Below are 56933 nucleotides of genomic sequence, written 5' to 3'. Positions count from 1 at the left end.
CTCCCTTCATTGCTAATAAATAACTCCCCATGGTCTTGCATTTATAGGGATGAAGAAGGGAAGGGGAGGAAGCATAGCACAAGTTGTTGGCTCCTTTGCTTGCTTGGTGCGTGGTTCCCAGAGCACGCATGCCTTGGAAACCACTTGCACATGCTAAATCTTGCAAAGGTTCAAAGAGCTGATTTTAGTCCTGCTGAGTTCCAGGCAGCCACGTTCAAAGGGGTCTTTCCCCAAAAGATGAAGTGGTCTCACCCGAATCACCCTGCGCTCGGAGCATCTGCAAGAAAGAACGGGCTGGGAAAAGGGATTGCTATTCACAGCCGGCGCAGCCCCTGCCAGATCAATCAGATGCTGCTGGGATGGGTTGTTTTGGCGCGCCGGGGCTTATTGTTCGAGCGCCAACAACTAAACATGCACGCGCATGTGATATTTTTAACTTGCAGTTTAATTGCGAGGGGTTTCTCCGTAGTTTAAATGGAAATTGCTGTGCTTGATTAGCAAAATATACGTTGAGGTCATTCTCGCCCCGTCAGCTGTTTCCCCTGCGCAAACAAGCTCCGGTGGATGCGAACTCCCATTCTCCCCACTAGTGAGCAGTGGGAAAGTCGCTCCGATTATTTAATAGTTATTTTCCTCGAGCCCTACACGCAGCAGACATTAATCCAGCCCGTAAGGTACTCCTCTTCATTATAGCATTGGGAAAGATGCCATTATATGGCATATAAGCCAATTTTTATATTCTTCTAAACTTGGGAAAAGAGCGTAGGACTTAGCAGGTTTCACTCCCCAGTCCATGTGGGCTTTTATCAGCCTTTCTGAAGTATCAGCATTGAGTTTTGGGAGGAGGGGAAGCCAAGGGAAGAGCCCCGGCATGGCTGAGAGCTGAAATAAAATGGGATGTGACCGCCGAGGTCTCGGCTTGCGCCTCGGCCCTGGAGATGGGTACGTGCAACGTGAGTTTGGATCCAGCGCGACAAAGCCGTGACCCAACTGGCAGCGACTCTTGGTGCTTTTGGCTGGAGCCTTTGCCCGATGCCCACTCACGCAGCCCCCTGAGGAGAGGGCTGTTGGGGAGGGAAGCGCCATTTCAGCCAGCTGCTCAGGACAGTTGTTTTTGGCAATAAAGATGCAAAACAGGACCTGGCTTAGTGCACAACCTAAGACCTGGGTCCAGCCAGAACTTCCCATCTCCATCTTACGCTTCGGAAACCACTTGCTGTTTGCTGACAGACCCTCCCTGTCGGTGGCTTTTGGGTGTCCTCATGGGCGACAGGTTCTGAAGAAGTTCATGACACAAAGCATTACTTAATCTCTTCATCCCTCCCTCCCTCCCGTGTCCCAGCAATCCAGAGCAGGTTACCAAACACTGACTCCCCCGCTGCCTCACCGATGGTTTTTGCATCGAAACCTTTGGGGCAAAGCTTATAGGAAGAGGTGCAGGTCCAGGGTAAGGCCAAAACTTCTCATTTCTTCCAGTCTCCAGACCACAGAACACTGCTGTCATCCAACCAATGCAGTTTTACTCTAACAAGCATACGAAGCCCTGAAGTCTTGACTAAGAGGTTTGAGTATTCCAGATTTTAATTTAAGCTTCTTCAATGCGAACAGACCCAACCTTCACCAGCAACTACCAGAGGTGGGGGAGGCGGCTGCGCATTCCCTAACTCAGCCTTAAGCAAAATGATTAAAGCCAACAGTTTGTTGGATGGAACGTGTAATAATCTGAAAATTCTCCTTTTCACCTGCACAGAAGAGTTGCTCTTGTAGAGTAGGTTTTTCTATATATTGTTTCTGTATGTACTGTACAAGTAACTTATTCTTGAATAATGCAATTTTACCATAATATAAAAAAAATCTGCTCTTAATAAACTGTTTTTAGAACTTGTTTCTCACTTCTCGTCTTTAGCCTGATTCTCTCTAGGTGCCCGGATGCTATTTTAACAGATACTGAATTAATGGCTGCCAAAAGACAGAAACCCTCCCTTAGAAATGAAAAGCAAGCCGCCAGCCTATGGGACGAGCTGTTCCTTCGCAGAACTCATTCAAGGAGTCCTGCCCCAAGTCACCATCGCTGCGACGGTCTCATGCCCCCTGCTGCCCACCTGAACATGAATTCATTACATTTTACTGCACTGCTGACCTGGAAGGATTAAGACAGAAGCTGCGGCGGTATTTGTGTTCCCCCGTATGTTTTTCGCCAAGCCACAACGGGATGTAACTGCTGCCCGTGAAAGGTTGTACTTACAACAGCTTGTCCTGCCTCTGAAGGGCAACTGCAGCATAACCCAGTTTAACCGGCATCGCCGTTTGGTTAGGTGCTGGCGTTGTAGGATGCCTGCACCATACAGACCAGTTAGCACCCCAGCTCTGTGTGAGCAATGCCAACTAGTCTGCGCATTACCGAAGGAGGCGACAGTCAATTTTCCCAGTCTTTCTACCAGTCATTTTGCTACGGAATGCTTACCCCGATTTCTTCCTCTCCTTCTCCAGCAGCACCACGTCTTGTGTAGTTTTATCATCTTAAGCCTCAAGGCCCATTGTGCCACCAGCCCGAACGGCGTAAGGCTGAGGCATTAGGGAATACACCTGAACGCAAGAAATTGCTTAAAACCTGTACCGAACTTCTGATCTTGAAACCTTTGACTTGTTTTTGCAATGGCCCTGCAAGTCAAATACGACTGATTCGGTTGCGGGGCGGGGGGAACCACGCGATAGGGCAGCAGCACGCAACAGAAACACATGGCAAAGCTTACCTGATGCTAAATAAAACATTGACGCCAACTTGGATCGAAAGCTGGAGAACACGTTAAGGAAAGATACTGGTAAAACAAGACACAAACACTAAGTAGGTCAGTTTTTAAAACTTTTTTTATTTTTTAATTTTTTTTTTAAGTTTTTATTTTATATTATCTACAAAGTAAAAGTTTTCTTAACTTAAAAGTTACATCACTGTCTCACGATAGTGATTATCTCATCAAACGTGATTTATAAATAATAATTCATCAGTTTGACGATTAGAATTTTTTTTTTTACTGAACCTGTTTCAAGTTTAGTTAGAAGTAAAAGGGATCTCCAAGTCTTGATTTTTAGTGATAATAGCAGCAAGAATCACTCTTGTTACTTCTTTTGCTAGCTGATGAGTTCATAACTTTGAAGGGTCATTAAAAAATAAATAACTTCCAGTTTTCAGCAAGCAGAGTTGGGGCACTTGCAGGACTCAGATACAGTGCATGGAATTATGGAATAGCCCACAAGTTCCTAAATGCCTCTACTCAGTCCGAATCTCTCCCACTGCAAGATGAACTGTTAGCATTCCTAGTGGATGTTACAAGAAATCAATTTTTTTTTTTTTAAACAAAATAAAATGAAATTCTAGTTTTCTGTGCTTCCAGTTGGCAGAAGCAGTAGAAGGAGGGTATTTGGCCTACAAAAGGTATCCAGCCTTTCAGTTATTCCAGATGAGCCTTACAACTGCTGTTGGTGGTGGGCTTGTACTGTAAAAAAAAAGTTCAAATGTAAATAATAAATTGGCAAGCCACACAACAGTTTGCTAGTAAAGTGGTCACAGGACAACTACTGAGCTGAACTTTTTCTTTTTTTTTTTTCTCTTTCTTTCCTTTTTTTTTTCTTTTTTTTTTTTTTTTTTTGTAAATGAACAAAACAAAACCCTGCATATCAAGATGTCCTTTGGATGTTTTTTTTCCCTACCTAAACCCTCAGAAAGCAGCCTTGTTCTGCTCACACATTCCCCAAGAAACAAAATCAGGTATCTACTTCACTACAAAAGTTTAGAGGCTGTTTGGAAATGAGTAACAATAAAGAAACCTAGGTAAGGTTAAATTTAAAGCAGAAAGAAGTCATACAGCACCTACTTTTGCCAAAAAGTAAAGCTGCAGAATGTTACTCTGAATTAAAGATTAGACTTCACTTGTCACTTTACTTCAGTCATTAGAAGTCTAACAGCCCTACCCCCAAGCAACATTTTCACTTCTATCCTCGAGACCGATCACTTTAAATTTAATAAAACCCCAGATCATTATAAACAGGCTACACAGACAGTCCATCCCCCACGGCAAAACCACAGCAAAACCTGGAAGAACACAGTCCCGCAGTGCCAGTGTCTGCGTAGTTATCCATTTCTCTGCTTCAGCTAGAGAGAAGCAAAGTCTTTGCTAAATTAGCTACATCTCGTACGCTTATCTAGGCTCGCATTTGGGCTGGCGAAGCATAAATGCGAAATGCAGAAACAGTCTGCCTTCAGCAGCCTGCCGCTCTACAAGGACATCTTAAGTTTTTTTTTTTTTGTTGTTGTTCTTTTCCCCAAATCTGGTTCATAACAGTTCTCACTACTACGACCTGGCTCAGTTAAGGTGCAGGTCTCCCCGGCACACACTCCTCACCTGAAGGGTGCGTCATATAGGGGAAATGTGTTGTTGTCGAGACTGGAATGGGCTGTAGTGCACTTTGAGCGATGGCGGCTTGGGGACCACCAGGTGGCTGTGTCGTCATTAGCATCATTGGAGCATGGGCAGTTGGGTGAGAAGGAACCATTCCTGACTGTACATGAGCCTGAAACAAAGAGCTCTTTAGTATAATGGTCACAAGGAGGCATCACTCCTGGCCACATGACTATCAAGTTTTCTCCAGCTGTACCAGTAAATCCAGAGATTTACTCCATTTTAACTAGATTAGCTATAGGGATTAAGTCAGAGATCTTAACACAAAAATAATAACTAAAAAAAAAAAAAAAAAAAAAAAAAAAAGGGGGCTCAAATCCTTACTGCTGGCTCTGAGTCACATTCTCAATTTTAGCCATTTGGACAGTGAGCGCTGGGAGAAACTGCCAGCATTAAACAATTTAAAAACAAAAACAAAACCAGAAACAAACGTCAGCAACAAATCTTCAAAACATTACTGTTAGTAATTTAGATCAAAGCACTTCCTATGCAGAGAATGCACCGGGTACAGATACGAACTTCACGCGCGCTGGGAGCCTGGCATCCCTTCCTCAGCTGCTCATTACACAACTCCACATTTTTTTGTGGCTCCCTGCCCTAGAAACCACTCTCTCCAGTGACCTGTGCCCACATTATCATTCATCTAAGCAGTCACCCTAAGATGAGTGATTTCATCCCTTTATACTGTTAGGTCAGCTTTGTTCTGTTTCCAGTTAAGCTCATCACGGTTAAGGTCCTTGTGTAATCTAAGCAATCATAGTGGAAAAAATCAGTGGAAAAAAGAGATTGAACTTTATGATGGCTGATCACCTTCTGGCAAACAAGTTCAGTAACTTGTCAGTTGGCTCCTTTAGCTCAGAGCAGTTAATGACTCTAGAGGTCATCAATTTTTTGGTTTAAAAAACTAGTAAACACTAGTTTCTTAAAAGCACAAAACAATAAGGAACTCTTAAGAGGTCTCAGTGGGTTTCTCTTGGGGGGGAGGGGGGGAAGCATTTGTATCTAAGGTTTGTTTTGTCCTACCATGTCCCATGAACAGAGCACTACAATGCAATAATTGCAGCCTCACAAGTTTCACATGCCAGTAAAGACAGATAGCAGGTAGTGGCTACAATTTTATTTCTTAAAGACAAAAGGGTTACTTGACTTGTCACAGACATTCTTCAAACTCGTTATCAGACTTGCACTGTATTAGTAGCACTCAAGAAGCCTTTAAAGGCAGGAACTGCAATTCAAATCTCACTCTTGCTCTAAAAAAGGCTTAGAAGATAAGGCTGTGAAACAGAAATACCTTTCAGGATCAGCACCATTTTTACTTTGACAAACATGCTATTATAGCAGCCATCATTATAAAGCAGCTATTCATATAGCAGCTGTATTCAATACACGCATTGGATAAAAATTTTCTGCTGGGGCTCAAACGCTTTGCAAATTGGCAGCCGACGGTACTCTGTAATGAATTTTAAAGTACTGTTTCTCAAGTGAGATATCTAACAGCTCAAGATTCATCTGACAACCTAAAGGGAAATTCAATTGATCCCCTGTGTTAGCCTGAAATTCCTACTACATGGTATTTCAGAATTGTGTTCAGAAGTTGGAAATGAGGCTGCTAAGAAACTATTAAATCCAGTGATTAGTTTCCCCACAATGGAAGAATTACACGCATTTAAAATTTCTTACAGAACTGTAGTTATTCCTTCATTAGAGATTTTTGAGGGAACTACTTCATTTTCAAAAGTCAGTTAGTTTGGTATAAATATCGTGGATTATAGATTGTAGTTTTCATCCAAAAAAAATTACAGCAGAAGAGACTGCGGAAGTCTAAAATCAAGGGTAAGGCAGGCTTTGCCTGTGATTGCTAAAACATCCTGACTGAGCAGTCAGTTCTGACTAAAAAGTTGCATCCGATTTGCTTTAGCAAGGTTTGCTTATTTAAGTGCTTGGCACACAGAAAGGAAGGCAATGGTTGCATCCTACAGCGCAGGCTTGGGCCTGGCCGTGATGTGTACACCACAATTCAGGTACAGTTTTACCTTTAAGCTGACCTTGAAACCAACACGTTTCATATTTCAAGGCACGGCACTGAACATGCCGCTAACCCAGGAGCTTGCGGCGAGACCCTTCTGAAGGCTTGCGTGCAAAGCACCTCGAGAAGCTCTACAACCTAGGCATTCACACCAGTGCTATCACACCAGAGCGGAGCAAGCATCTTGTTTCTGGCAGAAACCAGAGCCTGGGAGGACATGGCAAGATGCCACAGCAGTAGTCAAGTTTGGACATCCTCTCCTTATCCTCCCACAGTACAAAAGCAGAGAAATGAAATGCCTAACGGAATTAAAAAGCTAAAAACTCAACATCAGTAAAACAACTCCTAAATAACTATTAATTCATTGGCTTAACTGACTGTCCCAGGGACCAAAGCAAAGATTTTATCAGAATTCTGCAAGGGACTGGACACCTATTAGACTAACCTCCCTAATTACAGTTAGTCATGATGTCCCAAAACTACTGTTAACCTGTATGAGAAGACATAAGCCAGACACCAAGTACTTGGTCTGCAGAAGAAATTGTGCAGGCAAATTACTGATTAGTTGTCTGTTCCTTGACAAAGCACACTAAATCCATGAGATTTAGTAAACATCAGCAAATCTCGGCAATGCTGTCTTACGCAGAGTTCTTGATTAATCAACCATGTGCTTCCCTTCCCAAAATCCTTTTTTCAGTGAGTTGACCACAAGAGAGCAGTTAAGAGAAGTGGGTTTCTGATCATGAAGTTAGGACTGTTCTTAAATTGCCCAACAATCGTCGGGTATCTCCTGCATAAGCAGTTCATTTAGAACCACACACAGACGCATACACACACACACACACGCACACACGGTTTTTTCAGCAAGGATTGTCTTGCAGTCCATCTGAACTGAATCTCACCTATCTCCCATTGCAGTGCTTTGCTACTCCCTAGTAATCCTGTGTAATATCCTTTATTGGATGCACTTGTATAAACATGACTACAATGCAGAGCCTAAAACTGCCACCAAAAGCAGCAATTCAGCCTTCCTCGCTCAGCTCTCACCTCCAACCTTTCTGTATGCCAGCTCTTCCTGTGATCATGCAGTGAACCTGAGTAGTGAACTGATTTGACTGAGAAATAGCCTAAAACGGGGGTGAGGGGGCACACTTCAGTGGAATCATGTCCCCAGTCTGGTTTGCTGCATGGCCAAACAGTTCTGTGAGCAGAATGGTGGGGCAGGACAAGGATGGGAGCCGGGAACTGGGAAGAGAGCTCAATTTCTTTCAGTAGCAGTGCCACCTTAAGATGTCTTCATTAAACTACAGTTGTAGATGCACTGGGTGTTGGAAGCTGAGGTCCAAATATCTTGTAAAATTCTAAATAAAGGCAATGTACAGACAGAAACCTAAATAACACAACAGGTAGTCTGTGCTGAGAGGTGACAGAATGGAAATCACTTCAGCAGGCCCGACTGTCCTAACTTTGGGGCATTAAGACATTTAGTCTTGAAGGTTGTTAAACTGTGTTTACCTGGGGGACATGGGCCATGTGTGGCGGATTGGTATATGCAGGTTGAACATGGGAGGGATGAATGGTGAAGACTGTTTGTTGTGCTGTAGGAAAACTATTTTGTGGAGACTGCGTATTGGAGCCTGGCGTCATGGAAGGTGGGGTTGGAGCTAGACCTGCGTGGTAAATTGCCGACTGCTGTTGTGGGTTTGCCAGGTGGAGTGCCTGAGCAGCCTGGTGCTGATGATGCTGCAAAAAAAGACAGAAGATCATTTAGGTTATGGTCTAGAAGAGAGACATGTTATTCTGTAAACTAGCGTAAGAAAGGTTTGCAAAACTGCTCTCGATAGTGAATCTTTTAAGTGGCAAATCTAAGGACCACCACACCTATGGTCATGAGGAAACTCATTCCAATTCCACCAGGCTCATTTTCTCCTTGCACTAGAAGTCATGTGAGCAGGAGCCTGGAAAATGGAACCTAGACTGACAGGTAAAAACAAGGAGACCCTCCAATTGTGGGGCTGGATATACTTCACAGTTGCAATTAGCAGCCCAAAGTTATTACCAGTAGGTAACTAAGGCATGCAGCACTATCACGAGGCCTATTTTGGTTTCAGTTGCTTGTCTTTGACAAAATACAATGAAATGCTTCTCAGCATTTATTTGCTATTTCCAGTTTTAACTCCACTCATATTAAAGCTCTGACAAAATTACCATCCTTCCTTGATCGTAACGTGGAAACAAGCTATACCTCATCCCCTGTGAAGAGGGAGAAATGAATGGTTGGACTCTGGTATTGGTCCTTACTAAGGAAAAGGGACTGCCCCCAGTTTCCAGGCTAGCTTATCTAACAAACTATGTCATGAGCCTACCATCTTTGAGTCCTAGCCACTGCAAGCAGAGAAGAATTAAGTTATATAGCTCTACTTCCTTCCTTCCTTCCAGAAAACAGAGGGGAATCTAGACAGCTCCCGTACGAGATCTGCCACATGCGGTTCGTTTGGGCAACTGCTCCGTCTTACCATTTTTCCTCTCAAAGAAATTAATATATCGATGTCAAGCGTCGGACTGATGCAATACCTTCCAGTAGCACATGTTAAATACAACTTAAAGACATTCTCTCCCTTGAGTTCTGTTACCTGCACGGGGCTAGGAGCAGGGTGGCTTCCAGCATGTTGGTTTTGCTGCTGGCCAGTTGGTGTGGCAGAAGGCTGAGGATGCGGAGGATGCGGATGCAGGGTAGCATTAGGGTGGGCATACTGCTGAGCAAGTGAGCCAGTGGAAACTAGGATGAAAAAGAAGAATATTTAACAACAGATACATAACATGCATCTCATCAAGTCACCATCTGCACTTGAAGATTTCGCTATATCTCAAACATACTGTAAATATATTCCCTCCCCCTTCTAAAAAAAAATATTTATCTTGCAAATAGCTGAGTATCTTACCTTGCTTTTGTGTAGTTTGGTTTTGCAGGAAAGTCTATAAATAACCATAATTAGACAGTGCATCTTCCCTAGTTTGACAATGTAACAGATACTACATAGAAAAAAGCAGTATTTCATCTTTTGTTTTGTCAAACAGACCAGTTTAAAATATCAAATTTATCATTTTCATACAATTTAGTTTTTCCTGAAATATACTTTTCAAAGGTGTTACAAGCCATTTTTATTTCCACCATCCAAAAAATTCTTTGGCCTTATACCTGGCTAACCTCACCATGCTACTCTTCTGGAAATTGCTCACAGTACAGTCAGTGTAAAGTATATACACTGCATGTATGCTTAAGGGCTGTAGGGACACACAGGATATACATAACAGCTGAGAAAACTGAGGCTGCTTGAGCATCAAACTTTTGCTGAAGCCAGTATCTTGTACCAAAATAACTCATCTTTCCTCTCCCCTCAAGGCAGTCTCTTCTGGATCACCACCATTCTGTGAGCTTCTCAACATTGCCATGAAATTCTTAATTCCTTGAAACAGTAGCAAATAAGGTACAAAATTCCAAAAAAGGAACACAAACTTAGCAACATACAACTTTCACATCAGTGAAACCACATCTGTTGCTACAGCCACACCAGTCTCCAACAACAAATATCAACAAGTCCCTCCTTGAGGAGTCCTGCCCTGTTCTGCTTCGAAATGGGCCACACTACATTGGGGTTCTTTTTCACTTCTGAGGGAATCTAGGGAAGTATGAAAAGCCATAATGGTAGCAACTCTTCCTTTAAACACAAAGCATGCAACCAGAAAGCAAGACCCTAAGAAAATGAAGATGCTTTGCCTATTCCCCTCTATTGCTTTTTGATCTTGTGCAACAACCAGTCCACAGCTTGCAACTACACTTCTGCAGGTGACAACGCACACTACTCTCTCCAATATTACAGCTTGTCAAGGCCGAGGCTAGTTTTGCTGACAACAGTGCTAAGAGACAAACAGTCAAAGCAAACTATCAACCTGCTCCTGAATCTGTTCCCTGCAACTGTTCCTTTATTTGTTCTGCTACCTTTTTGTCATTCTGACAAGTTAATTACTGCTTACTATCAGCTTACAGCTTTTTTTAATGGGGTTTGTATTACATGAGAACTTGATGGCCCATGAAGCGCCTCTCTGCAGCATACCTTTAGAAGTGATGGGGTTTCTGGTGGTGTTTTCTTGCCCTAGTAAATAAACCTGAAAAGCAGGGCACAGGGAGAAACTTGGAGTGCAACTGTTTTGCCGCAACCACCTGCTCCGTGTATTCACAGCTAGCGAGATGTGTTACCTCATTTTTGCAAGTAACTGTTTGCTGCAGCTTCTGAAGAGTTTCACTGTGCTGGGCTCTGAGTTCATGAATACACAGAACTGCTTGAGTATATAAAGGATGAAAGACAAGATGGGTGGAGAAAATGGACAAAAATGTAGCTGCATCTGAAAGCACAATACTATTCAGCACAAGCAAGTCTCAAAAGGACAGCAACCCCACTGTGCTCTATTAACCAGCCCTGACACACCACTATCCTGTGCAAGTACTTGTTTTCCTCCAGTTTGGTTTGCTATAAAGCTTAGAAATACTAGTTCTAAAATATTCAAACTCACTAGAATACATATACCACATTTAACTTAATCCCGCCCTGCCGTCTTGAAAGCTCTATTGAATCTTCACTGAGCAAATGCCCCAACAGTGACGTGCACTACAGTTTCAGGCTATGAAGGCAGATGAACTTCATATACATTTGTAACCCTAAATTGCAGTTTGAGTTGATCCTAACATACTTATGCATGAGCATGTAAGTGTACTTAAGCACAAGTGTACAAACATACTCATACACTATGAGCATTTCTGATTGAGAGGGGTTTTGAAAACACCTCAATATTTTCTGCGCACACTGGCAAAACTACCAGTATCTTCTGCCACAGTGCTTTGTCACGCTTTCAAATGCAAGAAAAGTCTTTCTTTTCATATCGCTACTAAAATTTATTTTGCAGCAGCATCTCAACCCTGCTCCTATTTGACTTTCAACCTCTGCTCCTTCTTACAAGGACTACATGAAAATTATCATGGAAACACTGATCATTTTTACAGTATGAAGTTTACGGTTTCCTACAGTAGCAAAACTTCTCAACCTCATTATTAAACAACACTCTGAAGAAGGCCAGAAGTTACTATCTCTGTCAAAGTAATAGAAATAAATGCATAGAGGGATTGACTTGTTTGCCAAAGGACATGCTGCCAGAGACCTTCCTCAGCTCTCACCCCACTGCTTCAGCCACAGAGCTGGCACGCCTAACTACAAATTAACTTCAGCTCCATTCAAGAGGTATTAAAATGTATATGAAAATTAATTCCAAGTTCTAAGATATTCAAGGCTTCCCACATCCTGCCACATTACTTGTTAAGAGCCCCCGAAATAATGTGGTACTCCCTTAAAACCATTTCTGCAATTCATCTTTCATTTCTTTATAGCCGAGAGAATAATAAACTAAGTTATTCTGAAGCAGATACATTATACAATAAAACTTCACAATGAAGAATTACTCTCTTAAGGAACCAGTTAAACTGAGGAATAGTACCCTGAAGAACAGATACACAAGCAGGAGGAGGATCAAGTTTTTGTCATAGTAGCAGCTCTTCCATAACCTTCTAATATCTTTTATCCACAGCTTTGCATTTAAAGTACCAGATTTTTTTATACTGAAGAATTTTTATTTGCCTCACTTGTCCTCTCCCCCATTTTGTCTTTAACAAATTACTCTAGTAAGCTCTACAAACTTGGTTAAAACTAGTTCAGATGCTGCTGCAAACTATATTTTAATAGTAGTATTAGAAGTGTCTTTCAAAAAATGTTATGTGGACACTTATCCGTGTACGTATCCTGTACAGATACTGCATACAAATCAGGAATCGTTCAGGACGAGTGGCAGCAAGTCCGAAACACGTGCACAGATCTTTGTTAGTTCAGACCCAGAGTTCAATCTTCAACTCCAGGAATGTAAAAGGTTTTCCATGTTTAGCTAGTGCAATTAATAGTTCCTGACAAACCAATGAAATCTATGAGACCAGCAAGCCTGTGAAAGAAGTCTTGCAAAACAGTCACAAGAAATTCACCTGCTTAGCCATAACCAAAGCACTTTCACTGGGACTTTTTTCAAGAATTTTGGCCTGTTCATCAAAACAGCTCACGAGACGTATCAAACAGCAAACAAGACAAGACAGGAGGTGGGGGGGGGGAGGGGGAAATATCGCCCATCATCCAGCATTTTCCCCCACTGTCAGTACTTTGGAGATTTTCCAAATGGCCATCTAGTATCCAAGAAAGTGCTGAGAAAGCTCTAGGAAAGGACAAAACAGCTCTGCATATCTCCTTGCTGCAAGCAACCTCAGCTCATTCCAGCAGAAATACAGTTTTCTCACCCTTTATGCCTTAACGTTCCTCTCCCCGAGAAATACTCCCTGGGCTAACCTGCTCCACTTCAGCATCTTTTTCATCATGTTGTTTCCTAACACATAGTATTTACCTGCACTAACCTTGCAGGGACACACAGTGAAGGTAAGTGATTCAGTAACGAAGTGAGCAAAAATATCAGATGGATTGAATTACTCAATTCAACTCTATAGAAGCGCAACCCATTTTTCTGAGAGGCAAACAAGTAGTAGTCAGCCACCAAACCCACAGTAGGAGCTGAAATCAAAAGAGGTCAGAGCAGCAGAAATCAAGCAGAACTCCCAGCTACAAGGGTATATGCAAAAACCATATAATGTAATTTCATATTTTCCCTGGTAGGAATTTCAGTGCTGCCAATGGTGGTCATCGTTGGTCATCATCCAAAGATGCACTGAAGAGCCTATTTGCAAGAACTGACCAGTGAACAAACTTCAAAACTATTGCCAGATCCAGTAAGATGGTGAGGATAACTACATTTAAAAGACCTGAATGGTAGGAAGCAAAGGAATAGCAAATATTTCTTTCATAATACAAACATTTAAAGAAGTCATTTTACACAGGTAGAGTGGACTTCACTTAAAAGATTATCCACGAAAGGAACGAGCTTATTAAAGTTATTTCAGTGCACCAAACCAAGACACATGAAAACAGGGCAGGTCAGCACCCTACAACACTAGTTCAAGCAGAACCATTTCTACAGGAAACACAGGAAGTCTGTTCCAGAAGAGACTTTTGGAGAACAAGTGCTATTTCTCACGTCCCTCTTGCATGAGCTAACTCAAAAAGCCCCAGAAGAGTGCCTGGCATAGGCTGCATGAACTTGCAGACAGACACACCAACAAGTCTCACTGCAGGACAGGAGCATGTTCGAAAATGCCCTGAAATTGCAGTCGTCCTTTCCCATGTCTTGGGTGACAACTACAGCTCATCCTGCAACCACCCCACCTCCCCCCAAAACGAGCTTCCTCTAAGTGCTACGAGCACCAACATACAAGGCAGTATTTTTTAGTTATCCGCCTTTCCCTGTGCACGCACACAACTGAAGTCTGTGTGAGCTGTTGTGTACTGAGAGTACGGAGAACATCAGCCCATCACCTAGGCTGATGGAGGTCACCAGCTCGGGCAACACCACGCAGGAGCACCGGAGCCAGGTAACGTAACTGATAACGTTCATCTGCCAAGGAGGAAGCATCCGATGCTATACACCGGCAAGGAGCCCCCATCTAGTCTCTCTCTTTATAAAAACGACAACTGCACTCCTTCCGTGACACCGAAGTAACTCCAGAAAGCTTCCTTCACCTCAGCTGCAACTCGAGTTATTTCCTCCCAGGGGCTCAGAAGTTGAGCCACAGCTTTTTAAAGAAATGAGGCACAAGACAGTTCTCCTTTTAGGAAGCAAATTAACTCGCCACGTTTTAAAATCCCATTTGGGCCATGAAAAGAAAGGGAGCAAGGCAGTTCACCTAGGTTTTAAGCAGAGGCTATCCACATGCAGCGCGCACTTCTGGTTGCAGATGAAAAGACTGGGTAGTAAAGTTAGAGGTTATTCGGCATGCAAAATACATTTTAAAAGACTGAAATCAGCTTCCTGTCCTCATATAAATCTGTTCAACAGCTTCATTGCCCTGTCCATGGAAAGGAACCTTCCTGCGTTTTCCACATACTGGTTTGGTGCAAGGAAACTTGTTCCCTCAACACGTCCCATTCCTTTAACATCTGTTCTTTAGAAAGTGCTTTTCTGTACAATCAAAATTAGTACAAAAAACCCAACTCACTGGCAAAGTAGAAAGAAGGGCCTGTCTCCTTGCTGTATGGTATTTTGGGACATGCTGAATTTGGGAAATAGAAAGGTAAATTAGCCTCTTGCCACGTGCATACTTCCCGTCTTCTGGAAAGGTCAGCATCATTTTTTTTTTTTTTAAGATTGTAGAACCATGCAGATATTTTTATTTACTTAGGTGCTATTAGAGCTGGATATTTAGTTTTACAAATGAGTGGAGATGAAACAACACAAGTCTCAGGTAAGCCTTTGTTCTAAACTGTGACACTGAGATCTTCAGTTCTTAATTAACACAAAATTAAACTTTATGTCAATTAATGGCCTATTACAGTCCACTGTAATAAGAAGGTTAAAACGTAATTACATTAAAACAGAAATTGGCCCCTTGCTTTTTCAGCTATATCACTGTCATTCTTAACAGTTCCAAGACACCTTTGGTGACTGGTTCACTCTTACTCCCTGGAGAATCCTCTGAAGTTTATATTATATCCACCATTGTACTATCAGGGTAATAGAATTTACTCTACTGCTGAGACAGAAACCAGATAAAGTTAGAGACAACACTAGACCAGTAAAACATATGCAGAAGGGGAAAAGGGAAGGGAGAATGGGGACAGGAATGAGAGCACAAAAAACAGGAAATGCATCTGTATAAAACCGAGGTCTGGTTTTACACAAGTTTGTTTTTAAACACAAAAGTAAAGTTTTTCAGAGAACCCCAGTTATCTGAAAACACAGGCAATTCAGCTACATGGTAAAACTAACACAAGTTCATTGTCACAGGATTCAATACATCCACCCTCTACTTAGACAACCAAATTTTCTAACAGCACAAGGCAAGTTTAGGTCTTTGTGCGACACAGACCAAGCACTCAAACTGCAAACCGTGGCCAGCAAACTCTACCAGCCCAATGGTACTGGAATCGGGGAGATCACACAGAGCCAACGCTTCCAAGACAGATGGTGGGTTCTGAAACCAACGTGCGGTTCAGCAGGGTAAGAGCGACAACTCTGCCTTCAGGTATTTGCGTGTGGCAGTTAAAGGTGCGTGTACTGCTCTGCTGCAGCAGTGCCTGCGTTTCAAACTTTCCTTGATAAGGACATCTAAGTGGCTCACGTCTCCAGAAGTTACGAGCTGAAGTGTGTAATAAACGTTTTTATCGTCTGGCTGGTAGATGGGAAGAAAAGAGAGTTGCTTGAACCTTTTCCTTCCCAATTGTGTTTTGAGGGGAAAAACGCAATGATTTAAACACTCCTCTGTCATATGTTTAGATGGGTCTACTGGTGACTGTGCAGCTCAGCTGCTCTGCTTCTCTTGAGCTCTTGTCAACACCGGGTTGTGAAACAGAAGCAGGACACTGTAACGACTAGCAAGGAAATCCCAGAAGTGCAGAAATATCCCATTAAACAGCATTAGAAAAAAATACTTCTCGTTAAAATGGAAGAGCGCCTATCAACAAGTGTAGGTCACTGTATGCATTCTGGATTCAGCTATCTCTTCATGAGACAGGAAGGAACACAAAACCCAAACTTCTGGCAGTGAGGGTAGTTCACTTAACGGATCAACAGGCATTTCTCTTCGCTGGCAGGCAGTTACTACTTGCCACAGACTTTCAACTTGTCTCAAACCATTAGTGAAGATGGAGTTTCAGATCTCACCAGAAAACATTTCACACCAAGAATACTTCGTAAGCAGTGCCCCCCAACCCCCACATCTCAGTGTGGTTGTCCTTGCAGACATCTTCTCTCTACCACATACGCAGGAAAAAAATTGAGTGCATTCTGCAAGAATTATCTCAAAGAAAGCACTAGTACCTTGAAGGATAAAAGGGCAGTATAGCCCACTGAATCCTGATATCAAGGGGGGGTAGTTTAATTTTTTTTTTTTCTTTTAATCAGATAGCAATTTTAAAGAGCCCAAAGGAAATCTAAGAACTTGTTTGAGCAAGTGCTCCAGAAACCAAAAGCAGCATTGGTTGTTGTTTCTCAAAAGTTGTTATTCTGTACTTTCAAATTAGTTTTAAGAGAGGACCAGAATCAAAGTGCATTGGTATATTTAGTTCAAAGATACTGTGGGTAAATTTAAGATTCCCGAAATACAGAACGTAAGTTACGGATACTTTCTTATAGTCACTCAATCAGATGTGAATGATCCCAGGACGTTGTTCTTTAGCAATGTACTCCATAAACAGCTTATATTTATCACCTTAGGCATTTCTACATTTTTCCCAAGCGTTCCCATATCGATAAATGGAAGCTCAAGTGAATACGTTACAGATGGACACATTTTGAGGAAACACAATCCGTTTAGGCAAGGTCTTCAAGTACTCGGCACAGGGAAGACTTGCAAAAATCTGAATTGAGAGAGTGTTGCACTACATCAGAAGTCATTTCATGTGTAGCTAACTGGAAACTTTGCAGGTTAAGGGTACATTTGAGCCAATTCATGTTCACTAGGCAATAAACACGTCTGCACATGGCAAGAACATAACTCTTAAAAAAAGTGTCTCATGTGGCCTTCATGATCCAGCTGGGTTGAGTGGTTTCAATAGCAAGAATTTCAAGCACTTGATCATTTACTGGGAAGGCAGGAGAATATTTAGAAGAGTCACCAAGTAGCTACTTGAAAGAACACAGGAGGACATGCAATTTCTGTTAAATCAGGTGCTCTTGGAAAAGTAATATTTAATTACATGGCAGGAAATACCAAAGAATTCTCAAGTTTGACCCAACTTAGTTGTCTGCACTGGTAGGTAGTCACACACCTACAACAGACAAGCTGCAAAACCAACACAAAATGAGATCTAACAGTTGTAAGTTAGAATATCAGTGAAAAAACTATACAGACATCTGATCAAAGCCAACCAAGGGAACAGGCTTGTACTTCAAAGCTGTACAACCCACTGGTTACAGAAGATAAGGATGGTGCACAATGGGAAATCGCTAGGAAGTCACATGCAACCATTCTGAATCAAATCTCAGATTATCTCATGTTTGGTTTTATTTTAATTAGGATTTGAGAGGAGAGTTTTCACCAATAAAGGTCTGAAAGCCTTTGATCATTCACTTTATCGGAATTCTATTTAATCTAATGAAAAAGCAAACAGAAGATCTGTTTACATGGACACCTCAAGCACAAGAGTTGAAAAGATCAAAGTAATACAATTAGCAAGGACCTGTGAGAAAAAGACTTAATCTCTACAAGTAACTTCCATTTCAGCTTCAGCACAAATGAGCTGAAATGTTCTTCCTCCAAGTGTCAAAAAAGGTTTCTCTCTATTATTTTTGTTTCTTGGCTATGTTGCCATACCACTGCAGAGATCTGAAAGGATGTTTTCAGATGGGTAAGACACAGACTTTTTAAAATCAGAATTAATTTCACACTAAACTTCAGATTCTTAGCCTTGTAAGTTTTCATGACACATCACGGACTTCCATTACGTAGCAGTGTAAAACTAAGCACCGGAAAACATACAAAGATGTCTAAAGGTACAGAAAATCTTTTATTAGAATCTAAGTCAATAATATAAGTGACCCAATAAAAGTCTTCCTCAGATGCTATAACAAGTATTGAAATGCCACGTTTTCAAGAGACCACCTGCTGTTTTGACATTTTATGACAATTTCCAAGCCTTCTAGCAACCTTGATTCTACCTCTTTCAACAGCATGTTTTGCCGTGAGTTTCTTCCTCTGAATTGGGCATTGATTTATCATACATTTATAACGCTTTAGAAGTTCTTTCACATTTTACTTTGTAACAAGGTAACCCACATTTTCAGCACTTCACTGTTAAGTGAAATATGCCCATCTGATAATGCTGGAGACTAATTGTCAAAGTCAGAGCAATACATGAGCTGTTTCATATACTTATTCCTGACTTACCAAAAAAGAAAGGTAAGCAACACATGTTTTATTTTGCTTAAACAGCAGTGTTCATACTGTTAATAATGCTAGTAGTATCATAAAGACAGCATTTCACTAGTTGTCAGAACTAAAGTCAAGTTTTGAAACTGAGGTCATAGCCTTGCAATAAAACAAGTCCTAATTATAATCAAGAAACAATCAAGGGATGTTGTGTCAAGAGCATCAAGAGAACTTGAACAAACTTCTTTCAGCAGATATTCTTTAGCAGCTCCCAGGTTGAAATTTCATCTTGGTCACTGGCATCCTACTGAAATCAGCATACTTGAGTTCTCATTTTAACCAGGTGGCTCAGTTTTCAATGCTCTGCTCATCATCTTATGAAATATAAACCACATCTACTGGTGTAATCTGAATGTTACCCATGTTTGAAGCTTGAGATTAAATACATCCCTGCACAACATAAGAACTTAAAAAGTTACATATAACACAAAACGTTTCCTACCATACATAGCATGCGTCTGTTCATGCGCACCATACTGTGTTGCAGAAGAAGATACTAAACCAGGCTGTGCGTGTGTTGGTGGTGCCATCATTCTAGCGTTGCCCTGTATTACAGGGCTATAAACATGAGGATGCTGCATTCAACAGAAATAAGAAAACAGACAGTTAATTGGAGGACTGTTACAAAGAAACTAGTGTAATCTAAGCAATAATTATGTATTTAGAAACAGTAATAGCTTAGCCTTACTAAAATGCAGAGCAAACTAAAGATTTCATACTATCACAATTATCCCAATTGTTTCTAAAAATTTACAGACGTTTTCTGCAGTGGGCTAGAAACTGACAAAAACCATTGGCACATCTAATTTTTGCCACTCTACTAATGTAGTAAGCTCCTGTATGTAATTATATACTTATCAAATTACATATGTATATTTAAAAGCCTTTGAAGTAAGAGGAGTACACCAAATAGTTTATTTTTAGAACACGTAAATAGGAGATGTCCTGGCTGTGACCTGAAAGGAATTGTTCAAAGAGCTAAAAAGGTAGTATCACTAATAAATGCCAACTTCTAAATGGGTCTTAAAATTTGCTTACAGGCTTTGAAGCACATTACACCACCACCAAGTATGCTCCAGAACACAGAAACTGTTCAGAGGGACTTCTCACGACTGGGGACAATAGGGTATTTAGGACTGAACCACTTAATTATTTCTGGTTTGACTTACCACATACGCTCGAACTCTTACCTGAGATTGGTAGTGTGGCACATGCTGCACAAGAGGCTGATTAGGAAACTGTTGGGGACTATATGCAACATATTGTGTTGAATAAGCAGGTGGCGTAGCTACAATTGGAGGGCCTGCTGCTGAGGCAGGGTGCATCATGGTGCTCTGATGATGTTGGTCTTGCCGTTGCTGTGGCATATTTGGTACTACAAAGCAAAGAATGCCTCACGTTAGAAACACAGAACGAAGAATGATGATCTTCCTGAAAGGTTTTACATTACAATGTCACTGTGACCAAGTGGAATATCCTCACCCCTCACCTTTAACCACATATTAGAGCTCTATCAAAAAGGAACAGCATGAAAAGGAGTTTCTCCAAGAAACATTTGATTTTCATCACTGCCTTTGAGCCATGTACATGGCCACAAACCCAGGCCTGCTCTTTTTGTGAAGGAAGGAAGGAAGGTGGAGGGAGAGAAAGACTGACAAGAATCAGTAACGGAAGAGAACAGTTATATCAGGATACCTACATTAATCAAATGTGATCCTGTCCCCTTCAAAAGGCTTAATTCACCCGCTATGGGAACTACTCAGCAACTGTTCCATCAACTGGAAAGCTGACTCTGTTAAAATGACTTGTGCTTATGGCTGAGGAGAGCAGAAAAAAGGTCTCCACAGAGCCGCAATTTGAGGTATTCACATCTTTTAAGCTTTGGGCTACCCCTCAGGATAGCAGAAAGCAACTTTTAGGTCACAGTCAACACTGAAGGGGACAAGTCAACCTATAAGATGAGGAGGAGTAGGAATAATTAGAGGGAAGAAAGATTAAGAGAGCAGAGCACTGTAGTGTGGGACTACCTGAGCTATCCTGGTAAGACGACCAACCGAACCACAGCAGCAAGGCACTCAGAACAAACTAATTCAGCCTACTAAGCAACAGGGCATGAGAGTTCAAGGTGAGCTCCAGCTTGCTGCAGTGAGACTGCAACTAATAACTAAGCTAACTCAAGCACCTGTAAACTCCACTGCAGTGTGCAATGTAGACAGACCCCTTAGAGAGAGGAAAGGAGGGAAATGTTGAAGATGTCAGTAAATTCACTCAGTGATGATTGTATTTACACTGCAAATCAACAATAGAAAAAAGTAAATACAGGAGGCAACTTGAACAGCGTAAAGGCACTGAACTTTAACCCACGCAGCTCCTTCAGGACTATGCTGCGCACAGCATGGATACGCAGAAAATAGTGAAACTTAAAAAAGGAATTCAGAACAGGAGAGCAGCCTCACACAGCAAGTAAGTACAGGGCAATGTACTTCTGATTAAAACAATCAGTGTTACCAACCAAAAGATTTCATGGGTCAGGCCACAGTAAAGTTAGTGTGTTTTAAAATAGAAATACATTGCAGGTTTTTGTCTTCCCTACATTCATAAAGGCTACTTGTTTATTTCTAAGCAGCAGAACTGCTCTTTTAAACAATTTCCTCCTCCAGTGACTGGAGCTGCAGCACTGGAACCTATCATCATGAACCACTGTATAAAATTGCAAGAAAGCATGCACTGTGTAGAATTAGAGCATTATCTGAAACATGACTATAAAAACAAGACCATCATTTTTCTGCTCCTTCGCTGCACTGCACAGAAGAGACTGCATCTTGCCACACATGTTCTCGTCTCCATAGCCACAGGTGTCACTTGTTAAAAACATGGTATTGTTAGTCCAGCTGTTCAGTTACTGTTGCAGAAAGAATGCAAAAGAACAAACTGGAACCAGCAGTAAGTTCCTTCCAGAAGAGCAGCATAGCATACTCTTTCTGAAGAAACAGCGATTTTGCTTGTTGACAAAAAACCTCTCTGCTAAAGCACCATTCAGGGCTCTGCTGTAAACCAGTACAGAAAACCAGTACAGAAAAGTTCCCTTTAAACAAACCCGTAACATTTATGAAATATAGGAGACGATCAGCTTACCCTAACGTTCCAAGTAACAGAGACGTTTTCCCATTTGTCAAATCAAATTCCAAACCAAGCAACTCCCCATTACTCAAACTTAACATGTTGTGCCTGAATTAGTTTATCTAGAAATGCATTCGTATTTCCACTTACTTTCCTTTATTAAAAATAGCATTTAAAATATCAGTCAAAAACAAATTAACATGGTTTAGAAAATACACAAACATCTGTAATTTATTCATGCTGCATGCAGACTAAGAACCAAACAGGCAGTATTATTCTCACCTTTACCTGCTCTATATGTCTTGGCTTGGTTCACTGGCATGGGCGTCATGGGAATAGGATACAAAGGCTGAAACAGAAGGATGAGTTGAAGCTATGATATTCCTTTAAAAAGTAAGTGTGTGTCTGGGTGGGGGCCCCACTCAGCTTTGATGTGTTTTACTCTGTTATGTTACATGCTTTAGTGAACTCTGCCTATTCCCATTCCTATGGTATTTTCTTGGATCACTGTGATCAAGCCTGCACATACAAACAACTAAGACCATATGGTTTGCAACAACCAGTCAAGTAATGCTACTACTGCCACTTCAAGCAATGTACTAAATCAGACAGCTTTATAACAGAGTTAGACTTGAAATCCTAGTAGTCCCTACAACCATCAGAAACTAGTGGGACACAGCTAGAAGCTAAGGACGAGGAAACAGTTGCTTAAAACTTAAAAAGAGTAAGACTATGCTTGGAGGACTGAGGACCTATGTCTGCAGAGATTTAACAATACATGTGAGTAAGAGCTGCTGGAATTTACAAGTGTTTGAGAGTATTAGAACATCTAGGTTGAGGGACTACTGGGAAAAGCCAGCATTTACAGAGCTAAAATATAACAACAATGTAATTGTGCCATATTTACAAGAGTAATACAAGCTGTACCATTTCACTTTTTTAACTTAGATCTCCTAAGTCTCCTCAACTTGCTGACAATCATCTGAAAAGTGTTAACAAGTCTGCAGCATACGTTGCACTTTACCTGCACGCCTGGACTCACTGGAACTGGGTACATCATATTTGGTGCGAAACAAACAGGCTGAGTGTACACTGGAGTTGGCTGCTGATGACCCACCATGGAGGGGCTAGGTTGAGCTTGCGGACGAGGGGAGGTTGGTGTAGTAGAAGGTTTCGGCTACAAACAGAGTTCAGCAATGCATACGCACGATTAGCTTGATTATCCTCCAAGTAAAAGGTGTGCTTAAAAGGCAATGTTAAACAGGATCAAATAACTTACTTGAGCAAAAGATCGAGGGTTGAACTCTTTTGCATTAGGATTAAGGGTTGATTTTCTAACTTGCCTGAAAATAAAGAACAAAAAAATGTGTTCAGCATTATTCTTTTACAAGTGTATCTGCAGAACTCCCTAACAATTAAAAATTTAAGAGATGAAATACCTCATTTCCATCCGTGAGGCAAATTTTTGAGAACTCAAACAACACATGGCATGCAAAATCCACTCTTACTGATGGTACTCTTACTATACTTGTTCATTAAAGTTTTCCTGCTGTTGATACCACAGCTCACATGAGTCAGGAAAACATTTACATAAGCGTTTAGATATAGATTAGGCATCAACAGGACCAGAGTTCTATATGCAGCTCTGCCACTGACTCATGAGCTGACTTTCAGTACAGTCACTTCACCTGTTGTTTTCTCTGTATACCAGAGAGAACTTGTATCAGCCATATATAAACAGTAAGATATTACACACTCATAATAGCTTTTTCTACAAATGGCTAAATGCTAATAACAGATGTGCTTATTTCTAAAAGATGTAATTACTCACTCAGAAGTATCTTTCTTCTCCTCTTTATCCTCTTTATCTTGTTTACTTCCAGGCCCAGATGTCTGTACACCTTGTGAAGTTACCTCAGGCCCTCGCTTTTGCTCAGAACTATTACTTATCGAAGGAGAAATACTTGGACTATTAGGTTTGCTACTGCCACCGTTAGAGTTAGTATTACTGCCAGTTTCTATGATAGATTCTTTAGGGGTTGAGTCTGTCTTTTCTTTAACTACATCTCTTGATTTTTCACCTTCTCGGGTTTTGTTTAGCAGCTGATCCACTGCATCTGAAGAGGAACTCGATTGTAACTGAAAAAAACCCCAAGGAATATATTCAGTAAATTGATATACAGAACTAGGGAGAGATAATCTCATGCTATCACATACACAGAGTACAATACAGTCCCATAGGTCTCAATCATCTGGAAATGACCTTTTAAAACACACATTTCCATTTCTACTAAAAAAGAGATCTATGATCATTGACAATGTTTTAAGCCCACACTGTGAAAGAAGCTATTCAGCGACTCAACTGACCTATGTGTTGATTAGGAAGTGACAGGAAAGCTTAAGACGACCCTCTGGACTCATCCCTCTGTGTGATTTAACAGTAACACTTGAAAAGCTAACCTGATTTAATAAACCATTATAACCAGGAAATAAGTAATAGGAATTCATCTTCAATTTTCCTCAGCAAAACCCTTTAATTTTGAAACAGCTCTTCCATATGGAGTGTAAATGCGATAATTATTTGTACGTAACGATCAAACAGGTTTCAAGTATTATTTTCAGTGTACAGTCAATACGCACATTTACATGTATTAGGCAATTGTACTAGCAAGAGTCAGCATTGATTTTATAATATCTAGCACGAATTCTTATATTTTCATAAATTAAGCACAAGCAGTAAGGACCTGTTTTCCTGTTGACACATGCAGCGCATTCAATTCATTAAAATGATCTGGATGCACTTGAGAACTATGATACCATTAAGTTAACATACAGAGAAACTTACCCTAAAGTCATTCTTAAATTTCTTTAAATCATCAATCTGTTTTCTATGTTCTGAAACAATTGGAGATACACCTGCCAAATATAAGACCAACGTTGTCCAAGCATTTCTAATACAAGTTTTATATACAACCCCTACACAGTACTAAGTTTGAAAAAGGTAATGTTTGCGTATCTAAAAATGAAATACAGTGATATCATTTCATCTCTAATTTGGTATAATCCCATGAACTACCTGTATGAGCACACAAAAACACTCTGTCAAACCACAACACTACGTAACTGACGTATCTATAGCTCTAACGCATCACACCAAGACAGAAGCCCTGAGGTGCAGGGACTGCAGAACTCAGCTGAAGACGAAGAAGTATGCAACAAAACCCTCAAAACGTAACATGCCAGCACTTCAAGACATAGCAAGCAAAGGTGAAACACTGATCAAGGTTAGCTTTACAGTTGGACTCGATGACCTTAAAGGTCTTTTCCAACCTAAGTGATTCTATGATTCCAAGTTCAACACCATGAAAACATTGAGAACTGAATGAACAAACAATGCCACAGAGACAGCCAAATTTAAGGCATAATAGGAAGAAGTACAGTCACAAAAAACTATGCTGATCATGATGCTCAGAAGAATTGTGAGCATAGCTCTAAGTAGAAACACTCATTCAGTCCAAAGACAGCTAAAAATACAGCTTTGTGGGCAGGAAAAAGAAAGAAGAGAAACAAACAAACAAACAAACAAAAACCAAGAGAAGAAAAAAAAAACAAACAGTGACAAGAAATCACACCATCCGCATGAGCATCTCTACACTTCGTCTTGATGAAATGAGTCAAGAACAACATTAAAATTGTAGGCCTGCCACTTCATCACTGCATGACCAAATTTTTGCTGTAGAACACCCAAGCCAGATTGCCTCCCAGTCTTCCTTAAAATGCTAACTAAAGCAGTCAATATAGCAGGTTTAGTGCTTGGAATTCCTACATTACTCAAGTATATATGAAAGCTTTTGATACAAACCTTTGTTTTCAGGTTTAGGAAAACTAGGAGAAGTCTCACTTGGCTTTATATTCTCCTTGTTTCCAGTTGCAGAATTTTGCCTCTGGTCCTGAAGCCTAGTATCTTTAGCTAGAAAAGAAATTGCCAAAGTTATTCTCTTACACACAACTCAAACTGACCAAAGAGAGACTGCAAGATAGAAAACAGAAGAGAGATTTAACCATGTGTAGCTTACAAAAGAAAACCCCTGAGTTACAGATTTTCTGCTACCTAGTTAGGGCCTGGAGGGTTATCCTCCCCCCTTCCCTACCCTACTCTCTTTAAGCCAAATGAAAAAGTCCCAGTCAAACGCATCCCTCCCATCATACACAGAACCTTAACTAAGCTGAAAAACTGTAAGCTGAGAGCCAATTATTTTCAATAGTCCAAGCTCTTCATACAGAACGCTACAAAGATTTGAGAGTTCTTAGACATTTGACTGTGCTCTTGAATGTTTCTTTTCCCCCTTCCTTTCACTATGTTCAAAATACCCTTTGAAACCAGTGGCCTACGTTTCTTTGAATTAGAAAACAGCCAGGCACTCAGTTTGAAAAAAATCCTCAATTAAGTCAAACACCCATAAGCCCATACTCCTTAAAGGGCACAAGAAATTAAGCATACAGACAGACTTATCAAAAAGCCTCTCTCCAACCTTAGTTTAAAGCTAGCATCATGAGAAAAGGGGAACTCGCTACACAGTAAAATTAAATGCATCAGAAGTTTTCCCATTATTTAGAAAGCAGCTTTGCTTTTGTATAGGCATATTCATTGTCAGGGATTAGGGAAAGGGAGGATTTGGAAGCTAGCAAGGGTAACGTACCTTCGCTGGAAGGGGTAACTGCTCTGTTGGATGCAGGGCTGGCAGGTGTAGGAGAGGCAGCTGGAACAGGCATGGCAACAGATTCAGTGGGAATAGCACCAGGCTGGGGAGAAGGCAGAGCTGGTCCCGTGGGAGTGCTGCTCTGCCTTGGAGACCTAGGCCTGTGTGTTTTAGGGGATAATCTCGGAACTAGAAACAAACAGGAAAAAACAGTTATAGGACAAGTTTCCTCATCTGCTCAGCAGTTTTCTTATTTTTAAAATGACTAAAAACATGCTTTAAAATACTTAGTGGAACATCAGATAGTAATTGAAAACCTGTTTACCTTTCAGGTACATCTCCTAGTTCTTTACAACGCAGCATTTCAGATAAGTGGTGCAATTTTTCTGCAGATTGTCCCCTAATATATATTACTGCCCTGTAGTCCCACCATGAAACTGCAATATGCTCCCCAGCCCCCCAGTAGTACAACTACAACAGCTCACATTAACACAGTTTCAGGCAGAACAGAAAAGGTGGTCAGGTCTCCATACAAACAGATGTAAAACATTTTTTAAAGGGCTGAAAAAACACATCCGTTTTACAGCGTCCTCTTTTGGAGGTTTGCCAGCTGGAAAAAAAACAACATATCCTATTGAAAGAAGATTATTTGATGTATATTTTTGCCCCTGTGTTAAAGCAGCAAGGAAAGTTGTATATTCTTTAAATGGTAAGTTGTACCTCCTGCTTCCTGTTCATCCCACTGTGGCTAGTTAGGTGCTTTACATCACATATTAACTTCAAGTGAGCGAGGAGAAAGAGAGATAAGTTGTTTAACAGTCCTACTTGCATGTTAATAATATATAAGTGCAGACTGGGGAGGGAAGATGAATCAGATATAATGCCAGAACAGAAGAGTTTAAATGTTTTCCACAAGGCAACAGGTCTATGGGGGTCTAACTCACACCTTCTTTCTGAAAAATGCATTCCCACTACACTCCTCTAGAATTCTAGCACTGCTAAAAAGTATCACTCTAAACTGTTGCTTACTTGCCCTTTGATTCAAGACAGCGCCCAGGTGCTGACAACTCACTAGAACACGGTCCCAACTACAAAAGCTCGAGACTAGGGCCTATGTCACGAGACTGAGCTTTAAATTTGAAGTCGAATATTAAAAAAGACGTTAACTGATTCAAAAAAGAAGAGGCACTGACTATTATCTGCTACTACAGTACTTAGACAAACACAAAATGACCACTTAAAACCTTCATCATATTTAAAGGAAAAATATAACCAACTTAACTTGAATATCGTTTCATCTTCTCTTTTAACACCAACCTTCCTCTATCCAAACACCTCCTCCATTTGTAAATCACAACCCAATTACACTGCCATTAACCACATTCAGTGATGCAATGGAACGTATATAACTTTACTTCTTTTCAGTAACTTTCCTAAAAATTACTTCTTTCAACAACTAATTCCCACATTTTTCCTTCCTTTCTCTTCATACACCATCTGACTTTACCTCTCTGCAGTTAAGACAATATTGCACCCAAAGGACCAACTCACCAACTATTGTACTAAGCTACCTGGGAACATCCTTCTCCCACTTCATCTGAGCACGCTAAGTTAGCAGTCCAGTGTTTATTCAGAGCCTGAATTGTCTAGAAATGCAGTATTCTGCTTAGCATTCACACTCTAAAGTACCCCTAGCAAGCCATCTGCAATAAGCCAAGCTTTACCTACCCCCACTGACAACTGATGACCACGTCCCACCTGAAGGGCTGCCTCGTGCCACTGCAGTAGTAGATGCTTCCCCTGGTGCATTATGAGATACAAATTCTAAGCCACTTGAAATTGTACCCCTACCAGTAGAGACTCTGTGACCTCGAGGGTGCCGTTGTGCCTTAGGAGACATCCGTGGAGGCCCTGAGAAAAAGAAGACAACCCCACACAATAAGTACTTCACGTCCATCACTAAGAGTACCCAAACATACTATCTGTTTTTAAAACTGGATTTAATCTAAAAACTCTCAATAATGCAGTAATACAGTCAAGCAATTTACACTGACATCGACTAGAACCAGGGATCCACGAGACTCAAAAGGCCAAGCCATTGGTCCAGCCAGACTACCAACACACTCATCACCTTGCTAGGACAGCTCACGTTCATTGATATTTAGAAGCTTGATCAGAATTGAAACAGGTATGCAAGTCCTGGATTTAAAATATTTGAATCCCAAGTATCCAATATTGCTTACTGCAAGACAAGCCGAAAAGGTTAGTGGCCCAGCTCCCTCTGGATAAGCACAGTTCCAGGCTATCAAACATTTTCCAGAAAAGAAAAAATTTCCTTTGCTTTTGTCAGGTAGTTAGTGATACCAAACATTTATTTACAGAGTAGTCACCACTGGCTGACCAATGCTCTTGGGGAATTTCAGCAGAGCATTCTGCGCCGAGGCTAAATTGCCTGCAGCAGGTCACAATTCATTTACAAGTCAGCAAAATTGCAACTAAACAAGTTATTGTTATCCCAAGGTTCAAGTCATGCATGTTTAACATCAGAAGCTAAAGTCATAAGTGAACACAGTAATTCTGAACAGCTTATACGGCTGCCACAGAATAGTTATGCTCAAGTCTAAGCAGCAATAGTTTCTACATCCTAACGAACATTTTCTTTACAAGATCAGACTCAGATGTTGATACTTCAAAAGGAAAAACTGTGTATGAACAGAAGACAATCTGGTTGATTACAGTTCATCTTTAACGTAGGTCAATAACAGAGAAAAGTTCAGATAATGGCTTTCTGGTTTCAGATAAGGTTCTAAAATATCAAGTACGTCTTCTGGTTACGTAAATCTTTAAATGTCAGACTCTATTTTAACCATGAATCTGAAGTACACTTCAATCCAAGTTATATACAGGCAAGTATTTTAAAGAATACACGCTTTCCAGCAATCCTCTTCTACTAGCAGAAATTAAATGTTGCAGTAAGCAGCAGTCCACTGCATGCCTGACAAATCAATCGCCAGTGCTAAAAAATAACTGAATTTGCATGTGGATTCTCAGTATCTTACTACATTAAAAAAGCTCACATGGATAAATTGACAGTAGCGCGCTGTACAGACGTGCTTACTACCATCCACTTTCTGGTTCTGGACCACCTTGAGCATTTATCAGGCAAGCTGCAGAACTGCATTACTGATTCAATCAGCGGGATGACTGTTCTCTCTCCCGTGGCTCCAGTGGAGCCAGCTACAGCAGAGACTGCAAGTTTCCAGGGAGTTTAATATAACCAGTTTGCATTTTTCCAGGCTTGCTAGACCGTGCTGTGCAGGCTAGTTTTTAAGTGCACTTAAATAAAATAAAAATTTAAAAATGTGTTCCTTACTGTACCCTCAGAGGACAAACAAATTTAGTTCAGATACTTCTGCATACAGTTCCCGAAAACTCATGGGTTAGCCTTTCTCTGCATACTATTGACTGCTAGGGAGCTGACTTTTTGTTCTGCCTCAGTGCAAACAGATCTAAAGTCTTCTACAGATTCGCCTTTGAAGCAGCTTATCCTATCCCCTTCCACAGTGCACTTCTCTGAATACAGCATTTTTAAAATTATAATTATTAGTGTTTTTTTATAAAAGGTAATTCAATGACTTAGTTAAATTTGAAACTGCTTTTTGTGGAACAACTATATTAAAATATTTTAATTTTTATATAAATTTATATTCCTAAAAATGCCCTCTAAAGTTATCAGGTCCTGCATGTTGCTGTTGGTTAAGTTAAGACACTGAGCAGCGTTTACAAAGCTGAGCTGATTTCATACCAACTTGGGAAATGTCACAGCTTTATTTTGTTTTTGTAAAGTTCTTCAAATAAAAAGGTTAATAGAAATAGTCTGATAAACTAAAGTTAAACACAAATTATAGGTTAAGTAATGAAGAGGAAAAACAATTTTGTAATTAAACTCACAAAGGAGTTAAACAAAGACAAACAAAACCATGAACAAATCGTGGTATTGTACCTTCTGAAGACATGCGTTTAGGCATAGTAGAGACAGGAGCTGGAGAACCATGAGCAGAGGGGTGAGACGGGGGCCTGGAGGGCCGCGAGGGGGGCCTGGAGGGCGGCCGTGTAGGGGTGGCTGCCCGAGGTGGAAGAGAGTTGGGACCTGACTGGTAGCGAGAAGGTGGGCGAGAGGAAGGAGATGGGCAAGGCGATGGCCAGGGAACACCTGACAGAACAAATGATATGAAGGAAAGTATAAAAACTAAAGAAAAATTATGGGGAAAAAGGTCAACAGAAAAAAAAAGTAAAATATGACAAAATGATTTTTCATGTTTAACCCTTTGGGGATAGATTAGTTTATTTCTGCAACCAATACAATAGTCTCTGCAAGGTTATTTCCTCCACTTCAGGTCAAATTTAACATCTGAATGTCACAAATTCCCCAAAGGGTTAATTAGGATCTACAAATACTACTAAGGAATAGACAGTAAAGTTTGATCTGTTAGCCTATCATATATATGTTCTACAGTACGCATCACTCTTGACAAGGTCCTTAAATAGCTACCAGAGGTTCTCGAACAGCGGTTCACATATAGTATTGACTACACAAACTGCTACTTTCAAACCAAATGATGAGCAATATCAATTCTAGGAACTGTATCTTTACAAAAAACAGCGGTGTTCAGTGTCTGAATCCTGACATTTATGCCTTTATCAGTTATCTGAAGTATTAATGTATGATTTTAATCTAGGATATAGGGTTCATTGTTTCCAAAACAAAGAAATTGAATTCACAAGCCATTCTGAATATTTTAGGTATATGATGTTCATTCAGCAGAGTAACAGGATGACAGAAACCACAAATACTATGAACAAATTTCAAGATTAGCATTGTCTGGGCAAGACTCAGTTGTACATCCTTTATACAGCTGACTCTGTATTTGAAAAGGAAGTCCCACTTACCTTTAGATGTTTCTCAGACTTCCTCTCCAGATAGAGGCACTTGAGTATTATACATTTTTCATTTATTCACAGCAATCTCATATAATAGGATTTTTAACTTATAAGAATAATGCCTCAAGGATAGGCTACTGCTGAAATCCATCTCCAAAAATGGTGTTTGGTTTATGAAACACCGATTCCTGCTGTACAGTGCCCAGTGATGTCTATTTATAAATATTACCCATGTGTATAGCAGAAAATACTCAAATAGCTATTTGGAGAGAAGGCTTTTGATTCCTTTTCCCCTAACACTTCTCTTACTTTCCCAACAATGATTTTCTCCCCCCACATCATCATAAAGTCAGTGAGTTGCTTTATTCTTTTTAACGGGAAACAGAATTGATCCATGCACCAGAAAGTAAGAGTGATGCTTCCTCGGCTGCCACCTCCCTTTCACTAGGTGTCAGCATTGCTGCTCCTCCACACAGAGCTTAGCAGTAGTAATTCCTACAGCAATTTTTGATCTTTAAATCCGCATACTGCACCATCATCTAAGACAAAGGTGTTTGAGAAAGAAAACAAGAGACACTTCTGCTCCGCAAAGCTGCGTACGGTGCAGTCAAATGCATGTTCCATTATGAGGAAGTTAAACCCAAATCAAAATCACAACCTCTGTGTTAAATGATGAATGCTAACCTAGCTTATGAAATACATACCCTAAGACCACACCATATGCAGTTTCAACATGATTAGATAATTGACTGCAATTTTATAAGGTACATTCGTTTAGACTTCAGATACTTGCCTCCGTTAACTACTCTTTGATCTGCTCCAGAGTTAGGACTGAATTCTGAAGTATGGGATCCAGACCTTGAAATTGGTGGGCCTGATCCAGACTGGCCCATCCTTGGTGAGTTTTGTCTTCCACTTCCCCAGGACAGGACATCTCTGTTCCTCTGTCCAGGTGGAATGTATTTATTTTCTCTGAAACACAGTAAATTTCTATCAGTATTAAGACAGAACTGAAAGACAATGAAAAGTACCTGATCAAGTGCTCTGCTGATATCTTCTGCCTTTCTCTAATCAAGCTAAAGGAAAATTCTAAATACTATCAGATGTTGACCTAACATTCACCTCATGAATTGGCTTTTGGTACTGACCACACAGTCCACTTTCTACGAGCCCAAAGAGACTGAATGACTTAGTACTAATGCCTGAAATTCTCCAGGACATACCAAAACCATGGCCCTTTCCTGTAATTTGGTATGAATTCACCACAGTGACATATCAGAATGGGGAAGTCTGTTTCACTGCAGAGATAACACAGAGCCAGGCAGAGGTGTACAAGTTAGCATGAGTGCCAAAAACAGCACATGATTGTTTACAAGGTTCCTAACCTAATAAGCCCTACTGAAAAAGCAGTTTCAAGGAGTAAATTGCTACTGTACCAAAATAAAGACATTTAAATAAAAATACTATTTCATAGTGTATGCAAGTACCTAGTGTTCACACCATGTCCTTCTCGTTCATTAGCATTTCTCTGAACAGCAGTATATTTTTCTTCTTCTGTTCTTTCATCATTTTCCAAGGCAACCCGAGCTTTGTATTGGGCACTTGATTCAATTTCCTCTGCTAATTGAGTTGCTCTGGCTTCCCGTTTTAAAAACTCTTCTGAATTATCTCTTTCTAACGGCACCCTAAAAGACAATGGAAAGGAAAAGAATCTCTGAAATGCATTCAAAAGCACAAAGGAGCTACAGAAATGACATAGCGTTAATTCTAACCAAGTCACAGTAAAAAAAAAAACAAACTTGCTTTTAAGCCAGCAGACTTGCTGTCTTTTTTAGTAGAAGTTTGTCAATATTGTTGGACTGGTTTGATATTATGTGCAAATTCAGTGTCATTTACCTGCCTAGAGAGCTGAGGTCAGGGTGCAGAGCTTATTTCCATATGACTTGCAAAATCCCCAGTCCCTAAAGCTATGCAAAGGCTCCAACTTTTAACACGGTTGAGTACATTAGCAATAAAAAGCTTTAGTCTGTTGTTTAGATAGGAAGCTGTCGTAAGAGACCGAATTTGAATTTCTTTAGCTATTTACACATTCCCAACAGACACAAGAGTCCCCAGTCCTACTGAAATTAGAGTTACATGCTTAATCCTTTGATAATTCCAGCCATATAATTTCAGCTCTTCCTGTTATGAATAACTGCAGAAAAGATGAATGCAATACATTAGAGCACAGGACCAGAAACCCATGACTCATTTGCCATGTCCTAGGACCTCAAAACCATTCATGCCGTATATCAATATTAGGTAATAGCATATGGCAAAAACCATACGTAGCTCTCTTGAGGAAAGCCACCAAGTAAGAATTCAATACACGAGCCATGAAATACCAAAAGAGACAACTAGAGATGGACATCATAGCTGGCACTTCCTTCTGTCCACCCATGGTTTTGGTTTTTACCTGTTCTAATTTTTGTTAAAGTATCAGGTTTTATAAAACAACCTTGCGCTTTGTCCCTGATTCTAATTTTGAGTTCCAAAAGTTGTTTCATCTGACCTTACTTTAGAATAAACTACATAAAAAAACAGACCACAGTTGAGGCTTGAACCATGCTATGCTGGGCATTATATAATCACTACTCCACATATTTTGAATAATATAAAAAAGAAGAACAAAGAAAGTAGGTGGAGATACAAGCCAAGTATGAAATAATATATGCAAGATTACTCAAGTGTTGGTGGCAGAAGTAGGAAAACAAGTGGCTTTGCCAAATTCCAAGCCAGCAGTCAGCTACTGCATCACAGATTTCTCCACACACACACATTTTTGGCCAGTCAAGACATCTACTGCCCTTATCAATGGTAACTGCAAGAATATTAAAAAAACCCCTTACCCTTCAGCATAAAGCTTTGGCTCAAATAAGATATGCATGAACACAATGCATACAAACCTGAAGTCACAGGCCTCCCTTACCCTGTATTAAGTACACACACAAGAAAGGAGGACACCCAATACATCCTCATTTATTTAAAGTGACTGAAAAAAAATGAAGGGATGTATGCAGTACCACTGATGGCAACCTAAACAAGCAAAAGAATGATTTTACATTTTCTAACAGGGAAAAGGCCATTAAAGATGAAACAAAGGGGATGGGCAAGACGACATTGTTCAGAACCCTGGTGATGAGATAAGCGTATACAGCAGCTGATCAACGTGCTAAGGCAGTACACTTGCTAGAACACAAACTTGTACCTTTATGCAGTTTGACAAACTCTACCTGCTAATGCTTAGCTCTAGGAAGAGAAAATGATCAAACAATAAATCCGTTACAATCCTTCAGTTGCACATATAAGCATTTAGCTACACTGCTGCTCATCACATACTTGGAGAATCAGGAGAAGAGTTTCCCAGTTTAGCAGACTGATATGCAAAGCAAGCTGCTTGACTGGGAAACAGTGGAATTTGTCTCTGGCAATTCAGAGCCACCTTCATGTTTTTAATCTGTTTCCATTAATATCCATAAAGCAGAAAGACGGAAGACTAAAGTTCAAAAGTACAAAAAGCACTTAGAGCAGTGAAGTACACAAAAGAACAGCTTCCGCAGGCTTCAAATGTAAGCCGATTAATACACTTTGATTATCACCATGTTACAAGTCTATTTTAACAAAATAGTAAAAATAAAATTGTTGAACCAGAGACCTGTAGACACGTGCTCCAATTCTACATAAAAATCAAAACGTTCACTGCAATTCCTTGACATTCAAAAATAAGTTTACACTTTGGGGGTTAAAAGAGTGGGAAAACATTAAAGACATTTCACAATGGCTGCTGAACATCTGCAATTCATTTGTTTTGCAGTTGTAGTTAACATTATAGCTGCAGACTACTGGGAACAGGTCCACGCTGCCAAAGTAGCCCGAGCAGGCTTTATATGACTTCTATATTCAAGTTGTTATTATATTGTAACTAAAACTTCAGTTTAGATCTGGACAAGTCTGCTAAACAAGCCATCCAACGCACACAACCCCCCCTTAGTGATCAGCAACATTTCAACATTCCAGTATCTACCAGATCAATTGTCTCAATAAAATTAGGATTTCGTCAAAGTGCTCTGCCAGGTTACACACAAACTATAGGTATAGCAGTTACGTAAAGACAGTTTCACAATTTCGTATTTTCCACCCCATTCATAGAAGTTTTTGTAAGAGATAAGCATTATTGCAAGCCTAAATTCAGACAATGTTGCAATGGGAATGAACTGTGACCATTTAAGGGAATATATATGATTACTACATCTAACTATTCACAGAACGCTAGCAAGGTTTCTTAAGTACTATTCATTCATTGCTTTTTCAGTTATTCAATTCCACAACTTTAGAAAGTATGTAAAATTATCTTCAGAATAAAGTTTGTCAAACCAAGGAGAACATTAAATACAAATCTAATAACAAAATATTTTTGCACTTACGTATAAGAAGATAAACTGCTGTCATAAGTTGATATTACACCATAATTTTCTTCATTGTAACGAAACATGTCATTGGGATCCCATCCATTAGACTAGAAGAAAATGATGCTCGTTTTTCAAAATGACACTGGAAACACATTCCCTTAAAACGAAGGGCTGATGGCAGAAGTTAAACCTTTTGCCCTTTTTCCTGGGCCTACGAATTCACTGTCCAGATAACCAAGTTACTAAAGCCACAATTTATTTCAGGGAACTTTCTTCATCAGATGCACAGATCTTACTTTCAAAAGTCAGTTTTTTGTTTGTTGTGTGTATTTGTGTTGTTTTTATGAGGTGGGGTTTTTTTTAAGTACCATGCCCACTCTGTACTAGAAGATTACTGGCTAGCAAGAAATATATACATGAATGCCTTTTCCAAGAAGTGAAAAGTGACACTTCTGAACATTGCAAGTGTCCCTTGCTGTGGCAAGTGCTGAAACTTTTCAAATGCACTAGTAATGCAATGATCTGAGAGAGACACCCCACAGGCAGGATACCCCTGTTGATCTGCACAACTTCCCCACTTTCGTAAAATTGCTATGACAGCACTCAGGCACAACGATAAATGTTTTGAATGTTTTATAAAGGCACTGACAGTATTAAGTATTCTAATAAATCTCAGCTGTACAATATGTACACTAAAATTGACAGGATAACTGTTCTACCCAGACAAAGTTAATACGCTCCACAGTAACATGACTAGATTCTCCTCTAATTAGTAATATTATCTTCTTTCTTTAACATATTGCAGTCTGAATACCTTACTAAAAAGAATGCATGGTTGAGTAAAAGCTGACTGCTATGATATATAAAGAAACGTCATTTGAGACCATACTCTTCATCTAACGACTCATAATCTACTGAGATTGTATCTGTGCTTATTAAGTCATGGGTCAGACTTCCATCAATTTCCTTCATCTTAGCTCAGAGACAGTTAGCTAAGCACAATTGCGCCATAATTTCCAAATGCAATGATAGTCAGACAGGAATGCTCTGATTAAACATAAATCACTTCAGTGCATTGCTGAATTTGGAGTCTTTAATAAAAGCTCCTCTTTCAGCCAGTCCATGAGTCAAACACGTCCCTTACCACAGCAGCTGCCATTTGTCAATATTTGCCAAAAGTGGCATTTGAAATCCAGCTATTCTTATTCAAATTGTAAAAAAGCACTGTGGCAGCTGCTAGCAAAGACTGAACATACACCCATACAATGTAGGCCAGCAATTTTAGTCAGAAGTTCATTACTAGATTAAAATTAAGGAATTGTTGCAAGGCATGTCCAGAGAAATAGCTTATTTTCTACAGACTGTCATAGATGATAAAAAAGCATTACTTACAACATCTGTTTCTAATGCCTCAAGCTCCTCAGTAGCGGTGGTCTCTCCTCCATCCCATGGCTCAAGATCCTTTTCCTTGTGTTCACCATTTACTTTAGCACTGATGGCTGAATCAGTAAAAGCATCTACAACGAAGTGGGGAGGGATGGGGGTGAAATCAATTTGCTTAAGCAGAGGAAGATGCACACACAAGTTTATTTGAGGAACAACCAAATACAGCTGAATTGCAGGCACATTAAACATCATTCACCTTCTCCTGTAGTTGCTGTATTCAATAGGACTACATTAAAAAGGTGCCTACTTCACACTTAGAATAACTATGGAACTACAGACTAACTTCTAATGTATCTGTTTACAGGGGTTTTTTTGCAACTTAAAGTATGAGACAAGGCATCAAAGAGTAGCAGTGATTACTTTCAGTTATTTCAAAATATTTTACACAAACTACATATGTTCTTGCTAAAAAAAAAAAAAAAAAGAAAAAATAAAAGACTACCTGAGGATCCCCATTCCTCTAGAAAAGCCAAGACTTGTATAATATGCTTTTCCAAACAGCCCACACAACTGCACGCTAACATATTATGCAAGTATCAAAAAAGCATAAATGCAACCCAATCCCATTCCCCTAAATCAATGGGCAGAATACAAGTTTCCTTTCAAATATATGAGTTTCTCCTATTTTCACAACTCAACACGCCAGCAAGCACGCACATACTTTTAATCCCTTTGCAGTGTAACTCAATTACCCATTAGCTTGGTGCACCCCGTTTACTGTGACACGAATGGAGATGTCCTCCTTCCCGTAAAAGCTTTTTCAAGAAGCAGCTTACCCAAATCACACAGCAAGATTCAGAAACTCTATACCTCTTGTTCTCAACAACGTATGAAAATAAATATACCATTAGGTGCACTAAGCAGTAAGGGTCTGCTATTGTTAATACAAATTATAAAAACATATATAAAAAAAAAAAAGATCATGAGCTTTTATTTTCACTTGTTCATGTTTCATTCAAACCAGACTTAAGAAGGAATAATACTAGAATATTAAAGTGCTGTAAAAAAAAAAAAATGTACAAAGCCATTCATCAAGGAAGCCAAGCTTTTATATTTGTAAGCAACTAAATCTCAGAGCTGCCTGCAAATTCTTAAATTACTTAAACAGAAGGAACTTTAAAAAAATAAAGTAAGCTTGTTAAAAGCTTATAAATGAATAAATACACCTAAAATAAATAAGCCTTCAATCTAGAATTTCCTATTATCATTCTACTGATAAAGTAAGGAGCAAACATTTCAGACCTTTAGAAAAGATGAGAACAAACCACCAGGCAATGCCAGATATGGAAGAACGTGGCTTAAATTGACTTTTGGCAAGATCTGAAATCTGGCTGAGAAAAATGAACGTTAAAGCCATCGTGAAAAGAATTCTCAGCATAGGAAGCTGGCCACTGATGTTACAGTGTTTAAACAATCACTGAAGATTTTTTAAAGAGAGACTGCAGCCATAGTTTATTATTCCTGTTTTACCCAATTTCACAGTCAAGTTCTGTACATATATTGGGATGATCTGTCATAAAAGTTAACTGTGCTTAGTCTGTCTAGTAACATCCCGCACTATCTCATGAAATGCTTGCTCGACTCATACACGAAGACCAAAGGAACTATGGATAAGCAATTAAGCATTGTTAATAAGCGTATATGAAACAAAATGTTATAGAAGATGTATGAAAAATAAGAGAAGTTTATTAGCTAAACATTCATTTCAAATACAAAAGAATCAGTAAAATAAGAGAAGAAAGCCAAATGAAAGGAAGACACCTAACCAGGCACACCACTGTTAGGGCTCATGTGAAATTGCAAAAACCTGCATCAATCACCTTGCGAGACGTCGCAGTCTGCCAACCAAAGTTGTGACAGTACCTACGCAGCTGGAGGTTAACACTTTCAAGTGAGATTATATTTTAGCTCGTCACTAAATGCGATGCCTTTAGCAGGCCCGTTCTGGGATTACTTGCAAACTGTTCTGAAACAGAGTCATTGTATCGTTGTACTACCTACGTGCTGATGCAAAATTTCAATTGTTGCATTTTCAACTTTTCAGAATAGGTAAAAATCAAGGGTGAGAATAGAAGTCATCAGCTAACTGCAAGATACTCTAAATGATTCTGTGAAGTTACGCATGCATGTTTCATAGTGCCATAAATGTGCGAGCAAAGATATTAAGTTTCCGTTATATATTATGGTAACAAAAGCATTATGACAGGCAAGATGCAGAGACATAGAGTGACTGCCAAAAAAGTTACCTGTTTCTGAAGGAACTACAACAGATATGGAGAGAGAAAAAATTGGAAGACATCAGATATAAATACAGGTGGATTTTTTCACATTATATGGCTGAATTCAGGCAAAGCTAAACTCTTTCAGTCCCTCTCACAGACATATTCAAACTGATTATACATCTCCCACCTTGCAAAGATCATTTCCATAGTAAAACCTCAGCAATGTTCCCACCTATTAACAGCCCCATATATTTCCCCATTTTGCTTCACAAAAAACCCCCCTCCAAATAGCCTACAGATTTCTAAGGTATACCAACTTGAAAGAAAACATCTCTCAGTTTCCCTTCACATAAACAGCTTTTAAAACATACTAGAACAGCAGATACGTTTAAATGTCATCTGAAACTACATAGTAACACAGCGCTACCTCAATCCACAGTTAAGTAGTAACTAAAGAGCACATTTAACAGGGAGGCGAAAGTAAGGCACTTGTATTTGCAAACTCCGCGTTTACCTTATCAATACCCGGTAGCTAACACTGCCATAACCCAGAAAGACCAGTGCTGCTTCTGTGCTGAACACCATTAATTCAATGTTTCATGTCTGATCCTCTCAGATTGGACATTTTATACCACATGTAGTTGGAGGCTGCTTATGTCACTTAGGAAACTGTGAAATTTGCTTCTACATTACTTCACTAGGAGTAGAGGGAACTCTTCTCCAGTGAGATCAGATAAATATGAGTTAGGAGGACTGATGACAGCACCTGACAGAGGTAATCTGCTGTATTTCAGAAGGGTGTTTCCTTAATTTCTATTAGATTACTTCAAACTCCATATACAACTGTGCCATTTTGGATACTGTGAATAAAATACTAGCTTAACAAGACTCATCTATTCAACCCACTAATTTTCTTATTTAAAAAGGCACATAAACATTCAGCAGAGTGCTGTTAAAAATTACAATGATACAGATGAACTGCGGGGGGACAGGACGGGACACAAGTCAAAACAAAAACTCCACTATCTAAGAAATGCTACAGATCTGAGTAAGATGTGTACAGTCAATGCTAAGTTTCCCAGTAGAATAATCCAGGATATCATGGGGCACAGGAAGCTTCACTGCTCTTCACTTCTCTCTGACTTTAGAATGAAAGGCACAAGTGAGACTGCAACATCAGTTTAACCTCTACAACTCAAAGAAAATCCAGAGTTAGAAGAAATTCAAGCTACAAAGGCAGACTTGTAGTCAGACAATACGGTCTCCTGAGCATCCAGGCAAAGTTTAAATGTAGCAGAACGGTACCTCAAGGCACAGACCACTATTTTCCTGGAACAAACAGCTAGGCAGGCACACAGGACACCAAGATTAAAAACGTGGCAAGTCAAACAAGACTTTACCAAAATTAATGAGCAACAAAATTGAGAACATATGTAAAAAATAAATTCTACAAATAATTGTTTCCACAAAAAAAAACCCCTGCTCTTAAGATGATTAGTAAAGTAGAAGTTAAAACATGAAGTGCTGTTACAAGTGCCGACTGGCAGAGTAATAACAGACAAGATAGTGACTGCACAGGCTCAGCCTCCCCCTTATCTCTGAGCTGTTGAATGAGCAATTCACATGGCACCTTGACATGGCCAAATTTTTAATCAATTCCTTTTCTACATGGTAAAACCCAAGTTAAAGATCAAATGAAAACTGGTCAGACAAAGAGCTTGAGCTGTAACACTCAATTAGCCTCCCCTGCCTCTGTACCTGCTTCATGTGACATCTCCTAAGCAAAGAAGTTTGGTATCAAAGACCTCGCTTCTTGTTTTAAAGCCTGCTAACCGGAAGAAAAAAAAATCCCAAGGACAATTCTACACAACAGAAATTCACATTAAGTAAAGGCAAATTAAATGTACACATTCTGAGAAAAACTCAGCTTGAGCAAATTCTTCCAGTATGTGCTATTAAATGAGTTAAAGAAAAAATTGCCAGAATAAAGCAATTAAGAGTCCAGGTTTAATTAATTTCAGTGTTTAACATGCTTGTTTTCACAAACATGTTGTGAGCTACTAATGGTGAAGAGCACAAATATGCAATTAAGTGCAACTCTGCAGTTCAAATGCTATTAAACCAATCGGCATTACGTGCCAAAGGTGTTCATGCTGCACGCTGCAAGCTTTGATCAAGTTTAGCATGGCCCAAAGTAAACTGAGGTTTCATCTTAAAGCTTTCAACAGTAAACTCTCATTTGTTTTGTAACTACTTACTACTGATTTGAAACATTAAAACCAGTTACCACCAGCTTTGCAGAGCCAACATTTCCTTCCTTTGTTCGTAATATGCCTACTGCTATTCCCCTTGCAACACATTCTCTGGAAGGATGCCACTTTCAGTGCTAATTCAAGGAAAACTTAAATAGCCAACTCTCTTCTGCCTTTTTTCATTGGATTTGTAATATTTTTCTGAGAGTGCAGTAACAGTGCCAAAAAACCAATACAAACATTGCAGAAGCCTTCCACTTTAACAGTAGTTATGATGTTGAATTGTCTTGTCTTTAAAGAGAAGCCAAGAAGGCATCTTACTTAAATTTGAATCATATGCAAACCAGCACTGTCGACTGATCAGTGTTTAGGACTATGGGAAACATTGCTAGGAACTTGTCCTGTAGACCACAGGAGCAATATACCCTCCTATTTCAATCATGCAGCCCAAGTAATCTAGCAACTACGAGATCTAGGCACTTCCCCTTCGCCTCAGAAGGTGAAGCAGAAAGACGTTACATGCTAACGTACAGCCAAGGATTTCAACTTGCACATTAGAGCGGATTCTTAGCAGTCGATTTGCACCGCCACATGCCGAAGACGGTGCCTGTCCCTCTTTAAATGCAGACAGAATAGTTTGAAAGGGGGATGATGGCTATAATACAATTTCACCTGAGTTTTCCAATGCATGTTTCATTCATCAGCCTGCCTGTACTGCAGAAAGCCCTAATTCCACAGTGAGAGACCCTCAGGTGACTCCTTTCCATCTGTTTTGAAGCCTAACAGGAATCTACAGGAGCACAAAGGTCTATGCAGACTGACAGAGTTGGAAATAAGGGCCCAGGAAGTAGGGACAGATTTATTTTTTAAACATAAACTGTTAGAATAATGTCCCTATCCACGCAGACCTATTACTTTTTCTCCCAGCCCTTCCAATTTCCACAATCTGGGCAGGCACCACACTTCCTCCACTGATGCGTCTAAAGGTGCCATGTCATGTTTGGCACAAGCAAATCTAAGACCGCTGCTTCCAAACGGGGTGGTTTCACCCACCCTAAGCCTATACGGTCGTTACCTCCCCTGCACTCGCACTACCAATGTAGCTGCAGGATGAATTATCAGCTCACTGCTCCAAAGCTGCACAAGTATGATAGCAATGAAAGGTGCCTGGCAGACCATTTCAGATGGTTCTTTCAGAGACAACTCTATTTTCCGCTCCTCTGAAAGGAGAATTCATTCCATTCCCTTTTTCCCCACCTGCTGCTCTTTTCCAGTACTCTTCCAGTCTCTTCTGTCTGACTTGGTCAGACAGGCAGACAATGCAGCTAACACCTCTGCTATTCCAGTCTGAGGGTAAGGCAGAAGATCAAGATCCACAGAGTCAGGAGCACCATTTGTCTGTCCGTATTCCTCCAGCTCAGCAGAGAAGCAAATGCCAGAATAAAAATCCATAGAACTCCAGATACTTATACTGAACCAGGAAACAAGAATGTGCTAAAATTTCCAAAACAGTATCTTTTGCAGAAATTAAGTTTACTTCAAGGCCTCCTCAAAAGTCTAGCAGTCTCCTATGGGGTAGGAGAAACGACATACACACGCCCCAACAAACCCTACTCTAGGTAAGCCTCTCCTGTGGCAACGGAGTGCTTGTGAAGTGCTCTTTTGTTTGACTACATTTTTAAAGAAGTGAGAGCAAGCTGCCTTTCCAACCAAATATGTCCAAATTGTCTATTAACTTGTCTGTGAAAGCCAAAATACACCAAGGGCTAGGCAGTTTTAAAATATTTGTTCCTGGATTAAGTGCAACATTGTCAAACTTCCCTGGGCACCAGGCAGTAACCATTCCCAATACAAATGCAGCAAGGAGCACCATTTCCTTGCCTAGGAGTTCAAACTCAGTTTTTACTGAGTCACATGGGCTTATCCGACTCGGTACCACGAAGATTTGTGTTTATTTATAGGAACAAAAGGCCAGCAGTTCCCGCACACGTGTTCATACACTTCCATTCTTTTGAATCCTTGCTTATTTAATTTCCCAAGAAGCAGAAAGCCCTTCATTGCTCTAATTTGCAGGTGTGATCAGAGACTGACTTACACTTTCAAGTGTCGTTTCAAGATAATACATTTTTGAGACAAAATGGAAAGCAGATTAATTTTCCCACTACGAGTTATCGAGTTCTGCAGCCTTCCAGTGTATCTTGCTCCAAGTCTCTACAGCTTTATTTCAGCTCTCCAGCTACTTAAGAGATTTAGATTCAAAGACATTCCACCTAATAAAGAGAACTGAGCAACTGTTCAACCTGACGCAGTAATTTTCTTCTAGAAAACTTCCATTGAGTAATTATTCCTACAAGTAGTAGTATATTCTTCATTCCGTCTGCTCAAAATCTATAAAGATTGGGTAATGGAGAGCCCAGTCTGCATTTACGTTAAAGTGATGTTCATAGCAGACCCCTTATAAAACAGCTCTCATGTAATTTAAATTCAAAGTCCTACCCAGAACCTGGAACTTATCTGCATTTCAATGCTACACTTGCTCTGACATTATGCACCTTCTTCTGGGAAAAGCAAATTCCTTGGAGCAACAAGCCTCTCATTCTTCAGCTTTAAATCAGGCAAGAACATGTACACGTACGAACACAAGGTGAAAGGAGAAGATCTCATTAAATGTCCACCAGTCCCTACGCATCTCTAAATCACTGCTCCATGGGAATAAAGCATGTGTGTTACAACAACCACTTAGCTCCCCGTGACAGTTGTTGATCAACCTGAAAATGCACACATACGCAATTTCACTCCATAGCATAGAAAGATATGTATTTGCTTTTATTCCTTAGCCCAGCAAGTCAGGAACATAAGCATAAAAACCCTTGAGATTTGCTGTCCTCCCCCCAAAAAAATATCTGCAAAGGAACTAGAGCTGTCTGACTTATGAGCCTCTTAGGTTCCAGAAAAATAATTAGGGTCTTGGAGGTCAGACATTAAAAGAAGTATGAAGACTGCCTATAAAATTGTTTCATTCTGACAGTTTCAAGCCATGTCTTGAGATTTCAAGACCACTTGCCTGCCACCTCACTGGGTTCTTCTGTATTTTGGAGAACCTTAACTACAAGTAGTAAAGCAGAAATTAAAACCACAAATAGTGGATTTTCCTAAAGAAGTTTTAGCTCCATTTGCAGCAGTATTTTTAGAGTATTTATATGAATGCATGTTTAGAGACAAAAGTTACTTAACTAAACATAGACTTTATATATACACCAACTCTGAACAATAATCTTTTTATAAAGAATTTATGTATTGGATTATTTATTATTAGTTATGTATATGGATTCTTATATAACATTTAACAGAGTAATTTAGAAAGATGTTTACCGAAAAAAAAAACCAAAACGCTTATGATCTTAAGATACACACAACTTTAAAAACAAGTATACCTCTTCTCGCATAATTGGTATCCATGTCCTTAAAATGCACCATAACAAAATCTGAAGACTTGAACAAGATACTCTCTAGTATGTCTTCACGTTTTGGCCCCAAACTGGATTCTGCAGTTTTCCGATGAGCAGCATCAAGCACTAAATCACACTATTAGAGACATAAAAAGAATACACTAACTTAACGCACAATAAGCTACTCGATACCGTCACATACTTACAAAACCCAGACATTTACAATAGTTTGCAAAAATTAATCTGCTTGTGTAAACCTAGACATAACAGTCAAAACAATTCATATAAATACTCAAATTTTAATCAAATATTTATTATTCAGTATTAGGATCTTTTAAAATAGGGAAGCGTCAAAACAAAAAACAATTACCTTAGGACTGTAGGTTTTAAAAACTCCTTCATATATACCACCATTTTTCACCTGTACTTCACATTTGGATCCCTAGAATGCAAGAAAAATGAATACACAGCTTTCTACCAGCCTGAAAAAAATTACATTTGAGTGATTTTCTCAAAGATGTATTTTTTACATAAGTACAATGTGTAAAAATACAGCTCAGTTTTTAGTCAAATCTGCTCATTCAACATTTGCCCATTTATAAATACGCCACTGTGTTCTGCAGATGCAAACAGCTGGGTGTGTACCAAAATTTGTTCTGAGGGGATTTAAAGATACTCACGGAAGCATATTTGGTACTCACAAGACTCTTGACCAGTTATGCACACAAACAAGTTTTTGTGCAAAACCAAAATCTGTGCATATGTGTGGATACAAATAAGGATGAAGGCTTATTCTGGACTCTAGCAGATGGGGGACAGTCTGCCTTACTTAATTTTGGCACGTCAGGACTTTCCTTAAAATCTGGGGAAAAAGGCTTCCATTCCCTGCACGCAGTTTCATTTTATTTATCCATAACCTCTCTAAAGATGGAAAATCAGAAATATGACCAATGCACCTAAGAAATTTGCTATACCTCTGCAAATTGTATTTGAACCTTTCCAAGCCAAAAATACAGAATAGCTATTACTGTGATTCTTTAAAGTCCAATCTTGGCAAAAGATGCCTACTGTTAAACTTTAATATTCGCTCTATTATATTAGAATTAGTGGACTGGTTAACAATTCTATGTCACCATAGAAACTGTTTACCCTCCTTCCAAATATGAAGACTTACAACAACTGATGTAAGTATGTGAACCATTCTCATGTTTGCATAGATGCCATCGAAAGAAATCTGAAAAATAAAAGATGTTGTCATGAATAGAGGAGAAATACTTGCAACAATTAAAAAAGCCAGTGCGCCAAAAATAACACAGGCTTTCATTAGTACATACTAGTTCCTAGAAACACTGGTTCAAAACCTTATTCAGTCAATATACATAGAACTTAGGTCACATGTGATTTCCAGAGGACCCTTACCTCTTCCTCTGATTAATTAAAGATCTGAACATCCTTCCAAACAAGATAAACATTACAGAGTGCCCTTAATGTCACTCAATAAGGAAATTCCTTTGCTGGTTGGATGAAGCTCATATGCACAGACTCCTAACTGAAAAAGCCCTGCTAACATCCCTCTCTGGTTTAACAGCCATCAACAGGATAAGGTACTTCAACTGCCACACAAATAAAAAGGTGCTTTCAGGGCCTGCTGAATTACATCTTTTTCATCTAACAGACTTGATTACATGCATTAACAGAAGCTAAAGTCATCAAATCATGGAGCGCCAAAGAGCTACAAAACCTATCGTAAAATTAGTCAAAAGTAATTCACTGCAGTATCAGAGTCTGCGATCCTGCACCAGGAGAGCTGACCAAGTATTGCCCAGGCTGCTAGATGACACGCTCACATAGGCATACGTGAAGTGGCGAGGAAGCCTGTGTTTTGTGCAACATCTCCTATCTCTCCCTGTCAACAAAGAGATGCTGAAACACGCAAGGACCTCACCGTATTTTGAGCTTTTTAACTGACAACATATCTTTTAAACTGTCAGCTCCTTAATCCACGTACTCCTGCATGTTAGCCACGCTTCCTGGTCTGGAAAGACACGTTTAAGGACACTCCTATGCTCAACACTCAGTACAGAGGACGTAAAGACTAACACTTTTATGATGTTCAGTGTTTGCATATGACCTTTTTCACCACTCTTCCTGAAAGCTTCTTTATTTTTACTGAAGGGTCTTGATATCTTCAGTAAACATTTATGTATGTAAACTGTAGTCCTTTTAAACCTTCCTACTTCTGCCTCATTCCCCCAAAATTAGTCATCCTTGAAAACCAGGCCAATAACAAATTATCAAACATTTGATTAGTGCAGTTCAAAGATCCACTCTTTAAATCGGGATCCACATCTTTAACTTTGATAAAATTACATTCTACAAGTCAAGCCACGCCTATACTTCAACACTATATAGCCTCGACAATAACTAAAGCTACACGTTCAGGTTACCGATAATGCTGGGTTATCTATTTTATAGCAAAGCTAAACAAAATTGTTATTTTTATTGAACTAAATGCTGTCTTACTGTCATCTGCTTAAGAAAGAAGCCAATGTTAGAGTCTTCAGAGAGGAACTAATTCAAAAGCATTGCCTTAAGTTAAATGTTATCTGTATCTACAACTATAATTGCAAGAAAACGCAGAAGATTTAAATTAGTGCAGTCAAGAGTTTAAGTGACCCTTCCCCCCTTCACCCTCCCAGGAGACTTAAATGAATGCAAGATGCTACATCTTTAGAAAAGCATATCTCAGTCTAAAATATTCACCAAGGTATCCAAAGGAAAAAATTGAGAGAATATTCCAGTATCTGCTATTCTTACATTGATACTTGGGTTTACTGTACGTGAGTTGTTGCCTCATATCTAGGAAGTGGTACAATGAGGAAAAAACATATACTTACTGTAGGCTGAGGCGGTCCTTTGCCACTGCTGCGACCTCTGAAATTAAATACATATATGGGATATGATTAAAAGAAGAACTGCTGAAATTAACCCATTTCTTAACAAGGAAGAATTCAAAAACCCATCTTAATTTAGTGTTGGGAATGGGATCAGAGAAAAACAGCACTCCCCTAGGGCAGAACTCAACAACTACAGGGCCCACAGCATTAGCCTCCAAACTACTGACCTACAAGCAAGTAACACTGGTTAGTAGGCAAGAGGGTTACCTGCAATAAATTGAAGGACAAAATGTAGAAAATACTAAGCCTATGTCATTATAAAAATCCAAAAATATTCTCTCTTAAGCAGAATCCTGTAACTAAAGCAAATTCCAAAACTTCCTGGCACACAAAACCAAAAACCACTTTCAGGCCCAATCCCTACTTAGCACAGAGTCGCCTCTCTAAGACTAGAGGCTCAGTACATCGTCACCGTCCCTCTGACGAAGGGCCACCCAAACAACCGACCCATGCTGCAAGCTACGGAGCCGCCTTGATTGTAAGGCCCTACCTACAGAGCTTGCTTATCACTCCTATCACAAGCCAGCAAGCAAAACTAATTAAGTCTCTCCATCCCCTCAAAAACACTACTTTTAACGCAAATCTGTCAATGTGTAGCACTCAGGACACTTCAAAAAGCTTTTAAATTAACATATATGCTCTTAATATCTTGCAAACTGAGATAACAGTCTGTGCCCTCCACCTCCTGCAGCTAGCAAGTCCACAGCACCAACAATTCTTCAACTTCACTGCTGTGCCTTATTTCAAAGTTACTTCCTTGTACCAAGAAGTCCTAGTTTCAAATATTTCTTATAGCGATTTAGATTTGTATTACAATGACTTCAGGAGTGCACACTGTAACGAGGCAAATGAAGTCTTCTGTTCTATAAAAAAAAAAAAAAAAATCAATTTTTTAAATAGACCCTCCTCACAGATGCACAACCACTTAATTAAAGAGACCCAAAGAATCATGTCTACGTTTCAAAATATCCGAACGACACTGAAATCTAAATTCAACTGAATGCCAACTGCATTCAATTGCTTTTGAAACCACTATGCTGTGGCTAAATACAACCTTGCTCTCGAAACAAGATGCCCTTATAAACAGGGCTCATGAGTTAGTTAAGAAATCAAAGGAACTTCTCCCAATCAACATAAATATCCCTCCAATAAATCCTGCAGAAATAAGCAAGTCCATCAGAGAACCATGGAAGGCCCCAATGAGGAAAAAATGAAAAACCACTAAATTATCACCTGACTCATTTAAGAAAACAAGCTTCCGAAACAGAAACGTAGTCTCATACAGCCTCACGCACACTGATGACATTTGCTGATTGGCAATAACTGCACATTTCAGATGTCTAGCTGGTATTTACAGAATACTTGCAGAGTACTTATCTCATGAAACAAACCTAACGCAAATAGCCTTTATTTAATTACCTATCAGTCTTAACTTTCCATAAGGCAGCGTCACAACTTCAGGCTTGCTCTGGAGACAAGCAAGTCTCACCATTTACTAAGTCTGCCATTTGCCAAATGGCTACCTATAGCACGGTGCTGAATTGAGCCCTCCGTGAACTGGAACATCATTTTTGCATAATATTCAGATGAACGATCCTCGTCTTTCTGAAAGTCATTTCACCAGATGTGAAACACCCAAATAAAAGAGAGGTACAGTCCAGTTCTGATTTTTCCTTTTATTCCAATCAAAAGCATCAACAACACGGTCTTTCAAAGAACGTGGCCTAAGTCAAACAATTTCACCAGTTCCCTCCGTTGGTCTCAAGGGTTTTAGAAGATACTCCTTCCTACATCACCTACAGAAATGGTCAAAAGTGAAGGAGTTTGGTGTCTTTGAAACAGAAATCACTCCCATTTTTAGTGACAAGTATTCTTAGAACTTAAATAACTGGGTTGCTAGACTGGTCAGAAAGTCTGGAGCATTCCCTTTAAGCATCCACCTAAGTGTTCCAGATTTTCCATCTCTTACCGCATTTCCAAAATGACTGTTCCTACCCACATTTCTTTAAGAAACAATCTGTATGCAGCCACAGTGGCAAGAGGTCCTAGCTTCTACATCAGACCAAGAGTTAAACTAATTGCAGAAATTCTATGTACTATTCTGACCTAACATCTCTTTACAGACCTGTCCTCTTTTTTTCCAGCTACAACTGTTAAACACAAACCCTTAGAAAAATGAAAGACATTCACCAATTCTGCCAATGCTACAGTTCCATCAGAACTGTATGTATCTTCTGCTAAAACCAAGGCCATCAACTTGAGGTTTATATTCCAATAGGTGAAGACTCAAGTTCAAATTACCCTTCGACACATCTTTGATGCATCACATGAAAAAAACTAGCACCTTTACAAAAGCAGAAAGTACATGGTCTTTGCCAGAAGTTTCCCACAGTTTAAAACAGGAGAGTAACACTAAGAAATGGAGGTGGGGGAAACTAGAAGGGTCAGCAGCAATTTGGCACTGCTACCTAAAACCGCATCTTGATTACGGTAAGTATGGCAAATAAAAAGAAAACATTGTGTATTGCAGAAATGTGGTTAAAGGTAAGCCTGGGAGAAGGCACAGCAGCTTGGCAAATCCAACTTGTAAACCCTTTCCTTTGGGGTAGCAAAGTCACAAATGCAGAAAAAATGCTGCACCAAACAAAGTAATGACCAAACAATTAAACTTAGTAGCCAACTCATTGCAGGCCAGCAGTTATACCTTAAGAGGGAAGATCTCCATAAGGGCTTAATCCCTAATGCCGAACAATAAACATTTTTCCCCAGCAGCAACTTGCAATTTTTTTTTTCTATTTTTATGTGCATTTACTATCCTATTCCTCAGCATCCCTCACCTCCCACCCTAATGTTTACATGCCAAGTAGAGCGTTTGTCTAAGCAACACAAGGTCACACATTTATATTTTTCCAGTTAAGTGAAAACTAATGCAAGGTACACAAGTCTTTCCAGGATGTGAAAGAAAGTCTCACGTTTTCTCTCCAGCGGCATCTTCACTTTGAGACTAAGAAACAAACGCAACCATACTGCAATTAATGCCTAGAGCAGAAGTGCAACTACAAAGACTGTTGAATTTAACAGAGTGAACAGATGTTTTTGGAGCACTGGCTGACATTACTACAGCTTTCAAAACATATTTGCAGGATACTCTAAAGAACTTTCATTACAAGGGCAGAGAGCTGGTAAAGCTTTCTTCTAAGGGAGAAATCAGAAGTACAAAGTTTTATTTAAGTGCAGTATTTGTCTATGTAAGTCAAATGAATCGAAGTTGTCAAATTAAGATTGTACAAGAAGTCCTGCAGCATTGTTTTCTGTAATTTCTCTCCAATACTGACATTAATAATGACAATTCCTGTCCTCTTACAAGATGCCGACTTCTGTAGCGTCTAAATACGTAGGGAACCTGACTCAAGTCTGACCCAGTGCACATCTGTAACCTGTTGATGGACTTAAGTCGTTGAAGAAACTTCTTCATATACATTGCCATGAGTTAGTTGTTAAATTAGAACTTACTCAAAAGCAGGTATACAATATCGTACTAAAGTGCACTAACAGCGATAAGGAAAGAGACCTGTAGGTTATCCGTTCATTTTGCTCAGCAGTTTAGCACGGTTGCATTAAAACCAACACACACAAAGATGTTAGAACACACTAGAAAAACTCTGAATGGCACGTGTGATCGAGCCTCCAGAACAGTCACTTCCATCATATCAGAGCACCTCAGCACTCAATATTCCAAATTACTTCTGTCTGAACAGAATAGACACCTATCTTCTGCCTTTTACTTAAGCCTTTAATTAGGCTAATAAAAAAGGCTGTCAAGGAAAAAGGAAAATAAGAGTAGGCAAGAAGCATTAAGTCTCAAAAGCAAGCTACGCAGCATGGGATCATTTCAGTTTTAACTTTTTCATGGGCAAAGCCATTTATAACAAGACAGTAACTTACAGTATTCTTAAAGGACTCCCAAGTCCATTTAGGCAAGAAAGTTACCAAATAGAAAGGGAAAAGACCTTCTGCCACAATTGTAACTAGACACATAACCATCCAAAACCTCAGTCTGAGGTGTTTTCCCTTCAGACAAAATAACAATGGGGAAAAATTGATAACAAAAAAAGGACACAATGCTTGAAGGAATGCTGGGACAGATGCAACTTTCAATCACAGGACAGCTAACCCTCCTGTGCTTGTATAGCAGCAAAACTGAACTAAAACACAAAAAGTAAGTATTAGATAACGTTTTGACTAGCACAGCAGAGCAGGTTTGTGTACGAGGCCTATGTTTTTTCCAATTACAGTTCAGCCTACCATTGGCATCCACCCTACAGCCCGATTTCCCATCTGCCATATTGCACATGCAGTTGCTATTAAACAAACATAGCACTTCACTTAGTGCCTCTTTATAAAAAAAGGTATTAATCCTTTTTGTTTTTTTTCTTGAACACCTTTAAAGATACCTTCATTTGTGATTTTTTCCCTTATGTAAAAGAAATTAATAATATCATGAAAACAAATACTGGAACATCTTATTTGCTCACACAAGATTTAACCTTTTCTAATATGAAATACATATATCCATCATTGTGAAACCATAGAAATAATCGTAGTGAGCAAAGCTGACCCTCCACTCACTATCAGATGTAGAAGGACCAGGTGCTCAGCCCAATTAAGTCTTACAGTAATAAACACACAGCAGAAAATTAGGTCCAGGACAGTTAACTATCAATGAGCTTTCTATCCAGACGTAAGCCTTTAAGAGCAACTTAGCCATGAAAAGTAATTCTTTTGCGTCTCAAGAAGATAAGAAAGAGAATGCCAGTGCTGCAGGGAAACGAGCTGTTAGGAAGAAAGTTGGGCATAAACTGGAGATGTTTAAGTTTCTATTAAATAATATAATGCTTCGAATTGAAACCAAGATGCAGGCCAGCTAAAAAACAATTTGATTTTTTGAACAGAAAAGCCACTTAGCTTTCCATTTACATGAACAGATTTGCAGCATGAACCATCTTTGAATTTGTACTCCCAAAAAGATAAGACTTTTCTTTAGGACAGCAATAGGGGAAGTTCTCTGAAGGTGTTCCACGGGGCTCCATTCCCCATGGACTGTGATGTTACAGACCCTTCATTCAGCAATAACTTGAAAAATTGATTAACAAAAAAAGAGAGTGTGAACACCTCTGAGGGAACATGTCAGTCGTTCAGCAGCCCCACTAGAACTCCCTAAGGACTTCTGAGGTGGAATTTATCCAACAAAACTAGAAAGGCAACACTGGTAAGAGAAATCCAGTGGCTTTAATCTTAAAACTTGGTAGAGAAATTGAAGCTCGCATCCCCTAATCTACAGAGACAAGTGCTCACCATCATACTGAATTTTAAAGAAAAACGAGCTGTAGGTTTTGTTGCCCTTCATGTTAACCTCTACAGTGCCACTGTGTGTTGGCAGGGATAACTGTTTAGCGAAGCACAGTAAACATCATGTTCCATCTAAATGGCCATATGTAAAAACTATTAAATCATTGCAATGAAGTGCTGAGGTATTATTGTTATTATTTAAGTTTGTTTTCCCCTTTTCAACCCTATCAAAGCTTTTCCGCTTCCAGTTCCACAGACTGGTAACAAAGTAAAACCCTATTTCCAGCGACGTCCAACAATGGGACCACTGTAAATTCTGTTTTATTGCCAATGCACAAAACTGAGTAAGAGTAAAAGTCAAGTTAAAGAGCAAGATGAAGAAAACTTGAAATGAAACTGCTCTGAGCGACTATGACCTTCAAAACTGTTACTGTCCTGCTTTGACTGTTTGTTATGACCCCCACAGCACTGGAAAAATTCACACCACTAGAAAGTTTATTTTTTTTTCCCTCCTCTCTCTCAAATGTGTGTGAATTTGTATCGTTAATGCTCTCTGAGCAGGATCAATCTTCCAGAGGCAGTATGAGACAGCAGGGTCTCCGCAGCGTGCGTGGGGAGGGGGAGATGCGAGGAGGGGAATCCGAGCCTGCTGCAAAACCCTGATTCCTCCCCCCCCCCCAAAAAAAAAAAAAAAAAAAAAAAATCTGTGAAAAAGTCAAGTCGTGCTTGGAGCCACCATCCACTGCCGAGGCCAAGGAGCGCGCCTGCGGCCTCCCTTCCCGCAAGAATTTTATTGCGATTTAAATAAAAAAATTATATATATATATATATATTAAAATAAATCAAAATAAACCCCGGGAAGCTGAAGGTGCTCCACCGCAGGCGGGCCTCCGCCGACTTCCACAGGGCAGGAACGCCGCCCCCCCCGTCCCCCGCCCGGGAGAGCCCCGCCGCCCCCCGGCCCCGAGGCCGCCGCCATCGCGGCCGGCCCCTTCCCGCCGCCGCCGTCCCCCCGCGCACGTGCGGCCGCCGGCTACGGCGCCTCGCCCCCGCCGCCCCCCGCCTCCCCCCTCCGCCGCCTCCTCCTCCTCCTCCTCAGCAGGCGGGTCACGTTGGCCCGGGGGAAGCAGCGCCCCTCGCCCCCGCCGCAGGCCCCGCCAGGCCGCGGGAGGTTTCGCCCGTCGCCCCGTGGCGAAAAAATGGAGGTGCCGCCGTGCCCTCCGCCGTCCCCGGCCGCCTGAAGGGCACCGGCCGCGGCCTGGCCTGGAGGCCTCGCCCCGGCGGCACTGCGGAACCGGCGGGCCCCTCGGCGGGCCTGCGTGCGCCCCGCCCGCCGCCATGCCGGCTCCCGCCCCGCCGGGCGGAGCCCCCCGCGCCGCGCCGGGCCGGGCCGCGTCCCCCGCCATGCAGCAGGCCCCGCTCCCCCTCCCGGCCGCGCCGCCGCCGCCCATGGAGGCCGGTGCAGGGGGGTGGCGGCGGGGGAGGGGGAGCGGCGCCCGCGCCGGGCTCTCCGCGGCGGGGCCGGGCCCGAGGCCGGGGCCGGGCCCGCCGCCGCGCACCCACCTGCCCATGTTCTGCCTCCCGCCGCCCGCGGCTGACGGGAGGCCGGGGCCGCCGCCGCCGGGGGGCTTGCGGTTGTTGCCGGCGGCCTGCGCCGCCGCCGCCGCTTGCTTGAGGGACATGACGAGAGGGGAGAGGGCCGGGGGTGAGCGCCGGGGCTGGGCGAGGGCCGGTCCGCGGGGCCTCGCTGCGCTGGCGGGGCCGGGGCGCCGCTGGCTCGGCCGGTTGCTCCCAAACAGTGCGAGCGGGGCGGAGGGAGCGGAGCGCGGCGCGGAGGGATCCGCGGAGGGGGGGGGGAAGTGGGGGGGGAGGCCGGACCGGGCCGGCGGGTGAGGGGAACGGCGGGGCGGAGGGGCGCGGCGGTCGCCCCCGCCGCCTCTCGGGCACCCCCACGGCGGCAGCGGGGGGGCGGCGGGGCGGGGGGCGGCGAGGCGGCAGCGCCGGAGCGGGCGGCGGGCGCGGACTCTTTACGGGAAGTCGGAAGGTGCCGCGGCGGTGCTGCGGCGGGTGAAGGGGCGGAGGCGGGAGGCGGGGAGGGGAGGGGGACACGTGAGGCGGCGGCGCGGGACGGCGGCAGCTCCCGCCGCAGCCCCGGCCCCGCTGAGGGACGGGCCCGGCCCGGCCGTGCCGTGAGGCCCCCGCCGGCGCAGCCCCCCCCTCCCCGTCCTCACCGCCCGCCCGCGCCTTCACCCCCCGCCCGCGATAGCCGCATAGGGCGAAGCCCAGCCGGTGCCAGCCGGGCCGACGCCCCCGGCGCGGCCGCTGCGGGCAGGCCGGGGTGGAGGGCGGCCCGCAGGCCCCGGCCCCTGAGTGGAGCCTTCCCCCTCGCCCGGCGGCGCAGGGCCCTGGGTTGCGGCCTCCTCTCCGGGCCGGCCCGCAGGCCGAGGCCTGGCCGGGGCGGAGGCTGGGGGGGCCGGCCCCGCCCGGGCCTGCCGCTACCCGCCCGGCCCCGCTCGCCCCCCGGGGGCCGCCAGCGAGCAGGAGTTGGGGGGAGGGCGGCGGGCTCGGCCCGGCAGCCCATCGTTCAAAAGAAACCAGACATGGAGAGACACCCAAATTCAGAAAAAATGGCCGAGCCGCCGACTAGCTGTGAAAGGCGAAATGGAGAACCCCAGGCCCCCTGCGCTCGCTAGCAAAGCTGCAGACCGGCTCCTGCCTTTAACCACAGAGACACCGAACTATCGCCAGCAAAGACACGCATCCCATTGCCCTCCTACTGGAGCCAGCTGCAGGAAAGCAAGATGGGGCCGAAGGGATTGCCACATTCCTTGCCGACAACCCCTCAGTATTACAGATTTCTGCTGCGTTTTTTTTTTTTTAACCCCTCCTAAATCACTGCAGTCCAAAGAAATTAAAATTCACATTGCACTGACAGAAACAGAGTATCTGAGCCCGAGACGCCAGTTCTCCCATCGCTCCGTGTTGGTACCTATCTGCCGTCACCAGGCTTCCTGCAGAAACCCCAGGTGCAGCGACTGTTCGGCTCTGCCATGTTTGTGGTACCTGCTTTACGCAGAGCGGTGGTTTCACCAACTCATACCAACACATAAAAATAAAAGCCTGGTCTGTCCTGTTAAAAAAAAAAATTAAAAAAAAAAAAAATCTATGTACATATAGGATTAGTAGGAGCAGATGTAACTTGAAAACCAAGAGCTAAATTGATTTATAGCCATGGTTACTCAAAATGCTCAGAGTTTAATCTATTCATAGAAATGCTCTAGAAATCCCACAGGATTCAAATGTAATAAAAAGGAGCGGTGCTCTTAGGCAGGCATTATTTATACACCTTGCTTGTAAAGCAACAGCTTTCCCATGCGGTTGAAAGAGTTGTGGGTGGTAACACACAATGGTAAAAAGATAACAAATATTTAACAGCTTTCTT

At 41.1% G+C, this 56933-nt stretch overlaps 1 protein-coding gene across 10 annotated transcripts; it reads right to left on the bottom strand.

Moving 5' to 3' along the window:
* Positions 1-2850: 2850 nt before the first annotated feature.
* Positions 2851-56582, bottom strand: ATXN2 (ataxin 2). 10 transcript variants are annotated; one of them, XM_087754520.1, is made up of 25 exons: positions 55055-56578; positions 48083-48119; positions 46360-46419; positions 45556-45627; positions 45171-45321; positions 37209-37333; positions 35832-35923; positions 32856-33053; positions 32162-32340; positions 30431-30640; positions 28156-28338; positions 26428-26616; positions 25590-25697; positions 24573-24643; positions 23559-23866; positions 23007-23070; positions 22752-22904; positions 22010-22076; positions 19798-19982; positions 19050-19182; positions 14678-14731; positions 9117-9262; positions 7999-8226; positions 4401-4569; positions 2851-3494 (listed from the first exon to the last, which is right to left on the bottom strand). In XM_087754520.1, exons 1-25 carry the CDS (start codon positions 55171-55173, stop codon positions 3466-3468), a joined length of 3330 nt encoding a protein of 1109 aa, XP_087610646.1. In that variant the 5' UTR covers positions 55174-56578; the 3' UTR covers positions 2851-3465. The 10 variants fall into 10 exon arrangements, with proteins under 10 accessions (XP_087610646.1, XP_087610648.1, XP_087610649.1 ...); XM_087754522.1 differs by having other exon boundaries at positions 22016-22076; XM_087754523.1 differs by having other exon boundaries at positions 2851-4569; positions 28186-28338; positions 55055-56581.
* Between the last annotated feature and the right edge of the window lie 351 nt (positions 56583-56933).

This window comes from Nipponia nippon, unplaced genomic scaffold, assembly GCF_047370975.1.
Source record: "Nipponia nippon isolate SJK-2023a ecotype South Korea unplaced genomic scaffold, ASM4737097v1 scaffold_18, whole genome shotgun sequence".
Classification (NCBI taxonomy): domain Eukaryota; kingdom Metazoa; phylum Chordata; class Aves; order Pelecaniformes; family Threskiornithidae; genus Nipponia; species Nipponia nippon.
Note: the sequence above shows the minus strand (reverse complement) of the source record. Positions and strands in the feature narration are given on the sequence as shown.

Coding starts and splice junctions, on each gene's coding strand:
- ATXN2 (XM_087754519.1), bottom strand. CDS start 55,173: ATGTCCCTCAAGCAAGCGGCGGCGGCGGCGCAGGCCGCCGGCAACAAC. Junction 32,341..32,855: donor GGACATGGTGTGAACACTAG/GTACTTGCATAC, acceptor ACTGTGTTTCAG/AGAAAATAAATACATTCCAC. Junction 4,570..7,998: donor ACATGGCCCATGTCCCCCAG/GTAAACACAGTT, acceptor TCTTTGTTTCAG/GCTCATGTACAGTCAGGAAT.